Source organism: Acomys minous (assembly GCF_964271855.1).
Source record: "Acomys minous genome assembly, chromosome: 1".
Taxonomy (NCBI): domain Eukaryota; kingdom Metazoa; phylum Chordata; class Mammalia; order Rodentia; family Muridae; genus Acomys; species Acomys minous.
The window spans coordinates 51,605,153-51,677,241 of NC_140483.1; the positions used below are offsets into that span (position 1 = coordinate 51,605,153).

The following is a 72,089-nucleotide window of genomic DNA, read 5'->3' on the forward strand; positions in this document are numbered from 1 at the left end:
TCTCAGGAGAAAAAGACGACCGGCAGTTATTTTTCTGCCAGTATGGAAATCACAGGTGTGACACATAGGACTTAGAGCCATGCAGGATGCGAAGTGCCATGAAAGAACTGCAAAGCCACCAGGACACACCTAGATTTCCTAGGCCCCAGAGGAAATGAAAAAAAAAAAATTAAAGTGCCAATGGAATTTGCCAGGCAGAGGGGGGCATGAAGAAAAATTCAAGGAGAGGGCAGTAGCCAATCTTACACTAACCTGCCTGGATGCTAGTGCCTCAGTTACTCCTGCTGCAGATAGTACTGTTGTTTTGGGGTTCTCACCTCTAGCAAAGACTTAAGTTAGTGAGAGATATGCAGGTTAATGCATACGTGGATTACTCATTCCACGGCAGGGGTGGGAGCATTTTTCACGTTGATTTGCATTCACCCCAGATCGCTTCTCTTTCCTTTCTGTGTGATCACACACAAATCTTGAAAAATCTCTCTAAAAGCAGCCGTCTACGAAAGTCTCAATTAGCACAATCAGAGCTCTCCGAAGCCTTGCTGATTCCAGGGCTCTTCCCACACGAAGCTCCTTGTGCCGACTTAAATTCACATAGCACTCAGCTCAGCACTGATGGGTCTGTTTGGGGTGTTTGGACATATTTACATTTGTGCTTAGGAAAGCATCTTTCTGAACTGTGACAGCAAACTGTGAATTCCACCAGGAAACAGGCCTTCAGAATATTGGCAAGGCTTCTCCTGTTCACTGGAATCTCTATTTAAATATCTGCGGGGGCCTGGCTTGTGGGACACATATGTTCGTATTAATTGATTGCACGTTAATAAAAGTAACAAGTTAACAGTTCTAACGCGTTCTCAATGGAAGTGCTAGCATGATAAAAACAGGCGCCCTTAAACTTCTGTTCCTTTGGATTCTACATAACTGAAGACGAAGAAACAGCAGAATTTTCTTTTAAAATGAGACATTGCCATCCCAGCACATGGGAGAAAGAGGAAGAAGGAGCAGTTCAAGGCCAGCCTGGGCTACATAGCAACACACTCCATCTCAAATGAGCAAAGAAACAAATATAGGTGGGAGTCCGTGCACACACACAGCCCCACAAACATGCACACACAGGCACATGTACACACACACACACACACACACACACACACACACACACACACACACTTATAGTTCTTCAGATATACTAACTGTAGAACATTTCCAGTAAGGTTTCACCCTTCCTTGCCTGACAGTCTCCATACACAGACATATTTAGACCAACCTGCTTTTTTTTCTTTAATAATTTCCATTTTCATTATAGAATCTCTATGACCACACACACACACACACACACACACACACACACACACACACACACATATAATTCCAAAGCAGGACTTTAGTTGATCTGAGGATACTAGGAACCAAGTACACTCAAAGTCTACCTGATTTTAGACCATTGAGAACTCAAGTCCCTGGAGTGGTGGGATGAAGAATACAGGCTACATGACAGAGCAGATATGGAGCAGGGCAGAATTCAGCAAGCTTAGTTAAATAACAAAGGACGGAGGAGCAATTCATATGCTTGTGTTGCGAGATCTCTGTGCTATTAAAGCCTTTGGTAAATACTTCTCATTACTTCTTGAAGAAAGGAAATGCATTACACTAGTTCCTCCTTGAATTGGCAATGCTAGGTGGCCTCAAAGGGGAGCGGGGTCTGAGAACAGGAAGGTGGAGAGCTGTGCAGAGTGGATAAGGCAGAGTCATTACCTTCCAATGGCCTTTGCACTCATTTCTATTTCTATTTTAGCACATGACTTCTAATAATACAATATTTCTTTTTTATTTAGAAAAATGAATTTGTTGTCCAGTTGAGGAAATTTCTAGCTTGATTTTAGCATGGAGGATGCTGACCTGAGGTCTTTGTTGATGAGTCCAGAGGTGGAAGCACCACACCAGCTGCCTATTTCCCGCCTTCCCCCAAGACTCCCACCGTCACTTCTAAAGTATGACCTTGAATCAACTTCAGACGCACAGTCAAATCCTGATGTCAATGAGTAGAGGATTAAGAACTGTCTGTTGGGCACTCAACATTGCTGGCAAGCCTTTTACAAGTCTATGATAATCAACTTCTTACTTTCTAAATCTGACCCCTTTCTTTGCCTGTCTTTGGGCAGCTCCACTCACTCTTGGATGGTATTTTACTCACACTGTGCTGGAAAACTCCAGATCCAACGAGAATGTTCTCATTCCCTCATGCCAACCTTCTGAGCCACTGTCCATCAGCCTGTACCCAATACGGACTTCCTGTTAGAGGGAGAAACCCTATCTCTGTGTGGCTACTACACCTTTGATTGGAATCCTCTGTGCCTTCCCCTCCAAAAGACCCTATTTTTGCAAAAATTTCCTCTCTCTATTCTTCATCTCAAATAGGATCTTGAATTTCAACTCATTTATGAATGTGATTTAAAATTTCCTATGCCTGATACATGTCTCCTTCACACTACAGCACTGTTTTCCTGACAATTTTTCTACTCTTCATAGCTATGCATGATGGCTGCTCCCTACGTCCACATTCTCTTATGATTCCAAGTCACTCATCTGCCGTGTTTTACTGGAAGATTTAGCAGCAGTCAAGACAGCCGTTACCCAGTCCAGTTGGGTAAAACTCAGTAGATTAAAATAGCAATTGAGCCAATCAGGGCCTTAGGGGATCTTCTGAGAACTTAATTCAGCTAATATTTTGATGAGCTAGGCTCGGCTAGTTTTAGAATGACCTAGGATAAGCTAAAGCATTGGCTTTGCACATTTGACTAATAGCACTCTTTTACGTCTTCCTAGCCAGAAAGCAACAGTGGTGACTAACCAATGACAGCCTGGGCTCTTAGGTTTCTCAGAGACACAGTCTCACTAGGAAGTCCAATCCAGTGTCCCAGCCCTCCCCTACGCTGACATTACAGACAGGGATCACCATCACCGTCTCGGGCTAATTCTTGGCTTTGTGCATGCTTGTGGATATGGAGAAGAATATTTTGATCTGTATATTTATTTGTATCTCTAATTTGGCAAATGCCACAGTATTGTTTTCAGGCCTAGTGAGGATTAGTAAGAACTCAGTAGGGTCTTTTTTCACTTAGCATTGTCTGCACAAAGGATCACAACAAGAATAGGCAAGATGTGAAATACACCTCAGATTATTCATCTTCTCATGCGGAGAAGTCCTTTTAGGGTAAGCACATGCTCAAAAAAAAAAAAAAATGAGGTTTTTTGCTGTGGCTGGAAAGGCTTTCAGCAAAGTGGGTTATCTCTCAAACACATGAACTCTTTTCATATGTAAATAAAGTAAAACTTGGCAGCTGTACCATCTGTGAGAATGTGAGAGTTCTGGGAAAATGAGTCATTCAGTGACAAAGATATGAAACTGTTTCTGAATGTAAAAATATGTGAGCTACTTAAGAGTCCAGGATGCTGGCTTTAGCACTTACCTCTGGCACTAAGTATCTCAGGTTGATGGGGTGGCAGATACAGGGCGGGCATCAGAAACTAGCAAATACTACAAGTAGCGAAGGGGAAAGCTGTAAGTCATTAGTACCATTAATATTGCTTTTAAAAACTAGTTCAATGTGGACTCTAATATTAAAGTGCTTCGTAGAGATCCCTTAACTCAGCATCATTCTCTAGGTTGAAAAAAGCCTGAGGTACAGGGACAGTGAGCAGTTTGCCAGTGGGATGTGAGGGCCAACAGGCACATGCGGGACAGACACAGCTTGTCAATACCCAATTCTCTTTTTCTTTTCTTTTCTTCTCACTTGTGAGAAAATCATGTGCTAACTTTGGTGTGTTTTTAAAGAGCTTGGGTTACCCCCAAATAATCTTCTGTGGGCTCAGAAATTTGTTAACCTGTGTTTAAGATCATAAGTGTAAACCTCTACATGCAGAAAATTGACCTTTTTGTGTAAATGAGATGAGAAAGAAAACTAAATCTCACCACGCAAGGCAAACTGCAAGTTGTGCTCAGAGCTGTCCACATCAGGACTTCCCAAACGGGTAGCTTTCATCACTTTGTATCTCAAGCATCCTCCCCCTCCCCTGTCTCCGTAATTGGGTCTTCCAAATACAAGTTAAAGTGGAAATATCTGACAGGGGGACAAGGAGGTGGCGTCACTAGATGTCTGCTCTCCTCAGTAGTAAAATATACACATTAGAGACAGGCTTCTTTGGAATGTTTTGCACTTTCCTGTTTGTTAAGGAATAAGGTATTTATCTTGTAATGGGGAAATTTATCACGTAAGGCCCGGGAACTAATTTTGTTAGATTTCCCTATTCATAAAGTTGGTAAAGTAAGGGATCAAATGGAATTTCAATTTTCTCCTGCTCATCAAACTTGAATGTAAAATTGTTTATTTCTAAGATTCTAAACTGTATAAAAATAATAACAATATTTATTAACTTCTAACTGTATGGGAATTAAAATTTGGCCACACATAGTGTTTGAAAATACTAGTAAAAGGTGCAGTGGTGCATGCATTTAGTCCCAGCACTCAGGAGTCAGACAGAGGCAGGCAGTTTGAGGCCAGGTCTACAGTGTGAGTTCCAGGGCATAGTGAAAACTGGCCTCAAAAAATTATTCCAATAATACTGCTAGTGTCCAATATCCTCAATTGTACATGCTTAGAAACCTTCCTGGGAGGCGACTTTGCAATGAATGACAGGACTAGACCCTGGAGTCACACTTCCAGGATAAAGCCCAGGCTGCCACTGTTTCCCAGGGAACTGAAGCTCTGACCACCATTTCTGAGCAGGGAATGAATTCTTCCTCCACTCCAGGACTAAGATACTTTATACAGTGAACTAACAAAGTCCCCAGCTCTCAGGAACTTAACTCACTTAATACAGAGACCAGGATAAGGACACACTAATTCTTTATGTGGGAGGGTCACTTCCTCACAAACTACCAAATGTATTCAAGTATCTGTACTTTCAGATTATCACTTTTTCTTTCAAAAAACACAATTAAAAGAGAGTAACATTATATAACTGGAAGTTAGGTAGGTAGAACAGCAATGATATCCACTTCTTCTAGGGTGATTTGTAACACTACTTTTTTCTGTTTCAGTTCTCACAACGATTTTAGAAATGCTTTTTGAAACCCTATGGTTTCCCTGTTGACTAATTAATTAAATAAAGTCTTGGCATATTCATTATATATATATGGGTCATATTTATATATAAGGATGTACATAAGAAGCATCATTTTGCTCTCCTTTTAAAAATTATTATATAGGGAAATATATCCAATAAAGCAGTTTCTAAGCCAATAAAAAGAAGCATGAAAATATACCCTAAGAAGGCAGCAGTGGTCACTTCTTGTTTAAGTGTCAAAAATCAAGTCTCTCCCTTTTAACTTGCTTCATATTAAATGCCACTCATACCTATTACCAGGAGACATGACACTGTGCTGTTTATATTTTAATTCTGTGCCATAAATGAAATATGTGACATGAAAGTTGGTAGATACCCAGTAACGTTCAGATGCACAACTCTAGCCCTTTAATATTAGCAGAACTTCTCCCTCCCTCCATCCCTGTCTACATGGAAATATGAGGACCATTCAGCTGGTGGCTCTGTAGTTAGTGTGGACTTCTGGTCTGATGTCACACACCATGCTCAGCAGCTGCCTAATCACGCTGTCCATACACCTGTTGTAGCTTCCGTTCATTTCCTTTATCTTCTGCAGTGTCTGCTCTTCTATTTCATCTGAGAGGTGGCTCTGAGAGCCCATTATCTATGAAAGGGAAAAAAAGAGATTTATTTTAACATATGCCAGATTAAAATAGTTAAATTGAGTTACTTCAACATATTTTTTTCATAGTTAGTCTATGCTGTGAACTTCTTTGGGGGCGCAGAATTCTGTCTTCTGGGAACATACTAGATCATGAAGACCCGGAACATCTCTGTTAGCATCCTTGTCAAGTCATTATTTGACTAAAATATAATGTAACAAAGAAAGTAATCAATTTAAAGAAATGTTGTAGTGAAACATCAGGAGAGCTGTTCTTTTGTTTTGTTTTTTCAAGACAGTGTTTCTCTGTGTACCTGTGGCTGTCCTGGACTCACTTTGTAGACCAGGCTGGCCTCAAATTCACAGAGACCCACCAGCCTCTGCCTTCCTGAGTGCTGGGATTATGGGTGTTTTCTACCATGCCCAGCTGAGTTATTCTTTTCTAAAAGCCAACGGTTTGCTGATAATTTATCTCTCTCTAAACCCGTGGTTCTTACCCTGGGGATTGTGACTCTCTTGGGGATCAAATGACCCTTTCATGTGAGTTGCATATCAGATATGTACATTATAGTTCATAGCAGCAGCAAAATTATAGTTATGAAATAACAACAAAATACCTTTATGGTTGTCGGCCACCACAATGTGAGGAATTGTACTAAGGGTCGCAGCATCGGGAAGATTGAGCACCACCTCTAGAGTCTGGAAACTTTCTGGTTTCTAAGCTTGAAATAAAACCCAACCCCGGCCTTTGGATCAAAGTTCTTTTCTGTTTATATTCCAGGTATGAGGAGAACAACTCAAATCAAAGATAATTCTGAGAAGCTACAGTCCTTGAGAGCCCAGATAACCTTAACTCAAAGGATTGTGATAGCTGAGTGTGCAAGAAGTAGATTGTGCATAGAACCAATTTTATGTTTAAAAAATAGTTAAGAAGTACTTATCAAAACAATTCCACAACCTCTGGACTTTTCCTTTCTAAATTCTATGTCTTAAGTGGGATTCTACAAAAATGAAACAAAAAATTCATCAAAAGTCTTACATGGTTAAAAACTGAAAGGCAGCCTGGCGTGGAGGCACACCCCTTTAATCCCAGCACTCATGGAGGCAGAGGCAGGCAGACTGCTGTGAGTCTGAGGCCAGCCTGATCTAGAGAGTGAGTCTAGGACAGTCAAGGCTACACAGTAAACCCTGTCTCAACAAACAAACAAACAAACAAACAAAGCCCAAAACAACAACAACAACAACAACAAAAACCCCAAACTCCCAAAACAAAACAACAAAAACAAAAAATCTGAGAGGCAAATACTTGTCAAACTATTGCATATGCTCAGTACATATTACAGAATGGGTGGCTCTCTGGTTGGTTGGTTTCACTCAACTTCTATATGGCAGTTTTTAAATCTTGACTTGTATTGATTCTGTCGGTAAGACATTTCAGTACTTGATGTTTTCCTTTACAATTGAAATAGTCAAGATGAAGGATGGAACAAGAGGCTGACCCGGGGAAAGCATGGCCCACAAGAGCTACAATAATGGCTTTCTACGACGCCTGAGGTAGCATAGGCCATAGGCTCCTTTCATGTGTGCACCTTTGATTACTTAGCTGTAAAATTGGCTTTGAAGTCCATTCTCAGAGTGTTGAGGAGTTTTAATTATTGTCCAAAGCAGAGAGCAAATCTGCAGTCAGATTTACGTCTGATTAGATCCTTCCCATGAAATAACGTTTCATGAGGTTTAAAACCAACCAGTTTCTAACATTGCAGTCACCTTTGTTCTTACTTAGAAATTAGACGCAGTGGTCACATCAGAAGATAATCAAAGTGGGCTGTTGTTGTTCTAATATGCCACTTTCATGACAGCCTTTGCTAGCAAGGATAAGGACACAGAGAAATGCTTACTGCTTTGTTAATTCCAACAAGGGTCCAGGGAAACAGCCAAGAGCACAACAAAGAATCCATGAATGATGGACCACCGCAGTAAATGCAAATGTGTGATATACACACTATATCATACAGTAGTACATGCTATGGAGAAAAGTCATATTCTTCTTTGTTTTTAAAAGAGAGGTCATTTCAGATAATGCGGTCAGGAAGAGACACTAACAGTTAAACATGGATGAAGAAAGATGAGTGCGTCTAAATAGAAGAGGGCGGTGAAGCCCAGGAACAGTATGGGTGAAGGCCCCACAGAAGCAGGGCTGTCTGTCTCCTTAGGAAGAAAGAGGAAACGCAGTTAGAATAGAAAAATATAAAGATATGCAGAAAATAAAAGCACCAATTAAGAGGGCTATACCCATATACACAGATAAGAGTTTAAAAAGAATGTATTTTTCTGACTTTTTCAATGGATCCTAAGGTGTGTGTGTGCACTGAAAGTTTAACTCAGTGGCTCAATGCCTGGTAGTCAAACTCTCTACCATTGACTACGTTCCTAGCCTAACAAGGACAATTATTTGAACAAAGAATTTATTGAGTTTTTTTTTTTTTACAGCTGGATCCAATTTCTCAATCTTCATATGTTCTTTATGTATTTCCCCTAAAATAAAAGTTCTAAATGAAGATGTCTATCGTACTGAGAATTTTGGTGTCTTTAAAAACCCAGTTACGTCATGTAAACATGTTTCTGTTTTAACACCAGGGGTGGGGTATGGGGCTGCTTCAGATTGTCCGCAGCAGCAGACGATTTGCCTTGTGCACGCTCTGGCAGGCCCACAATCCTGCCAGCTGAATACTGTCTAGCTCTGGCAACTCTGGAGAGAGAATATAAAAAGACCAGCACTCCAAGAGAGGAGGCGTGGCTCTTCCTCCTGCTGGTTCCTGCTCCTGCTGGCTTGTCAGGTGGTTGAGAGAAAGGAGGCAGGAAGAAGTTGCAGATATCCTCATGAGACAGAGACTGGACTGGCCCCAAGGAACTCAAAACCCCTAACCAATAGAAAGTCGTAAGAAGAACTCAGCATCTCCTCTCCCCTCTAACCTTCTTCCTCTCCTATCTGTTGCTGGGGTGTTGGAAGGAACTGGGGTGGAGAAGGCTGGTATAGATATAAGAACTCAATAAAATCGATACAACAAATACGCCAACAGTCTAAACTCTTGTGCTGTGTTTTGCAATGACAGACTTCTGAATCGTTTTATAGTCACATGAATTTAACTTTGATATATGGAGCTTAGTGCTTTCTTCTAGCCCTATTTGCAACATGGCATTGTGTCCTTTCTGAAAATATCACGCTCTTGTTATTTATTTATTTATTTATTTATTTATTCTTATTTTTTACTTTTTAATTTACTTTGTTATTTATTTATAGGTGTATGTGTGCATATTCATGCAGAGGTCAGAAAAAGATATTGGAGATTGTGTGAGCATCAGATACAGGTGCTGAGAATTGAACCGAGGTCCTCTGGAAGAACAGGCAGTCTCAACTATTAAGCTGTCTCTGCAGCACCATATGCACTTACCTTTTACTATAAACTGCATACACTTAGTGATTGTGTATAAAAAAAGCCAGATTTTAAAAAAAGGACTCAAACGAAACATTTACTTGAATGAAGGTTTCCGGCTGCCAAGGAATCATAAGGAAATGCCAGAGGCTTTCTTTGTTTCTTAGTTTTGGGAACAGCGTCAGGATGCCTTGCGCTCAGATGCCCTTGCTTCCACCTCCTGAGTCTGGGATTACAAGGGTGTATGGTACCACGGAGCTAGGACAACATCTACACATATCCACTAACAGAGAGTTGGTCTCACAAACTCATTCTGCACCTTAGCCGGAATACCAGTCACTGATTCTGTTATTACACATTAATCCACAAAACAACGCATTTCTGGGGTTAGAATACTTTAATCCTTTCAGTTGTGTATTTACTGATATGAACACAAGTACTCACAGTACGTCAGATAGCAGCCGACTGGCCTGGAGGTGTGAAAGTGAGACTGGGAACTCGTTTGTTGAAGATTTAGTTGCATATTCAGCCTTGGCTGGATGCTGTCTGCTGACTCCTAGCAGATTGCTCCTGTCTCCTGCCTCACTCTTATACACAGGAACACCTCATTCGACCCTTCACACACAGAAACACCTTGTCTGAGCCTTTACACACAGGAACACCTCACTTGCCCCTTTACACCCAGGAACATATCATCTGAGCCCTGGAAGGCAGTGCTGGTGTCTTCTTCACCTTCGACTGCTTCAGGCGGAGCTCCTTCTCCATCTGCATTCTGTACTGGTCAGTCTCGGCCACTGCTTCTTCCTTGGCTTGCTTCAATCGTTTTCCTTTTCCTGAAAAACAACAGCAGCAGAAGTAACATTCCCCCCCACTTATGGCAGTGCAAATGATTAAAAACATTTTTCCCCCCTGATACAGGAGACTCTCACTATGGAGTCCTAGCTGGCCTGGGACTTGCTTTGCAAATCAGGCCAGCCTCAGTTTATCTCTGCCACCCACATGCTGGGACTCAAGGTGTGTGTGTTACCACATCTGCAGCATCCAGTTAAGGGCTAATACTGCTCTTGTTCCATTCCCAGCTCCCATTTCTAGTGGCTCCATCTGCCTGTCGCGTGAGTGTGCGCACTCATGTGTACACTCACACAGATAAACGCACTTTAAAAAATAGCAATAAAAATAATCATTGGCACCAGAGAGATAGCTCAGCCATTAAAGGTAGCTCATTTATCTTCTAAAGAATACAAATTAGGCTCCTAGCAAATGACTTTTCTTCCAACGTACATTGATGATTCCCCCCACCTTTTAAAAATAGGGTTTTTTTCTCACTATACCAAACTTCATTAAATAATATCTTTCTTTCCTTCAATTGGGTTCTTTGAAGCACGGAGTGACACCTTTTTTTCACACTTAAACATTAAAATACATTATCTCCCCATATACTCACAAAGTATCAGCCAGAGAACATCTTTTAACTGTCACTTACTCAAAAAAGACATTATTTGGTCAGATTTTTTTTTTTGTCCTGACTGGTTGCCAGGCGTCCTTCAGTCCACACCAACTGGATCCTATTTAGTGCTGGCAGACCTCCAAAATTGCCTCAGACTGCAACACAGACTCTATCAAATGACTTTCAATTTTTAAAACATTTTATTGGGATTTTTTTTTCTTCCTATTTGCTACCCTATACATCAAAGTAGTTTTTTTTTTTTCTGGTAGCTTTCTCTGAGGGAGACTTAAAAGCGGCTGTAAAACCAATTGTTTTTAATGGTTGGGAGATTTAGCTAAGTAGCCCCCCTCTCCTTGTATTAAAGAGCAAAGGTGTAAGCCTTAAGTCACAAGACAAGGTAGATGAAAGTGATGAAAGTCTTAGACAAGCCCGACTGTGGGGATGATTAGTCATGCACGAGAGGTGCGCTCTTCTGACAACAGACTGATATTAAGGGCTGCCGTGTCCCCATCAGCCTCTGCTATCTGGGAGTAGGCATGAATGCTCTGTAACTGTAAAGAAACTCTGAACTGTATTATTTAAGATGCCGTATTCTTTGCTTATCTGACACGGTTTTTTCTCTGATCTGTCCCAAGTTTAGGTTATACATTTGGTTAGCTGTTGTACTGTACACAGTTTGAAGTAGATAAGTACTCTTCATTAAGAAGCAAGAAAGGTTTAAAAAATGTAGTTGTATTTGTTATTGTTAATTATTAGTATAATGATGATGATGATGATGATGATGATGATGTGTGTGTGTGTGTGTGTGTGTGTGTGTGTGTGTGTGTGCGCGCGCACGAGTGCGCATGTCTGCCAAGACACGTGTACGGACTCAGAAGACAATTCACTCTGTAGAGTTTGTTCTCTCTTTACACTTTTGTGTGGGACCAAACTCAAATTCACCCCTCCAGGCAAGGGCTTTTATACCAAGAGTCTAAACACAAACATTTATCTGCCGCCTGTATCTCTGTAGCATTTCTTCTAAATTTCTCTCTGCCTAGGCACAAGTTGTTTTGATAGTCACTGAAAACATATTTAGAATAAAGACAGACTCATGGAGTCACAAACTACCTTCTACCCTTGGGGAGAACTAGAGGACACTTGTTCGGGATAGATAATTGCCTTCGTTTTCACTCTCTTTAAATACAAAGTCTGATGGACTTTACTAATGCTGCAGTAGTGCTTGAGGATTCGTGCAACACTAAAGCAAGGCTCACCTTCTGCTTAGTTAATGCTTATCCTGTAATGGATGCACAACCTTATGGCTCTAAGTATTTCCTGGCAATAAACACATCCTATTCACAGAGATTCTCTTGTTACATCTTGTCATTAACATCAATATAAAAATACAAAATATATTAGTATTTTCTTAGTGTTAATTATCTTACTTATATATAATAATTATCCATAATTATCTTACAAAGAGAAGGGTGCAAAGCATCCTTGCTCCCCATCTTAATCCCACGATATGCAAAATTACTGGTTTCAGAGTTGCGACTCTAGTACATTTTAGAAACAGTAATAAAAAGAAAAGCTCTGTGTGCCCTACCCTTGAGCAGGGTCCAGTGAGGCCCTAAGAGGCTCCATCACACAGTGACAGGCTTGGAGCTTGTCTGTGAGTGCCCTGTCATGGCACCAGTCACCTGCTGGTTCTCATTCAATTACAGAGGAGAGCCACAGGAAACCACTGCTGGCACAGCAATTTTCTGGATAGACTCAGCAGCTGCCGCTGTGCGAGAGCCTGCATATGCTACACCCGATTTAACCCAGTGGAAGAAATGGAATCCTAAATCCGCTGGTTTAGAGGTGAAGCAAAATGCATGCCTCAGATCACTCATCTTAACCTCCAGCTCACTTCTCTCTGTGTGTGGGAAGAGTCCCAAAATGAAAAAGTATACCTATTTCTTAACATTGAATCATAGTTCCTATGAACTAAAAGAAGTTCATACTTTTATTCCCAATATACTACTTATTAACATAGGGATGGGCACATAGGATCATCTGAATATTTTTGTTCACGCATAACAGTTGAATTTTAGGCCCACAGTAGTTATAAGGATACACAGACTTATCAGGCGAAGAGTTCTGATTTGGGGCTCAGAAAATGTATTCACTGTATGTATCTTGTTTTAAAATAAGGCTTAAAAGGGTGGCAGAGTCCAGAAGGATGGTTGCTTTTCATCTCCAGCTATTTGTTTGGTGCTTCTTGGCTACCTCCTAAATAAGCACAGAGCCTGACACGGAGAATGCAGATGTGCCCAGCGCACACAGTCCCTGCCATGGAAAAGTAAGGCATTCAACACATTATGGAAATATGTACATCCTGCCTCCACTTCCAAGAAGAGCAATATCAAACATACAAAATTTCAAAGAATACACAAGATCCTACCGGGAAAATAAGGATACATAAATATCATTTCTGTTTTCTCTGCAACTATTGAAAAATCACATTTATAGAGAGAAATGTCTACTCTTAAGCTTGTGGAGCATAGGGCCTCCTCCTTAACCCCACTCCATCATCCTGCCTCTTTATGCTAACACTGTAAGCCAGGCCTCTAATCGACAGCCCCATCATGGGCTCCAAGGAGGCTGGTGGGGGAGCTTCCAAAACAGCATGGAAGGGGCCTGGGCAGTTTCAGAGATGGACAGGGCCATCTTGGAATTGAAAAAGGACAAAAAGTCTGTTCTAAGTCAATTTGGGAGACACTAAATAATTCCACCGGACTCAAGTCAGTCATTTTTTACATGTCTGGCCTTCTGTTCTTACCGTCCTGTTCTACATTGAACCAGCCACTACTCAGAGGCTCCCTATAATGCATTTTCTGGGGGAGGTGCAGGTGTTTGGAGTGATGCTCCAATGGGTGAGGCAAGAATTAAAGACAATAAACTGAGGCAAGCTAAGAGTGGTTCTGTGTAGGGGATGGAGACCAGTGCCCACAGGCAGACTCCTCAGCTGCATGGCTAGGACAGACCAAGACACTGTGTGTCCTAAGATACAAATAAGTACCGGAGACACGAGGACACCATTTTGTTTCTTGGATTGCTATTTTTTGAAATATGTTTCCTTCAGGGAAAAATGGGATTTCTTCTTGTCGTCTTGGGGTCGGGGGGGGGGGAGGGGGACTAGAATTGCACAGTAGCTATCACATAGAAGACACCGAAAACTTTGAAACTGTGAGCAAGTCACTTCGTAGTTGTGAGTCTTTGCTTTCATCGACATGGAAATAATCCTCTACTATATAAAGTCATCTTTAACTTGATTAGCAAAAGATATTCAGGAAACGCTGGGCAGAGAGAGGTTGTTTGATGGTTCTGAATCCTTTTAGGTAAGAGCATGGATAAGGCAACAGCTCCAGGGATGTCACGAGAGAGCCTCCTGAAGGCTCCTCCGAGTATATCCAAGGGTTGAAAATCAGAATACAGTTGGACAACTATGTCTGCAATTCAGATTGATGGAGGAAGTTTAGCATGTGAGTCATCCAGGCCTTTGTATGTGCTAAATGTGACAGTTGTGTTTGGGCAGAAAGCAAAGAAGAGCACACAGAAGGAAAAAAGGCTACAGTTTTAAGGTAGGGAAATAGCAACACTTAATGGTTAAGGAAAGGCATATATGGTAGTTGTATTCCTAAATACCTAGCACATGTCATGCACTAGTGTGGCTCTTTGGATACAGCAGTGTAAAGTCACAAGCCTTATTGTCAGTCTGTATTCTGAATGTAATCCAAGAGACAGATCCCAGCCAATATCTGTATGCATAGCATGGCAAGGCTACTGAACGCTATGAAGAACAAAGGATGCTAAAGGTGAGAGAAGTTATAAGAGGTTGTGGCTAATATGGATGAGATCTCTTGGGTGAAATGGCAAGTGAGCGTAGGAATAAGAAAAATGGTCCTGCAGCTACCTTCAGGGGGAAGCTCCTCTAGACGGAAGGGGCCCCAGGCTCAGCTGGTCCTGATGCAAGAGTATGGACTGCTCAAGGAAACTATTCTACCTAGAAAAACACTCTGCTTGGGGGCCTTGTCATTATGATGACAAATCATTTTTTTTTCTGGAAAGAATGTTAGTATTTTCCTCAACTGTTAAAAGTCTTTGGAAAAATAAAGGAATCATTAGGAAGAAAAACAACAAAACAAACATCAAGGCCTTCTTTGGTGGCCATGATTGTCACCAAGCCTTCATCTGATTCTCTCCCTTCACGTATATTTTCCTTGATGTCTTAATGTACTTTTCTTCTGCTTATATTTTCCTTTAAAAATAGAACCAAACTGTGTGGGTCATGGATTAAATTTAACTAGATGCTGTTACTAGACAAAAAGTGTTCCATAGTTTTGTATGACCTGACCTCCTCAGAGATGTGAGAGCACAATATAGTCCAGAAATCCTCTGCTAGTAGGTGGATCATAAAGAAAGAGGAGGTATTTACAGGCCTGCAAAATATATAAGACAAGACCATGAAATTTTATATAAGGTTTGTAGTTTACTAGTTTATAAAAAGTTGTGTATTTAGGAACCAAAATATCTAGTTGCGGAGTGAAGATTTTATTAAATCAAGGAACTTGCTCAAGTAACCTGGTTATCTTCAGATTTGAAAAAAAGATGGAGAATTGCTGCCTTACAAAAACTGACAGGTGTTGCATGGACAAAGGCAAGACCGAAGGTCCATGTGAGCCGATGTACCTAGGCAGAAAACAGAGAGGCTTCCTGAGTATATTTTACTTCAAAATGACTCAATGACAGACTAAAATGACAGAAGATCATGAGGATCAGCACTCTGATGTTCTCTGAAGGGCAATTATGCTTATTCTTTGGAGGAATAGTAATAGATGAGATTTCTTGGGCTCCTGTTCCATAGAGAGAAGTTTCGAATCCTTTGTAAGTGTTAGCTCAGTTATTGAAGACAAGGTCATGAGGTGTGGTATTGCTCACACAGCTGTTCTGAGATGGAGAGAGTGAGCACAGTCAGATGAAGATGTGACCTGCTGGAGCCAGGCAGACATTAAGAAGCAGAGGTTGAATTTGTACCAGGCAGGGCAGCTCCGGGCACAGAGGACTGAGCATGCTAGAAAGCTGGAAGGTGTGTCCTTTCCTCATTCTAATTGTCTGTAGCTCTGGGGAAGTTTAAAGATGTTCTTGCTTATTCAACTTTTCTTATATCCAGATGTGACTATGGATGTATTTACCATAGCTTTTGGTGTACACCCTATGATGCACTTTATACCTTTTAACTGAACACATAGGCCACTCTCTATAGCTTGAAAAGCAGGTATCTAGTGAGGGCCTGTGGGGCTGGGGTCATGTGGAGCCAGAAGGAGCCTGTCTGGAGCAGGAATAAGGTTAAGTTGTTTCCTACCCTAGAAATCTCTCCAGAGAGCAGCAGGGGCTGGAACACTCTCTCCCCTGCTGTGATCCTGCATGTCGAGCACACTTAGTCCTGTGCCCTTCACTTTTGGACACACCAGAGGAGGTCACAAAGTTGCAACCAGGTTAAACTTCCTCTCTCCTTATAAGGTCATCTCCAGCCAATACCTGGAATTCCTTCTCATGCAAATAAGGCACCTTAGCCTCAGCCAGAGATGTACACTCCCCTCCCTTTCCCAAAGCCTCTGTTCATTCCCCAAAGGTTTAAATAGCCTTTGTTCCCTCCCCCAAATGAAAGGAAGCCTGCCTCTGGAGAGTCTGTTCTCTCACCCACCCACAGCCTAAGGTCTCCTGAGGTCTCCATCTCACAGGCCATTCCTGCCTCCTGCTTCCTCTTGTCAGGATCCATTGGTCCCAGTTAAGAGCAGACTGCACCAGGAAGTGTGGGGAAGCGGAGTGTGAATATCAGGAGCCTTGGGAGTTAGCTGGGACAGGCCTTATGGACTTTAGGAGAATTCCTGGTGCCTCATGTCTACAGTCCTTTATCTGTACCCCTGCAGGCACTTATAAACTCTATTATATACTGGCTTTCCTTGGTTCTGAGTCAGCCCTTCTTAGTGTTTCCAGAATAACATACACATGCTATCGCTTCTTTGCTCTTAGATTTTCCTAAGACAGTGAATAATGCTAATTCTTTTTTTGTCTCTCTCCTCTTGCCTTCCTCCCTTCTCTGTTTCTCTCTCTTGTAAATGTATGACCACCCACCCTGCTGAAGCAACTTTCTGAGTTTCTGACTTTCAAATAAATTAGTATTCTACCTATACACCACATTTTCGAATAAACATTTTACAGGAAAAAATGAAATATATGTGTTTATTAAAAAGATGAATATATATCCTGTAAAGGCAAAATTAATGCCATATTTTACATGTAATGTATATTCTACAATTAATGCCGTGGTCTGTGAGATGTCCTCCAGGTGACTTCACTGCTTCCTGTGTTCCGGAAAAGACCACACACTGCCATAAACTAGACCTATCAGCAGTTTCCAGAAACTCCACAGGAGCAATTAGATACAATTAACTCCCAATGTTCCTCTGAGATTAAAAAAAAAACAAAAACAAAAAAAAAAACTTCCCCTCCAGATCCAGCCTCCACCCAATCTGCCTAAGGACCTACATTCCTGTGACCCCCAACCCCTAATTACAGTTTTTCCTTACAAACTCATTACCCTTGAAGCTCTGGTATCACTCTCCTATCCTGCTGCATCAGGAAGGATTGTGATCCGAAGCTCTGAGCCCATAATACAAGACCCTGTGTATATCACATCAGTATCGAGTCCTGGTGGTCTTTTTGGGGGAGTCTCGTGATCTGGGTAATCTCGGCATAACAATCCCTCTGTCATTCCTTTGTCCCTTTTGAATGGACATTCATTTAACATTTAACTTACTAAACAGTTCAGTAAGGAAGAACAGAGGTCTACTCAAGTCTTCTACATCAACAAGGCTTAGAAGTAGTGAGCGCCACATGCGTGCTCACGCAACTGAATGCAAGAACAATTGCTGAAACACGAGAGAAGGGTCAGCATACCAAGTGTATAAAGTGCTGAGTCTCTTCGCCATAGATCACAAAAGAACTGAGATGGCTGCTACTGTAATGAAACTGCCGCGTGCTGACAGCAAGGGTAAAACAGCTGTGTGCAACCTGTGCCAAAGCCCCTTCATGACACAAAGAGGACATCTTAACATGCTCTGGAAGTCTTAGCTCAGCAGCGCTGAGGGGCACAATATTTTTTTTAACATGTTTTAAAGCCCAAGCCATTTATTGTTGTAGGCTGATTAATTGGTTGTTATTAATTATTAGCTGATTGCCAGCTTGGATAGTCATGATCTAAGATAGAGAGCATGTAAGATAAGTTTGTGTACATACACATACCACACACAAAGTTCTCAATTAATAAAATAGCTTTGTGGAGCATAGACAATAAAATATGTGTTTTTAATATGATTCCTGAGGTGTGATTACCAAGGTCATCATAGTTACTGAAGAAAGAGAAAGACATTTGGCTTTTATCATCATTATGAACTCAAAGGCGCAATGTCCTCAGCGCTCTCAATCATAACTTGCATAATTAGTGATATTTTTCTTTATACACTTTGAATAGAGGGAGTTGACAAGATCTATTGGCATCACAGAATAATATTGACAAGACATGTGCCCAGTACCATCCTTGAAGCAAAGCCAACATAACTATTGTATCTTTTAATAGTTTGCTCTCCCAGATGTTTCAAATGTGATTAGAAAAATTCGAACACAAGGATGAGAATTTTTGAGACTATTTAAATTGGTAGGCTCTGTACTGTTTGGCTTTCTATAAAAAAAAAATGGCATTCATGCTATTTTGTGATTGGATGCACGGTTTTGTGCTAGGAAAAGGATGTGGAGCGTTGGTAATGGTTCCACATATCTTGCTCCTTCCCTGCCTTTGCCATCACCCCCACTAGAATCTGCTCTTCTCTTGTTGGCTGCTCACAGGGCTGACTGTGCAGAAACCAATTCACCCTAAGAAAGTGAACAGGTTTTACTGTGCTGTAAACATCAGAGAACCGAACACTGCTTACCTGCCTCTTCCGTCTTCCTGGAAGCTACGTAAGCAACACTTTAGAGACACAGCAGCTCCCTTCCTATCAGATTTTGGCTCTATCTCCAGACAAAGCAGGAAAAATGATGGAGGTGAATGACACTTCAAATTGATATACATTGAATAGTAAATGATAGGAGATAGAATCCTAGGAAAGTATGCATCTTGGATTAGGGAACCAGAATCCAAGATATCAGTCTGGTATAAAAAATTTTAGAACTTTCTGTACTGCATTATTTAGAAGCTGGCTGCAGACTGAGGCCTGACTTACCTCCTCTCTGTTCTCAGTCTTCTCTGTGTGGTCCTGAGCTTGTTGTAAAAAGCCTCTCAGCATTACATCCTCCCTTTTCACAAAGATCATTGTGAAAAGTAAACAAAATAAATACTGAGCATGGTGGCTGACAACATATTTCCAATTTTCAAAATATTATCTTGGGCAAATCATAAAACCTGTACTTTTTGCATTCATAAAATAGGAATGATATTGATGCCTTATCCATATTGTGAATATTAATGAGAGTAGGGAGAAAGTTCAAGTTTATTGAAGACATGCAAATACACAGATACATGACTAAATAAGAAGGCAGCAAACGAAACTAAAATAAAAACATTTGAAAACTTGGCATGTAAGACCTATCCAGAGAGGGAAAATGAGATGTTAAACATTATCCCAATTTAATGAATCTGGAAATGGTTGCTCACAAAGCATCGATAATCTGGTCCAGTTACTGTCTAGTGATGGACTTGATCTGAAAGTCAACTGTCTCTTAACTATTTCACAGCATTATACAAACTGAGGTGTTGAAATGTAAAGGAAGATGCAGAAGCAGGCTTAAGCCCACATCCATAGCCTTATTGCCTTGGACCTGTTCCTTTAGCACGTGGCCTCTCTAAAGCATCCATCCCAATTAACAAAACCCCATCCCTGCTGGAGCATCATGGAACAAAGGAGCTGCGTAGTTCCTGTGAATGGCATAGGCTTTCAGAGGAAAAGTGGTAACACAGCACAGTGTAAATACAGGTCTGGCTGACTAGGAAGCCCGTGGTCCTCTCCCTCTGCATTTTCTGACCCACCTCTCCCAGGGGAGACTCACTCTTCTTTGCTTCTTCGAGCTTGTCCTTGGCTCTTTTCTCTGCCTGCAGGAGCTGTTGGATCCCCTGAGACTGGCTGGCCATGGTGCCTTGTTCCCAGCAAGAGGACTTTTGTGAAAGCTGCGACCCACAGTGCCCTTTTATCCTTTAATGGATCACCACAGAAATCAGCTTGTTTTGTCAACAGGGAACACATAGCTGTTCGTTCCAAACTTGCCTGATTGGACCAGAGAGTTGGGTGCCAAGGTGAGCTCAAGGAGGAATCCAGAAAAGCAAACTGGTCACTCCAAGAAGTTGAGAATTCACAGTCTGTGATTTCAACTCTCTAAATACCCAAGGCGACTCTGATGGACTATTGGGTTTACTTACAAAGAAATGGGTAAGACATCTCTAGGTTACTAGTTTCCAGCAACCCCGACCCCCAACTGACTTGTTGCTGAATTGCCTCTCTGGTTGAGATGTTTCCCCATAGTCTTTGTCCCTGAGATACTTGTCTCAGGCCTTACTCTGTCTCCATGATTGAATTATCTGCTTGAGGAAAATTGATTTTCCTTCTTCGAGGAAGGAGAGTCTTCTGGCTTTGTGGGAGGAGATCTATTCTCCTTCTCTCCTAGGCCTCAGGTGATAGAAAAGGAAGACCACTGGGGTATAGTGTGTTGTTCTCTTGAAATGCTTTGTTGCAGTTAAAGATATCTTACTCCAGTGTCTAAGTCAACAATAAGCGACGTCACCTCCGTGCACTTGAGGCTAGTTTAAGCATGTCTGTTCTATTAGAGTCTGCGTACCTCTATATATAGTGAGTGGTGCCCACATATTTCACCTGATTCTGCCCAGTAATAGACAAATAAGAAAGCCACTCACAATGTAACAGTTATATGCATCAAACACCTTTATTGGCAAAGAGAGGCTTAGTTTCTTTTTCACTGAGATGGTATGATCTTCAGAATGGCTTTTCATGGACTTCAGCTCTCATAAGCAGAACTTCTGTCACCTAGTTTGTCAGGTTCAATTTGTTTCAACAGGCTCCTGGATTTAAGAACAAATTTAAAACAAATTGAAAGCTAAACCTTTTAAGGTTTCAAAGATGATTTTTTCCTAATCATTTTAAGTATCTCATCTCTACCGGCATCATTGCAGTGTGTGTGTGTACACGCATGCATGTGTACAGACACACACACACACACATACACACAAATCTTTGAATGTGGTAAACTGTTTTCTCCACCTGATCGTTTTCCTTTCTTAGGATATACCTTTGAATCCCCTGATTTTTCTCCTCCCCCTCTCCCCCTCCCCTTTCCTCTTTGTGAGGATATTGATTTTATTATTATTATTATTATTATTATTATTATTATTAATTTTAAACAAAGTCTCATGTAGCCAAGACTAGTCTGAAAATCAGTATGTAGGGTTAACTCTGAAGTTGTGGTCTTGCTGCCTCCTGAGCACTGGGGTTATATGCACATACAACTACACTTGCCTAATGACTGTTGGGGACTGAGGCCAGTGTTGCAAACCATTCGTTATTTTGTGAATTGTTAAGTGGAGACGGTCATGAGAAAGCTGGGTAGCTTTATTGACTCTCTCAGCCTGACAGAAAGAAGGTAGTTTACAGGGATTGATGTTAAGTCAGATGACTTCATGAAAATGATTCTTCATGTTGTGTAGAAAATGCTATGTGTCCCCAAGGCGTCTTAGTTGCCAATAAACTCCTTGCTGGTCCAATCCTAACCCTGTCCTGTGTGCTTTGTTTCAGTAAATTTGCATAAAGGTATAATATAAGCGGTGATGCTTTTGCAGGATCTCCAGGGATCTTATACTTTCATAGATAAGAAAGTTTATGATGGACATACAAAAGATACATATGTGTTAGGGAGCAGTCCTCAAACCCCCAAAATATCAGTGCCACTGACACTGTCCTAAAAGACAGAATGACAGTCTGTGAGGAGTCTGAACTCTGACAGAGTGTACCGCCGGATTGCTGGAGGGCAGACAAAAGCTTACATTAAGTGTTCCTCAGAAACCCATATGAAGGGTTTCTGTCTGCCAGGAAGGGTCGCCACTTTCTTCTGTCCCCATAGCTCCAGCAAGTTGTGCATCTAGCTCCTTATTAGCATGTACATGGGAAACACATACCAAAGCCCCTAGTCTCTTCTGACCTGCAACCCCCCACAAGCTTCCCCCGCAAAACCTCCCAGGCTGTTCCAGGTTGCAAGCCTCCCTCCCTTCCCAGCCTGTTTGTTTTATAACTGGCAAGGCTTTCTCCATCTTCTTGCTATACTCTCTGCCTCCTGAGAGGTAGCAATGGCAGCTTTGGACTCCTGGAAATGCCTTTGGCTGTTGTATCTGCCTGGAGCGGCAGCTTTAGGCTTTCTCAAGTAAACCTTCTTTCCACCGATGGAATGGCCTAGTTTGGTGGTTTCAATGCACTCTCACTTACATAAGATCCCTTCCCACCACTACCACAGGGTGGTGATACATGTAAGTTACTCACTTTGGGACTAATTATACCATAAACCAGTTTGAACAGGGAGAACTCAGCATTTACCCTAATTAAATACTGGTCTGACAAAACTGCCAAACTTCAATCAGTATTCTATTCTTATGCCCTGGTAGTAGTGATAGCAACTTTTGAAACTTACCTGTTCACTTAGAGAGAAGGAATTTTAGAAGTAAATGCTGGGCCCTTTCAAAATACCTAGGATTTGAAGAGAACACTCCAAATGACAGCCATTACTGCTCATGCCTCTTTTAAGGTCTCATGTGCAATTTTATGATAGAAGAAGTTTGTTCCTCCCTTGTTTATTTAGTAGAATAGTCTTCTGGTCCAGACTTATAGACAGCACTGAATGTTCCCGTGTACAGAAAGATGCGAAAGGAGAGATCTGTGGGGATCCACAATGGAGAAGAAGGAGCCATTCAAAGTAGGAAGCTAGGGTGGGTTTCCTCCTCTCAGCCCCTCTCAATCAGGAAACAAGGGGGAGAGGGTTAAAGAGTCTCACTAGGAGCAGAGACAGAGGGCAAGCAGCACTAGCATCTTAAACAGAGTCCTGGATGGAAAACAATAAGAAACCATAAGACCATCATCACGTGGGGTCAAAGGGAAACTTTCGGTATATTCTGTGTAGATGAAACCATACTGACCCAAAGTAACAAAACCAATGAGAAAGGAAAGTTGAGCACAGGTGGGCCATAGAGTGGTAGTAGAAACAGATGCCTGGATGGGGAATTTGATCAGTATTATCTACGCCACTATACATTGTTACTGAGTCATTGCTTCTTCTTCTTCTTTTTTTTTTTTTAATAGAACACCGTGAAAACCGTCCCCTCCCCCAACCTTTTTTCAAAGACTGGATTTCACGTAGCTCAGGCTTCTCAAATTCACTATATAGTCGGACTTTAACTCCTGATTTTCCTGCTAAAGCTTCCTAATTTTGCAGAGCACAGTGTGTACCACCACACTTCATTTATTCTTGATGTGAATTTTCATTTCCAAAATAAAATATTTGTTGTAATAATAATAACAACAACAACAACAACAACAATAATACAATTAAAATGTTAACTACCAGGACTTGAAGTTTGAGTATGTTATTTGAATATCTTAAATTTATAAAGAATCAATGGGTAAGGTTTTATTTTACTACTCATTAATAAAATACCAACCATATACCAAATGCCGAGTCTACCACTTTGCTGTTCAAAGTGTGTCCGTACTTAACTTTATGTGACTCTCCCAATTCCCTTCGCACATCTTACTTGGTGCTATGGTTACAGATTGTTGGCATATGTCCATTGATTTTAACATAAAGTAAAAAGACTCCGGAAGAATTACCTGTCAACCCAAGGAAGAAGAGGGCATCTTGTCTCATCAGTTCATTGTCAATCATAACAGCAACGCAAGATTGCTGTGGTGATAGGCGTTAAGTGATCTTCATATTGTGGTGGCAGAAGGGAAGTAGAGAGCTATGGAGGGTAAGGGCTGGGATATCACCCAAAAGCTGAATCCCCAGCGACATTCTCCTTTATCTGTATCCCACTTCTTACAGGTTCAAAACAGTTCCACCCGCTAGGGACCTCAGTGAAACACAGTGGCCTATGGGAGACATTTTCATGTTTAAAGCATCATAGTTGTAAAACACACAAGCATAACTAACAGTGTGGGAACTGTTACAGAAAATCTGCTAGAGAGGCCCAAACCTAGGGGGCAGCTGGATGATAGAACCATTTTGTGGAGAATGATTTTTAGTACTACAAATGGCCAGCTTGCTTCTTGGAATGACCTTCTTCTGTGATTTTCTTTTCCCAGTGAGAAATATGAAAGTAAAACAAATATTACCAATTGGCACTTTGCTTTGGATGAAACAACTGAAAGTCTAGATTAATTAAATTTTCTGTGCTGTGTTATCAGCTTCAGTCACTATGAACAAGGTAATGACATTTTAGAGGTTTCTGTCAGTGATTAACTGGCCTGTTGCTTTGGACCTTCGATGGAATGGCATGAGGGAAACCACAGTGCAGCTACACTGCTTTCCATGTGGCTGGGAAGTGGGAGGAAAGAGAGAGCAGAGCCCTATGCCACCTTCAAGGACTTACAGGAGGACCTATGGTCTCTTAATAGACTCCACCTCTTAAAATTCCAGTGCCTCTCAGTAATGTCAAGACAGGGACCAAACTTAACTCCTGGATGTCTGAAGAACCTTCCAGATGGAAACATTACTAGTTTTGAGTGATGGTATATAAGAATGTTACAAATGATATTTGGCTTCAGGTAAGTGCCAATTTCTTAGCTGTTCTTCCTCGAGCATCTCACTCTAAGCACCTGTAAGTCTTCCTGTCTGGTTATTTGACCTCACCAGCTCTTGTCTTGATGCTAATGATGTTTTATCTTCTTCTATTATACAAAGAAATTAAGCTAAACAGTAATAGTGTCTTTAACTGACGTGGTATTGAGTACTTCTTAGATTTTGTATTAATGTTAATTTTGGTTTTTATGTGGGGTTTTTTTTGTTTTTGTTTTTGTTTTTTTTTTTTTTTTTGGTTTTTCGAGACAGGGCTCTCTGTGTTGCCTTAGCTGTCCTGGACTCACTTGGTAGACCAGGCTGGCCTCGAACTCACATTGATCCACCTGCCTCCACCTCCCAAGTGCTGGGATTAAAGGTGTATGCTACCATGCCCAGCTTTTATGTGTTTTTAAAGAACATACTATCATTGATTGTTTGGTACTGTTACTATTGGTTTTTGGTAGTGTTTTGATGTTCATTCTCATAAATGATGAACTGGGTGTTAGCAGTATCTTTTGTAACCAATCAGAACAGTAGGAAAGGCTGTTTTTAGCAGATACAGCGTGGGCATGTCACTCACAGCCACTTTGTAGAAGTGTATCAGTACAATGTACATTTAGGCCCTCGCTCTTCGATCCACTTTTCTAGTCCCGTTCATATTTTATCTTGTTAATACAAAATGCATGAAGTGGTACTAAAAATGATCAAAGTCTTTAAAACAAAGTCCATGGAAGATGCTAGCATTGAATTTTGAAGAATTTCCAGTGAAATACCTCTGATTTGTGTTCACATTCACCATGGAAATAGCCTTGAATGTTCTGAATAGCTGTAATTATAAATTTAGCAAGTGCTCACCATAGATCTAGTTTCTCTCCATTAAAGTTTCGTTTCTACTCAGACTTCCTCTTATTATCTCTTCCGTATATGTTTCAGTATGTCATATGATCCTTCTTCCTGCTGTATCAGTTTGACCCTTGAGTTGGATTAATTGTGAAAATTGGGGTTATTTCTGGTTTCTCAAAAGCTTGACACATCTAGGTATGTCAACAGTGTGAACTCAACTCTTTAAGCACAGCTCTATGACTTGGTGTGGTGTTCCTGCAGAGCCCAGAACCCTTCTCTCACTTCTGTGCTAACAGTAGTTGGGTAGTAGTAGATGAAAAATATGCAAATAAGATGCTGATAAGTTTCTATTTTTATATCTCTTTAACCAGAGGAGGAAATAATGGTTCACATTCACGTCTTCTGCTCTGGTTTTCTTCTCCACTCTCTCCTTCATACTTTTCTACCAAACCTTGGACAGTCTTACGTCTCTTCACTCAGAACCGTCTTTCCGCCTGCCCTGAGTCCTTCCCTCACTCTTATTTGCCCCAGAGTAAATCACTGACAGCCCATTTTTGATGACCAGCTTAAAGACTGATATTTCTAGTGTCTCTTCATCCATATTGGTCCCTTATTCATCCTATGCAGAGTATGACACTTTTGGATGTGCATGATCCAGGGTATTTTGAACCTCCACTCACAAGCTGTGAGCTCTGTGAGGAAGAGAAGGGTTAGCTAACAACCATTTAAGAGAATCCCAGTGATACTGACATTCAGGTGAAAACGACCAAGAACTCGATTTCTTATCAGACACTTAAATGGCACTCTGCCAAACTGTCCTTTGGGGAAAGAGGGCACGCTGTACAGACTCAAATGATTTTAGCAGTTAATACAGAAAAATATATTAAAGGCTTAGTCCACTAGATTCTTAGAGCCTAAGGGAAGGACTCCAGCTACTTGAAGTTACATAAACTCCTAACTAGATGTAATGTGATCTGTTCTCAGAATTTGATTGTATTGTATAGATTTTTTTTTCTTTTTGGGTTTCTAGAATTCCTTGCCTTTTTGATTTTCCCATTATGCCTATAAAAAATAGCATTTGTTGATACCTTCTATATGTTCATGTTTTAAATATCTGTCCTTTGCTGAATCACCTGATGGTTCAAAGCTCGGTTCATTCTTTTGGCATCAAATCAAATGACTGCAATAGAAGAGAGAGCACCGGGATTCCAGGAGAAATTTCAAATGTAGTTGAGTTGAAGAACTTTTCAATCTGACTAATTGATTCCCTTGAACTGATGCTGTTCTCTTGTTGTTCCCATACAATGACAGAATGCCATCATTTCAGGCCCCAGGCTGGTACCTCTTTATGCTTAATGGCTCCTCTATGTGCAGTGAAGCTCCATTTTGACACTGTGTGTGAAATCTTGGCAATTTAGTCTCCCAGAATTATTTATGAATTTTTACATAATTTCCTAGTCTTTCCTAATCCCGGTTCTGCTATACTGCAACCTAAGTTCTATTGAGGTATTGTCTTAGGAAAAAAGGAGGGGCCTGTGATCTTAGTCTACATATTTACAAGGTAGGTAAGCAACACCCTGCTGGCTAAGTTTTTAATGTGTCCGCTCCAAACTGAATGTTGCAGGCTCCACTGTTACACCTTTCAGAATTCTGAAGACATGACATTTTATTGGACTATTTGTTTTCCTTCTTGACAGGCCACTTTTCTGATTTTTTTCCTTTTTTATTTTTTCTACAAAGTTTGGAGTTGTTTGCACAGGACTCTTGGAGAAACCCCATTTTTTGTTATTATTTACTTTTGCTATTTCATTTTGCTTCTTATTTACTCTATGGATGAACTAACCTGGCCTTGTGGGTTTAGATATCATCTCTGTGCTGTGAACTCAAAATTTAAATCTCCTCACAGTGGCAAGTTCACATCCACTTGGACATTAAACAGTGTCACAAACTTATATGACATATTATGCCATCTGAACATCAGTATGACTGTTCACTGTCCATTTTTTAAAAAAGAAAATGATGAGTTTTCTTTTCTTTCTTTCTTTTTTTCCTTTTTTTTTTTTTTAAAGAAAATGGTGGATTTTCATGTCTTACTTTTCCTTGGGTCAAACTTCTTAAGAGTCATGTTTTTCTTATGCTCTATATCCAATTTTAAAAAAAACTATTGAGTCTCTTTTCAAAAGAAAGTCCAATTTGACTCCTCATCCTTTCTCACTGCTTCCCTGTCAGAGCCCTCATGGCCTCTTCAGTAGGTAAGCCACAGTCTCCTAAGCAGCCTCCACTGACATTCTCATCCTGCCTTCAATGTGATGATGAGAATAAACCTACTAAAAATATTCACATGAACTCACAGGTCTGTTTGGAGCCACTTAATCACTCTCTGGCCTGTGTCATGATCAACCATTTCCTTACTAAAGCATCAAAGATCCCTCTTGATTATTCCGTTCAACCGTCCAACATAGTGGGCACACAAATTAGTTTCCATGGTGTCCACATGGATTGCTTTCTCTCCATACATATACAAAATAAATAGATAGATGGATGGGTAGATAAATAGATAGTAGATGGATAGATAGATGGATAATAGATAGATGGATGTGTAGATAAATAGATGTAAAAACATTATCATTGAATGCATATCTAAAATCTTGCATTTAGCCCCACTACTATGCTCTCGTCATCATTCAAATGTTCATGATTTTCCCACCTCCTTCAAATACATCATTTTCTAGAGTTTACATTTTTATAAGAAAATACATTATCTCCAATAACAGTTTCCTTTTTGAGACAAAGGAGTTGCCTGCAGAGTGGAGCTTTGAAAAAGTACTTTGGTTTGTAATTTACCTCAACATAACACAAAAGTCTTCTCTTTGGCCTAGTTTTGATATCAACTCCTTTAAAATTTTTCAGCTATGAAAAAAATGTTTGCAGAAGCTAAAATATATATAACTCAGTTCTGCTATCAAAAGAGGAATCTCACTAGCAGAGAACTCAGACTAATGAACAGTCTTCCAACAGTAATTAGAAGAGTTCCGAGAGAGTGATCCTCCACGTTCAAAGAGCATGTCAACTGAAAGGAGAGATTTCAGTGTTGTGCTCTTATGTAAAGATATGCTTTACACATTTTACTTACCACAAACATACGTCCCCAGCAGCCACTCTCCTGCTCAAGGAAAGCAGAAGAGTTGTTGTTATCCACCACAGTTCCCAAAAGGCTGATACCATGACAGCCCAGCCCTTAGGAGTGTGGCCCAAAGACCAGGAGACTGAGCTCCATTCTTCCTGTCACTGATGAGACCTGTGATCTTGTGTAAGTTACATGGTCTCAACTGTGACATGCTGTAGATAGAACAGTGTCCCACTCATAAGACTGTGTTGAAGGTTAAACTGGATCATTTGAAAAATGCTTGTTACATAGCAAGCTCCATAGATCTTCGCTGTTGTTATTAGGCATTGGAAGAGGCAGAGAGGGTGCCAGAAGGTTATGTACCTTTGACAAGGCGTACGTTATGGCAGTGATCTCAACTCTCTCACATATCTCACATATCTGAATTGTGCAGTTTTTCTCCTGAGTCACGATCACACAGTCTGATGTAATTTGTTTGATGTTATGTCTTCTAAAGCAGAAGAAAATTCTCACTGAGTCAGGAGAGAGTGTGTACATTAAACAGCTTTTGTTTTTACTAAACATGGAACTTCCTGACCTGTCCTTGATAGGAGTCTGTCAGGAAGCATCACTAAAGGCTTTAAACTTTTCTAAAAAAGCAGAGTCAATACATTTATAGCACAGCTCTTTACACTCTGGCTCTCATGCAGTGCATTGAGCAATCTCTTCAACCAGCAAAAAACCAAACAAACCACACGGCCACCAGCTCCATCTAGGTCTGTCTAACATAGAAGAGATTTTTTTTTTGATTAACTGCTCATTGATTATTCTGTTATGTTATGGTTAAACATACATGTGTGCATGTACACACATACACATACACACACACACACACACACACACACACACACACACACACACACACTGGGTTTAGTCTTTGGTGATGCTTACGTTGACTAAGATTCCCCTTCATCTGCATAGCTGCATGTTTTTATCTTTTGTTATTATCAACGGTAACAGTTAACTCCTGCCTGTTATAATAGCTGGCATATTGAGAATTCTGGACAAGTAGTAATTATTAATGTCAATTGTTGGAATTGTGGATGTGAAGGGATAGCAGTGGTAGCACTCAGAGATGAGTGAGGTAGATTTGCAGCTGATTAATTTTTCTTCATTATGCTTATAAGAGGTGTAAGAATAACATGCATGAGGATTGTTACCAACCATGCAAGCTAGGGAATAGATCTATACCAAATCCAGATATCCTCTTATTGTCCATATAGCCAAAGACCTCTATGTCTTACTACAGAGACAGTTTCTCATGCATACTAATTGTTCTTCTACTTATAATAGACAGAACTAGGAGAAGCCTGGATGTTCACCAACAGATGAATGGTTAATGAAAAGGTGGTACATCTACACAATGAAATATTATTCATCTGTTTAAGAAGGGAACTTTTGAAATTCACAGCTAAGTGGAAGAGCTAGAAAAAAATCAACCTGAGTGAGGTAACTCATATGCCAAAAGACAAACACTGTATGTAGTCTCTTATATATGAATGCTTGCTTTTAAGCCTCTGACAGGCTTGCTACAATCCATACAGCCTTAGACATAGACTACAGGACTGGAAGGCAGGGGAGGATCTTGCAAGGAGGTGGAAATAGACTATTTAGTTCGGGAGAGATGTGGAGGAAATTGGAATGGTAGAATTGAATATGGAACACAGAAGGAGGAGGAGGTAAGGGAGAAAAAGGGAGGTAAATCTAAAACTAAGTGCCAGTTGCAGGGTCATACGGAAACCTGCTACTGTAGAAGCTTCTTAAAACATATACATATATGAAAGAAATCTAAATGGACCCACCAAGAACATCAGAGAAGATGCCCTGCTACATATCTCCCACCATCAAGTGAAACCTCTAATGCTAACAATGGTTATTGGTCCATAATTGAGCTATTGGTCACAGGTGCTCAATGCTGTAAAACAGGCTATTTTTTGTTTCCCACAAACTAATGGTAAGGGCCTGTTGCTGAAGACAGAGCTTACATATCTCATTAAACATGGTGAGTTAAGGTGGTGCCTAATTAGAGCTTTCCCCCATACTGACTAGTGTCCATGTAGCTGAAGCTATTCTGCATGTTACCAAATAACCAGCAACCTATCTTCAAACCTTCAGTCTATAACAGTCATCTACCTACATGATACTCTGGTGCAGTAGTGGCACAAACATTCTGGGACTAACCAACCAATCCCTAACTGGATTTAAGTCCCATTCCACTAGATGGAACCCATGCCTAGCACTGCTTGGGTGACAAAAAACCTAAGACTAAATAGACAGTGAGCCCAGGAGAAAATCAACTAATGTTCTTCTAAAAGAACATTGAAATAAAGTTATTATAATGACATTCTGTTACAACCGTAGATTAATGTTTTCTCAGTCCTAATCAGAGAAGCTTCTTCTTGCCATAGATGGGAATTAACACAGAGACCCACAAATGGACAATATGCAAAGTGCGAAAGACTTTGGAACAGTCAGGCCTAAGTAGAATGCCTTTATCAATATCCCCACCCCTCATCCACCCCAAGCTCAGGGAGCTATATGGAAAAAAAGTCAGAAAGATTGTAAGATCCATAGGGAATGGAAATAATGTCTTCCAGACACAATAGGACCAGTGTACATATAAATTCACAGAGACCATGGCAGCACTCATAGGACCTGTACAGGTTCAAATCATAGCTAATAATCTTTATTATTAAAATCTATAATTATTTTGAGGGTATTAGCTAGCCCATTTTCATAATAAATAAAAGACACAGACATCTGTTGTGTTCTAGAATTAGTCTCATTTTACATGGGACTGGGCAGATATTAACCCTCTAAACTATCCTTATCACTTCCCAGCTTCCCTCCCAGGCCATCTTCTTTAATTATTCCTGTCTGGGCTACATCTCTCCATCCACTCCAATCCAGCCACATGCTTGTCTCCAGGCTAACCCATGGCAACATCCTTCTTCTTCCTCTTCCAGCACCTGTCTCCTCAATCCATTTGCCTTGTATAGTGGTCCCCCACCCCCACTCCAGACCTGCTCTCTGTCTCTCTCTCCTCTCTTTCTCTCTCTCTCTCTCTCTGTCTCTCTCCTCTCTCTCTCTCTCTCTCTCTCTCTCTCTCTCTCTCTCTCTCTCTCTCTCTCTCTCTCTCGCTCTCCCCTGTCAAATCCCTAGCTTCATCATTTTTTTTTAACCAGTCAACTTTAAATAGGGAAAGCAAGGTTTACACAACAAGGATAGGTGTACATGAGAATATGGCCATCTGGGCAGCAATTATATCTTGGGAGCCAGTAATTAGCATCAGAATACATAGCATCAGACCAATCCCCAATAAGGTCTCAGTTTTGAGACAGGAAAGTGAACACAAGCTCCCATCCCTAACTGTTACCAATTGATACCTATTTGTAAAGGAAAACTTAGTATTCTCTAATGGCGTCTCTCTGGGCATATTAACCCAGGGTTAGATACTTCTGGCCCTATGCCCAGCACTAGATGGTCAACACATAATGAACTGAATCATATTATTATAGTTTTTTTCTTTTTGGTCTCATATAGCTTTGTTTGGGCATGTTTTGTCTTAGTGGTCTTTTGTATATTATGTTTTCCAACACTGTGTTTTTATAAAGGTGTGTGTAGTGTTGGAGGTGGGGGTGGTGGAGGGCTGGAGTTGGGTGGCTGGATAGTAAGGAGGGGAGGATCTGAGAAGTGTTGGAAGACGACAAACCCCAATCAGAATATATGATACAAATAAATTTTTTTCAATAAAAAATAAAGATGAAGTTACTTAACAGTAGTCGCAGTTGGAGGCATCTGTACTTTCCTGTGGGCATCTGGCATCATGAGCAACTGAAGTCATCCTTTTCCTGCCATTTGCCTTCCATTTCAGTGAAAAAAGCTGCAGTAAACTTGACCTGAGATCTGAAAATGCACAGCCCTAGAAGGGTTCTCTCTTCCTAACTGAGATAGAGACTTCTCACTGTCTAAAGTGTTGGAAAGGAATCTTATTGGCAGTTTCTTAAAGCAACATGCTCTCAGCTAGGAGTACCAGTTGTTCTTGTGTGAGTTAGAGCATCACAAGTCTGGGGAGGAATGGGTGTTTCCCAGTTTGTCTTTTAAGAGAACCGAGACTGCTTTACATGCCATTGGCCCATAACCTCCCATGACTTCCCTCACTAGAAACTCTTGGGGAGAAAAAGAGAGGGTGGTGTTCCTCTTTCCTTCCACACCCCCACCTCCAGAATACTATTTTATGAACCCGTTTATCTTATGAAGTAATCCTAAGTGCTCTATTTATTGAGTTCCTTTTATGGATATGTGGGAGTCAAAAAGAAGAGCACCAAGTTTGTCTAACTCCTGGTGACTCTGGAGGATGCTCAGGAAACCTTGACAACAGGACCACGGTGCAACCTTTGCTTGTCTTTATGTGCTCTATCTGTTTTTGGAGTCCTTGTTTCCTTTTGGCTAAAAAGCAACTACCCTAATTGTTGGACAAGAATGTGCCAGAGAGTGCTTTAAAATACCAGAGAATTGGCTGGTGATGTAGGCCAGTTGATAGAGTATTTCTTTAGCATGCATGAAGTCCTGAGTTTGATCCTTGGCACTGTATAAATCTGGCATGGTGGCACATATCTGTAAAAAAGAGCATAATACAAGAGGATCAGAAATTGAGGTCATGTGTGACACCCCACACCCCTGGCCATGGATAAAGAGACACCTTGTTGGTATTGTTCTTATATCAGTCAGGGGCAGAGCAGATGGCAGTTCTTTTCTTCACCCTAGCTTTATGCCTAGCTTGGTGGTCAAACCTGTCTTATGCCTAGGACTCATAAAAGTCAAATCAAATTAAATCAAAACCAGACAGCACAGCACGAGAGGAGGAGGACAGACAGAGACCTGTGGATAGCTATGCCCCCCACAGACCTGCCCTCCAGTGTGCAACACAGGCGGGCCATAGACACCCACTTACCACCATGCCACACAGCACAGATGGATGGAGGATGTCGCCAAGGGGCTCGCCAGCTGCATGGCCAGCCTGCAGTGGGGGCCACCACAACGTGCTAGTATGTGGTGGTCAGATGGGAGAGAAAGAGAAGTGGAGCAGCTTAAGCGTTATGAGGAGAGATGGGACCAGAGATTCAAGGGTAGAAAGGAGTAGCCTGTTGTGAATGGCCAGCCCTGCCACCTGGGGCCATAATGAGGTTTTAGCCTATGCTGCCACTGAGAACCATGTCTGGGTTCATGGCTATGCAGCTACAGAGGTTGGTGTGGAAGTCCATGGCTCATATTATCATCGGGACAGCCACCGAGACCATGTGGATGTCCAGGAGCTGGGCATACCTGGCCCTTTCCTTCACTGGATGCATTGCTCTGTAAAGCAGGCCCCATCTCTCACCATTGGCAGTGCTCGGGAGAGTGGGGACTGTGCTTTTCCAGGGCACCACAGTGAAGCTGGCCCTGGTGGCAGGAGTGTAGGTAAGCTGGCCTTGAGGGTGTGTGTGTAGGAGAGATGACTCCCTCATGAAGTGGCACAGGCACAGGAATAATGCCACCCTCTCCCCTCCCCAGCCCCCACCCCCGCCAACTGCTTACCTCTTGCCAATTCCGGTCATGAGCTCAGGAGAGCTATCCTTGCCCCTTACCAGCTGCAGTACTCAAGAGTGGGCGAGGGCTTGCACCTTGTCTGGGCAACACAGTTGGGCTAGTCCTAGCAGGTAGCCAATCCCAAGAGTGAGTTGTAGTGCCAGTTGTAGTGTGGGTACAGGGGTGATGCCCTTGGACCCTTGCCCCTTACCACCTGTAGCAGTTGGGAGAACAGGCCCTGAGGTCATGAGGCACTTGTTGGCTGAAGCAACCCTGGAAAGCAGACTCTGAACCTCATCTGGCTGGTACAGTAGAGCTGACACCAGGGGAGGGGCCACAGGTGAACCAGTCCTGAGGGTCTGAACATGGGAGAGCTGGCCCCACCAATTGTCTGTCATGAGGTAGTGTGGATACAGAGATGTTGACTGCTCCTCCTCGCCTTACCACCTTCAGTAGCTGGGAAAGTTGGCCCTGGGGTCATGAGAGCATGAGCTAACCTTGTTACCTTTGAGCCTGCAAGGTGAGCAAGGTTGCTCATCTCACGGAGACCAGGAAGAAAAAAGAGCAAGAAAGAAGCCAGAGTGCCCTCACCCTTTTAAAGGCATGTCCCTGGTGAACTTTGTCCAAATAGACCCCACTCTTGAAGGTTGCACCATCTCCCCATAATGCTCTGGGCTAGTGATCAAGGGTTCATATATGGGCCTTTGTGGAGCAGTTATGATCCAAACCACAGTACCTTAGAGAGACAGAAAGACACAGAGACACAGAACCAAAAAGACAGTCAGACAGACACAGAGACAGATACATGGAGAAGTTTATTGTTTGTTTGTTTTTCTTTGTTTTGTTCTTGAAGAATTCCAGGTCTCACAGAGTAACAACCGGATTACCAGAAGTCCCAGTAGATCCAATATTGATGGTGTCACAGAAGTCAGAGATCTCGACCCAGACTAAGGATTCATTGCAAAGAACATTTGCAAGTGAAGATGTGTGGACAGAGGGATATTCTATGGGACACTCTTCTGGGCCAGCTTCCACAATGAGACGTTTTCAATGCTTTTCTTGTTGTTGTTTATTTCTGTGTGTTTTATTGGCGGGAATCTGCAAAGTCGAAGGGCAGATATGAGGAGATGTTTAAAACGAGATATGTGTGGTGTGAAATTCACAAAGAATAAAATGTTAAAAAAAAACATTGTAAGTTGTAAGAAACAAATTTAACTGTGGAAAAGTACTATGATCAAATATTGAAGTCATAGTTGTCAATTGAAGTTATTCCTCAAGGATTGTTTCTAAGTCTCATGCTAATATCTGTGGATTCTAGGACATAATAAAAAAGATGTAATTTTAATTCTTCATTCTATAAATGGGAAAAGGGAAATAAATTTGCAATAAATAGTATATAAACAGAAAAAAAAAGAAATTGAAGATTATTCTCCATCACAAATAGAATTTTAGGCTAGCCCTAACTCTGTGCTGAGAACTAAACTCCACTCATGTGCAACAGCAACCAGTGCTCCAAACTGCTGAGCCTCTTACTGTTTAAAACGAGCCTCTTCCACACCCTCTTACTGTTTAAAACGAGACTGCTATTTGTACAAAACTCTAAAATCATGCCCGGACCTCTGTATTGTAATTGTCAATTAATATGTAGCTCTGACCTCTTTCAGGAGGTAGGATGACAATAGAATGTGACAGTGTTGTTGGCTTATAGAAGTGGGTATTTAATAATATTTGGTGCCCAACAGGTTAAAAAACATGTATGTTGGCTCCGATTCCTTAACAATTCTACTTTATTAGGGATTCATTAAAGGCATGTACCTCCCTTACAACCCAACTACCCTAAATAGGAGGAAAAGGAGATTAAGGGGACTAAGAATGAAATCTCCTGGGTATCAATTCCGTGATGCAATTCCCCTGGCATAATTCTTTTTAAAATTATTTTTATTTTTATTTCTTTTTCTTTTTTTTTCTTATTTATTTATTTATTATTCTCTTTTTCATTTTTTGGTTTTTTTTGAGACAGGGTTTCTCTGTGTGCCTTGGCTGTCCTGGACTCGCTTTGTAGACCAGGCTGGCCTCAAACTCCCAGTGATCCACCAGCCTCTGCCTCCCAAGTGAGTGCTGGGATTAAATGGATGTGCCATCGCCGCCCAGCCTATATACATTTATATTATTCCACACATATACAATAAACTACCTATAGCAAGAAATACCATGACACAATCAGGAATTATACAAATGTTACATTCTTAGTGTTTTGGCTATTTGTATTTGACAGCCTTGAAGAAAACATCTTTTCTATCTTGGTGCATCTAAAATCTGAATGTAAATCAATCTCCATCACGTCTTGTCATCAACTTGCAACACCTATCTAGACCTAAAAACATCTTGTAAGGACCAAACTAATGCTATGTTCTATATGTTCTGTAACTCATGCGTGGTCTGTGAGAACTTGTCCTCTAGCTGACCTCCCTTCTCCTTGTGTTCTGGGAATGACCACATACTGCTGTAACTACACCCGCCAGCACTCTCCAGAAACTCCACAGGAATGATTAGATACAATTAGCTCCCAATGTGCTTCTGAGATTAAAAGAAAAAACTTCCCTGGAGATTCGGCCTGCCCTCCAACCTGCTTAAAGGTCAACATTCCTGTGAGCCACAACTTCCCTGGAGATTCAGCATCCACCCATCTGTCTATCATCTGTCTGTCTATCTATCTATCTATCTATCTATCTATCTATCTATCATCTATTTATCTATTGTTCCATGTAATTGATCACAACTATGCAAGATATAGCTGTGACAAGTGCAAATATGTTACAGAGCACTAAAGTGTCACAGAAAAGCATTGATTATCACAGTTTTTTATTTTCTTTCTGTTTTAGCAAAAATACTTTGATGTCCTATAATGCAGGGGATAGTAAATGCGGAATGAACTAGGGCTCTTCCAGTATTTCCAGCCAACTGTCACAGCCATCAAAAGCCTGTGAAGGAATTTGCTGATTATTTGCAATAATAATCCAATTATTTTCAAGCTATCATCATAGACATTTAGAACTCTGAGTTCCTTTAAAGCATCTTTACTTCGTAACACTTGTGACAGGAAAGGCACAACTCAGGACCCTGTGGGTAGGCAGGTACCATCTAACAGGCAGACAACTCTTGTTTCCTGTAAATAAGAAGATAAACTGATGTGAGCAGCTTAATTAATTAGATTCTGCAGCTTGTTTGTGTGTGTGTGTTCTTTTATTAATTTATTCTGCTAAATGTTCTTCAATTATCCTAGAAGTGAACCTAAAGTTTATAAACACGTAGACTCTCACAAAGACAGGAAAAATGAAAAACCTGCAGTGGAACTGACGACAGTCATTAAAAAAGAGAAAAGGGATATAAAAATTACACCCAGTATGCTTATATTATTGACTTAAGGCATCGAGAATTTTACTTCAGCTGGAGAGATAGCCCGGTCAGCAAATGCTTGTCTAATAAGCATGAGGGCCTGAGTCAAAAGCACACACACACACACACACACACACACACACACAGAGAGAGAGAGAGAGAGAGAGAGAGAGAGAGAGAGAGAGAGAGAGAGAGAGAGAGAGAAAGAGACAGAGAGAGACAGAGAGACAGAGAGACAGAGAGACAGAGAGACAGAGAGACAGAGAGACAGAGAGACAGAGAGACAGACACAGACACAGAGACAAAGACAGAGAGACAGAGAGAGACAGAGACAGAGACAAAGTCAGAGATAGGGGAGAGAGCTATAAACACCATGCATATACACAAATATAAATAAGTGAATACACACAACATTAAAAGAATTTTGTGTGTGATTCAAGAACTGCTTGTAGAAATGAAAACCCATCCACACGTTGTTGGAGACACAAACAGGAAGAGGCTCCTGGGGAGGTTTTCCTCAATGGGGCAGCTGTCATTACCCCAGTGCTGGCTAGAATGGCCTTTAATGACCAGCTTCATGATTTGAGGCAGATGAGACGGATATGAGGACGATCACGGGATTGGAGGGCTTGATACTTTAGAACAGGGGCATTTAGAGTGAGACTTTTAGCCTGAAACAGAACCACGCAGTTTTTAACGCGAAGAAGGTTGAATGACAGTTCACGAAACCCGTACATAATAGGAGGGGCTGATGCATATCACACAAATGCATTATCTCATGATGATCTCGCTCTAACCTTGGCTTGAGAAACCACCAGGCCACTGTCATCCTCACAGCATCAGCATCAGCATCATTTGCAGCCTTGGTGGATCTTGCTCTGCGTAGGTCTCTAAATCAATGCTCTAACCTGTGTGCTGTATCATCACCTATCTAGGGATCTTAACTCTTTAAAGAATGTTTTCCTGCCTTCTTTGCCTGTATTACCCCAGAACTTGATAATGTCCGTGACCTATACAAATAAATGCTTAATAATGTTTGGTGCACGAATATACATATCACCGTTGGATTTTGCTATCTCCAGGGTCGTTATCAAATACTTTCTTCAAAACTAGTCCCTGTATTTCTCATTTTTTTCTGTTTTGCTATTTTTTCTTCTGTTTTGTCCTATTTTGGCTTCTGTTTCTGTTTGTTTGTTTTATCTTATTTTATTATTATTCCTTAGATGCCCATTTGTTTTTTAAATAAGAGACGGCTATTACGTGGATCCAGATGGGAAGGAACTGGGAGGAGTTGGAGGAGAGGAAACAGTAGTCAGAATATATTGTATTTTTACAAGGAAATAACAAAGGAAAATTATAACAATGGCACTGGTGAGATGGTTCTTGGGTGAAAGCACTTGTCACCAAGTCCGAGACCTGAATTCTACCTCGGAGACTCACACAACTGAAGGAGATCAAACTCTCTCAGGTTGTCATGTGACCTCCACATACATGCATGCCACGGCATGTGTGCACAGAAATAAAACAAAATAGAATAAATAAGTAAGCATTTTAAAAGAGAGTAATATTGGGCAAGTCATTATTATTGTAATGTTCTACATCTTTAGGCCCAACAGCCTGCCTGTGATGCTGTTGCTCATTTTCTGGACAGCCGTTTCCTGGGACTCTCTTCCAGGGAAATGCAGGGGAGGCAGGTGACTGTCTGGCTATTGCTTCTCAAGAATCTGTGAGAACACAGTCTGTCTCCTGACTGCAGATAGCTTCTGTTCCCATCCTGATGTTCCTCATGGGCTCCTGGGGTAGGACTCAGAAAAGCAGCCATTTCTACAGTCTATTTATTTTGAATGTAACTTCATTAAAGAGAGATAAATATTTAATACTGAGAAAACCAAACTTCACCATGGCACATACACCAGAGCTTTTTGACTCATTTCCCCCACTTCCTTTATGGCTTTTGCCAGATGGATTTTTATTCATTTTCAGGTTCTTTTACCTCAGTCCTGACAAGGACTAGGAGACAAATTAAAGTGCAGGCTACTCTTCATCACCCAGTCTGGAAAGTTCAATGTGTCCAAGTTCAAAACCCAAGACCTCCAAGAAACTCAGGGCTCTTCTAACCAGAAATTAAAATAGCACCAAGACCAAACACAAAATGACTGCAGCTTTAACTTTTTAAATATTCCTACCTCATGTCTTATCCACAAGTCCATATCCACAGGACTATTTCTGAAATTATTTTCTTCTGGGAAACATTCTGCTTTCTTAACCAAGGGGAAACGAGAGCTGTGAATATGAAAAGGTCACCGAGAGTAGAGCAGTGAAAAGTAAAACATTTTCCTAGAGGCATCTTTTGCTTGTTTAGCTCAATGAAAAAACGGCATAGGTAATTTTGATAGATGAATGGACTTTAAATTAAATAGAGAAAATATTCTTTTGTTATAGGATTTGTGTCTCTGTGGCTATATATGCTCATTGGATGCATAAGACAGGAGGAAAGGAGGAAAGGAGGAAAGGACACATTTTAATTCGGGTAACTGACTTCTTCTTCTCCTCCTCCTCCTCCTCCTCCTTCTTTTCTCTTTCTCTCTCCCTCCCTCCCTCTCCCCCCCCCCTCTCTCTCTCTCTCTCTCTCTCTCTCTCTCTCTCTCTGTCTTCATCAATTCCGGGTCCCTGTCTATCTCTTGACCCCAATCTCTAATCATTACCTCTATCTCTGCCTTCTCTACCTTAGTTTCTGCTCTCCCCACCTCCAGCTCAGTTCTAGGACTTTGGCTGGGAATGAAATGTGCTTCAGGAAGTTTTCTACTGAATAGCATCGGGAGGACTTTAGAACCAATTGGTGTTTTGAATCAGCCATCAAGTGAGTCTTAGGTTATTCTAAAAAAAATGTGATTATTCCAAGATCACCCTTATCTGAACTCTTAGGAGGCAGAACCATATTTTCTCCTCAGTAATGTTTACTTTGGTACTTGTTTGAACATAGTTGCTGATATGCATTGGCTAACCTCAAACAAGTAAAAGCTGTGTAAAAGGAAGGCCAGGGAAGGGAAGAAAGCTGTCCCCTGGCTCTTACCAGCAACTGTGCTGGGAACTGTGTCCACTCTGAGTCCTTAACTTCAGAACAACTCAGCTTTAGTGGAAGGCAGTGTTTAACTTTCCAAGCACTATGCTTTCTTTAAAAGTGCTACTGGAGGGCTTGAAGAGATGGCTTAGTGGCTAAAGTGCTAAGCTGTGCTGAGCTCAGCTCCTCCAGCACCCATGCAGCAGCCTGGTGTGGGTGTGTGCACACCTATAACCACAGTGCTGTGGAGACAGTAAGATTGCTGTGTGTTGCTGACCCACCAGGCTAACCAAAATACTGAGCTCTATTTTGGATCTCAAGGGAATAAATAAGGTAGAAAATGACAGAATAGGACATCAGACATCTTCTTCTGCATTCTACATGTGTGCACATGGTGTACATGCTTGCACATATATGTGAGAATGCAGCATACACACACCCACACACAAACACACACACACATACACACACTATCACTGCAAGGATTTGACTTCAGGTGTTTTGTTCTAAAGAGGTTTTTATTGCTCATGCTGACACTTGCTTAACTGGTAACCTCTCCATGATCCTCTCTTCATTTCCGATGCATTACACTTTTTTTTTTATTCTTGCGAACTGCATTTTCTAGATACAAGGTTGTAAGGAGCCATGTAATTCAGAGTTTAGCACAGCATGGCCAAAACTGGGGTTAGAGATCCCGTCTCCTCCAGCTAAGGCACACTGCACTTAAGCTATACCTAAAATTGAGGACCTATAACTCAAGCAAATCATTTTTTTCTTCCCAGGAACCAACATGCAACTAAAGAAAAAAGTGTCCTGAGACTTGGTAGAATAAACCTTCCCTAATGGAACAAAACACGATCTAGGAACCATAGTTTAATGAAGCTCAAAAGTAGGTCATAAAATATTGAATGAGCTATAGATTGTAATGTTTTTAATTTAGTAACCATTTCTAAATTTGCTGATTCTGTGTGCTACACTGTGTGCATACAGAGTGCAGTTGTGGAGGAATATAAACTGAGAGCTTATAACTTCAGGAAGGTAATCTTTAGAAGGGAAACCTCCAGTTGCCTGGTGTTGAATTAACAGTACCCTCCTAGATTGAAAAGAATTTGCCATCCTGCATGGAAACTCCTTAAGGATGAAAAGCAAACCACTCAAAATACCTTCAGGAAGTTCCTGAAACTGAGCAGATTTTCTGGGCCCCTTTTCCCCACGGTAAACAAGGCAAGCTGCTGAGAGTCATTCTCAGACAATCCAGGCTGCAAAGACAATTCTGAGACTAGGCAGACCCACTGCCTGGAAGAAGCAAACTCCCCAAAGCTGCCCAGAAGAAGTTTGGACAAATGAGTCCCTCAGAAAGGACACCCCCTAACCAGTTGAGCTGTATACAGACTGTACAGTGCACTCCATGGGCCCAGCTTTGTGAACTGTTGCGCATGCTGGATGGGCTTTGGTGATGTGGCTAACTGTGAGTCATTTCTGCTTCTATAAATAATCCCAATAAATTCTATTAGTTCTCCAAGTTGGATTTTGGTGGTATCCATACTTTGGTCTGTTGTGGACTCCCTATCTGGGATGAGTAGACGTGTGTGTGTGTGTGTGTGTGTGTGTGTGTGTGTGTGTGTGTGTGTGTGTGTAGAACATCTCAGAAAAATTTTGCAACACAACAACTGAATAGTGGCATTGATCAGTTCTTGGAAAAACATACTAACATGTTGTTAAGGGTTCACCTGTTATCTTTTGAGCAAACCACATTTCAAGCATAGAACCAGAAATAAATGTTCCTCTCCTCCTCAGTGTTTTATTATAAGCAAAAGTTGGAATTGAATATAGAAACAGAAGGACACTGAAATTACTCAACAAGGACTCTTCTTGTCTTCTATGTATCTCAACACATGCCAGTGCCCACCACAAGACAACAACAGGCACAGGCAAAACTACTCAGGGCCAAGCAGAAGCTCAGAGACACGTGGGTGTGGCTGCCAATGTCAGTGGTGTCAAGTGCTTCCTGTCATGAACAAGGAAGTGCAAAAGTGTGTGTGTGTGTGTGTGTGTGTGTGTGTGTGTGTGTGTGTGTGAGAGAGAGAGAGAGAGAGAGAGAGAGAGAGAGAGAGAGAGAGAGAGAGAGAGACAGAGACAGAGACAGAGACAGAGACAGAGACAGAGACAGAGAGAGGCAGAGAGACAGAGAGAGACAGAGAGAGAGAGAGACAGAGAGAGAGAGACAGAGAGAGAGAGACAGAGAGAGAGAGACAGAGAGAGACAGAGACAGAGAGAGACAGAGACAGAGAGAGAAAAAGAGAGAGAGAGAGAGAGAGAGAGAGAGAGAGAGAGAGAGAGAGAGAGAGAGAGAATATTCCTGTGCATTTCTACGAAAGGAGGGAGTCAGGGGAGGGAGGAGGTATGGTAAGTCAGTCCTCCTTGGAGGCAGTTGTTGGTGTTTCCAGGGTGCCGGATATCACTCTCCATTCTCGAGCTCTGGGGATGATTGCCTTTAATTACCTGTTTGGTTTTACTCCCATATTTCTGGACTAGCACATCTGTTTTTAATTTTCTGTCAATTACTAAAGCAATACATATTCCATGAAGAAAATTTAGGAAACACAGAAGACAGGAAAAGAAAAGAAAATGGGCTCATAACTCTGTCATCCTGCAGTAACCACATTAACATTTTGCTGTGTTCTTCCAAGTGTTTGGTTTTACAAAGCCAGGATGATGCTGTCCTTGACGCTTTGTGCTCTCCTCTGTTCCCCTGTATCTGTCTCCCTGCATCCAACCCTCCTCCTTCCTTAGCATCTACTCAGCAGTGCTCCTTACTGCGCAGTCCTCCCTCCACCACCTTACTCATTCTCTCTCAGGTTTCTCCTAGAGTCGTCCTGTAGAGTTGATGATCCTTCCATAAAATCACTTGTTTGCACCAACTTTCAAATCCTCCTTTATGATCCTCTTTATGATGTTTAGCCACTGTTTGATTAGATGGCTAGCACTCCTATAGAAAAACAAAATATTACTGCGCTGACTCCTCAGGATGCTGCTCCTCAATCCTGGTATTTCTCAGACAAAGTGCGTGCATTCCCACCTCTGTATTTCCAGTGTTCCTTCGGCCCCGGATTCTTTCTTGAGCTGTTTTCTGCTGATCTTTCAGTTCTGTTTCTTCAGAGGTCTTCACTAGACTTAGCACAAGCATCTCATTGGCTTCATTGCACTGTTTAGAACTAACTGAAACATTTACACCACTTTTACCTGTGAAAAGAGGAATCCTATACAAGACAACCTTGTACATAGTAAGTCTACATTAACTGTCAGTGAAATAAAAGGATAAATTAAAAATGTATGCTTCTCTTTCTTTGCCACTTGACAAAAGGGCTTATTTATAGTACGTGTGTGTGTGTGTGTGTGTGTGTGCGTGTGTGTGTGTGTGTGTGTGTGTGTGTGTGTGTGTGTAGTGTATAATGTATGTGTGTGAGGTCATAAACCATCACCCTGCTCAGTATGCGATGCTGCCATTGGCCACACTCTACAGAAGCATGACCTGCTGGGGCACCCAGCCATTTTCAGAAGTAAGGATACGACCATGATGCTGCTCGCATACCAATGAGTGAAGCGAGAATCTCAAGCTTCACTGCGTATTGTCTATTTCCACCGCACACATACTGATGAGCACTGCAGCTCCACGGATACTCAGAGAGGCACGATGTCTTGATTTGCCTTAAAGACATTTCACAGCTTAGAGGGGAAGAACCTTCTCCTGATGCAACTGGATATGTAACTATGACCCACTCTCTCCTTGGCAACCAATGGACCTCCCTCTGTAAGGCTATGAAATTTATGGAAAATACTTGGAAAACATAATATTCCCCAGAGGGTAGAAAATAATCACTGCTTGGCATGACTGGAATAAGAAAAGGTAAGGGAGGAAGATGAAGTTTCACATTACTTGACTCCAAATACACCTGCCCAACCTTGCAACAACCCGAGTCCTAACAAAGGGATAAAAATGCGATGGGAACTATCAATGCATGTTAGATTGCACTACTGAGGGATTTCCATTTCATACAGCAAGAGCCAGACAGGAAATGTATGATTTATGGCAGAGTATTTTTAGGAGATGGAGTTCTCAGGACGTGGCTTTCTGCTTTATAAACTTATCTCCAAATGCAATTATCATATTAAATGTTCTACTTCCTACAGCTACTCAGAATAGCCTTCTGGATAAAACTATTTTCCAATCACGGAAAATATCTGTGCAACACTGTTGAACTTATTTATTGGAAACATCATTGTAAAATAATGAGAGCATTCTTGTGAGAATGCAAAGAGCAGGTATAAGATGAGGAAATGAACTCAGAAGGCTCCTTTAGAGGCTACTAACTGGATCTTTTTCATTATCATTTCAGTTGCATTATCTTTGTCTTTATTTATTTATTTTTTTAATTTTAAGTGGATTCTGATACCTAACACCGGGTCCTTCTTAGCTATCCTTCTCGTAAATACTGGCAAGTCTCCAAAGTGCAGTGAATTCAAAATAATAGAATACAATAAAAAATTAAAGTTCATGAACCAAATGCTCAAAATCTAAAGAGCTATAGCTCTTTCAAGCTTATGACACACACAGGCAGTGTGAGGATTGCAAGAAGGGATTTCTTGGGATTGCATTGCAGAATAAAATGGCACTCTGGGAATCCCAACCTTAAGGGCTGCACATTTATAGCTTTATTATTATTATTTTTTTAAAATACTGATTGCAAAGGAAAATCTACAAATGTGCAGACGACAGAAAGGAAAAATCATCTGCTGGCTAGCTCCGTATTAGCTTCCCCATACCACCCTGCTGCATGGCTGCCAGCCAATTCCATGGTAAGACATTTAAAAACAACTGTGTGGCTCTGTATTGATTGGCAACATGCAATCAGGCTCCATAAAGTCTGCCGAATGACTCAGGAGCTAATGTGGTTACCTGCCTGGCTCATAATGTATCTTTGTTTGCTTACCAGAGGAAAAACAATTCAATAGCAGGCGCTTTACAATCCTGATTATAAATGGCTGGTGCAGTTCAGGCCTCCATGCCCTGGCAAAACTCAGCCAACAGATTTGGTGGTTTTATTTATTATTTATTCAGTTTTATAATGCAAGCTTTTAATAGCCCAATTGTGATCGAGCGCAGTTTCAGAGTCTTATACTACTGATGTCTTTTTACCTCAGGGCACTGAGGTAGTCAACCTTATCTGGTTGTGTCTATATGATAACAGCATAGCCCAGTGAACATATAATACACCTAACTATTTTATCTGTATGAAAAATTCTGGCGTTGGCTCATTCTAATAGGAAATCTATTCGCTTAGCCCAGAGATTGAGCAGAGATAACAGCTGTCCAGTGTGTGGGCTCTAGTGTGTGGATGCAATTAGCTTGTACGAAATGCTACAGGGAATAATATTCATCTCCCTGATTTGAAACCAGAGTATTGAGTTTATATGGAATAAGGGCTTCATTAATGCTTCATTATGATATGGGTTATTATGGTTGGAAATGGGGCTTTATAAATTGTCATCGGACACTTCGCTTTTTCTGCTGGTGTACTTTGTAATTGCTGCCGTGTTCTTCTCTTAAACTTGAGGTATGGCAGATTCTCTTTTGGAGCCATAATAGAAGGCAAAGTTAGGTTTTATTTCATGAGAGCTTTGACAGCAGTTGAGATCTTCTGACACCATTTTATTTCCTTATTTTGATAACGTTCCCCCTCACTAGTCAAAAGAGATACTTTCTGAGTCAGTGAAAAGCAAAGAATCTAATTTGTACTAGGATTCAGGAACGTTTACTGACCACAATAAACAACGAAGCGGAAGTCAGACGTAAAACACAGGGGCATTCCACAACCCGCTTCTTCAGCCTGCAAGTGTTTCATTTCCCAGGCTCCAGCCTGCTTTTCTTCTTTTCAGTTGCCTAAGTGACCTGGCGTTCTGCCATGTTCTCTTTCTTGCTTTCACACCAGCAGCATGTATGTTTTAATACTGCTGATACCTAAATTTTCTGTCTTTTAAATACCTTTTCACGATGAACGAAAGGAGAATAAGGAAGGTTAGGAGAGATGTGATTCCAATACTTTTTTTTTCTCTCTTTCCTTTCTTCTACCACTTGTCTTTCCTCTCTGGAAAAGACAACTTCAGACATTTAAGATAAACATGCCGTACGGAACTCACACAGGTGAGAGTCTAGCCTTTCAGCTGGTGTTAGCTTGCTGCGGTAAACGCCATGGCCAAAAGCAACTCGAAAACGCTTATTTCATCTCACAGTTACGGTCCACCCTGAAGGGAAGTCAGAGCAGGACCTCAAGGCAGGAACTGAAGCCGAGGCCGTCGGGGAACACTGTCCACTGGCTTCTCCCTCCTGTCTTACTTAGCTATGTTTCTTATGACATCCAGGACCGGCTGCTCAGAGGTGGCATGCTGCTTCCCAGTGGGCTGGGCCCTCCCATAGAAATCATTAATCGAGAAAATCCCCTAAGGCTACCCACCTGTAGGCCAACCTGAGGGAGAAATTTTCTTAGTTGCGCTTCCTTCTTCTCAGAGAACTTAAGCTTCTATCAAGATGACAAAAACTATGTAACACACTGTTTTAATTAGAAAAGAACCACATAACATCCAGTAAAACATACATGCATGCATAATATTTGAACATATGCTATCTTATATAAAATAATAATTATATACAACATACATGCATAATGTGTAGCGAAGGATGTCTTTGGACTTCTAACTTCTGATTGTTCTGTCTCTACCTCCTGAGGACTGTTGTATACGGTTCTGGGGCCTGAAGGCAGGGCCCCAGGGCATCATGCATACTAAATGAACATTCTAGAAGCTCTTAATTTTAATCTATTTAGATTTAAAATTAAATTAGGATTTCCTCATAGCTCTGGCTTAGTAAGAGCAGATGTCGAATTTTATCCAATGTGTATTTCTGTCTACTGAAACAGTCACATAATGTTTTTCTCTATTATATCAAATGTGGTGAATTGTTTTGCTCTTTGCCTATGAAGCTTTTTCTGTGACTAGCATCTCTAACTGATTTTTTAAAATCTTAAAATCATTGATTTTTCTGTAAATTAGTTGTCGTGAGTTCATCTGGTTTGAAAAGTCTCTTCTTAAAGAAACATTTAGCCTTGTTCATTCACCAAATATTTATTTTCATTATTTTTTCTCCTTTTCTTCTTCTTCTTTTTCTTCTTCTTCTTCTTCTTCTTCTTCTTCTTCTTCTTCTTCTTCTTCTTTTTTTTTTTTTGGATTTTTGAAACAAGGTTTCTCTCTGTAGCCTTGGCTGTCTTTGACTTGCTTTGTAGACTGCTGGCCTCGAAACTCCCAGAAATCCACCTGTCTCAGCCTCCCCAGTTGCTGGGATTACAGTAGTGCACCACCATGCCGGCTCAGCTTTTACTCTTATTATTAACTTTATTCAACTTCCTTTGTGTTAACTTGTTCTTTTTCTTTTCTTTTTTTAAGATTTTATTTATTTATTTATTTAGAGTACTCTATCTGCATGTACACCTGCACACCAGAAGAGGGCGCCAGATCTCATTATAGATGGTTGTGAGCCACCATGCTGGGAATTGAACTCAGGACCTCTGGAAGAGCAGACAGTGCTCTTAACCTCTGAGCCATCTCTCCAGCCCAACTTGTTCTTTTTCAATGGATTCTTAGGTTGATAAAAATCTTTCACTAATTTTCATGATTTATTATTTTTTATGTATTTGCTAATATCATAAAATTTCCCTAAACCATGGGTTTTGATGCTGCCATTCTCATTGCCATTGCCATTTTGATTCAATACTTGATCCATGCACGTAGAAATGCAGTTATTATTCTGTTGCTGACACTTACTGGCATCGGAATCAGGGGACACACTCGACCTTAAGTCCTTTTCAATTTGTACAGCTTTTCCAATGTTTCCTTTAGTAGTATTTTCTTCCTCTTTTTCCTCCTCCTCTTTTTAATCATCTTCCTATCTGCTTTATTTATTATATTTCTTCATCACCAGTTTGATGGTTTGTATTTATGGGATACTTAATTTTAAATTTTGATACAATTTTATTTAGCATTTTAAATTAATTTGTGTTTCATGTTATGTTTCAGAATATGATTCCTGATCTTGAAATGAGAGATATTTTTCAACATGTTACTTTTTGACATCTTTATAATAGTGAAATAGCATGCTAAATGAATAAGGTGCTGGGACAGCATGCCTTGACAGGCTGAGGTGAGGCGGTATGCACTAATGGCTTACCTACAGTCCATCCCTTGAAACTCTGGCCTTTCTTTACTTGCCAAAGTTGTTTTAAGACGTAAGGACTACAGCTAGTTGGAGCCTAATAGGAACCTTACTCAGTATGTTACAGCCACATTAATCTGATTCTCAAAATAATGCTACGAGGAAGGTGTGATTCCTTTCTTTGTCAACAAATGCAGAAAGTACCATGGCCAAAGTAGGCAATCTGGTCAGCACCAAGACTCAAACTCAGATTCTCAGTGAGGGTCACAGAGCCCTGAACTCACGACTCTCCCTAATACTCTGGTGCTCCCTTGTTTGCATGACTTCCTTGTTTCATGCTTTTGTTCTGACTCAGACTTGACTTTTCATGGGCTCCTTCAAGGGGCATCTCTGTTATAATGACCTCCTTAGTTCCAAGTTAGCAACCCCCCTTCTTTTTTTTTCTGTGCTTTCTGTACTTCCTTCTGTACTTCTGTAGCTGCTCTTGGAGCTTTCATTCCATCTAAGACTTGGGCCTCAGTCTGCTATTTGCCTATGAAAGGATGGTAATTGAGACATGTTCAAAGTTTCTCCCTAACACTGTGTGGCGTATCTATTGACCCCTAAATGCCACCCACACTCCTTCATCTGTAATTTTTTTCATTTTGGTCTATCCTTCCTTCCTTTTTTCCTCTCTTTCTTTCTCTTCTTTTTGTCAGATATGCAAAAATATTGAAATGGTATGGTCCAAGCACCCATGGATATGGAGATGAAGAAAGTACACCTCTTGCCTTATATAGTTCAGATACCAGCAGGGAGGAAAGGATCACACTAGTATTATCGTGTGGTTGGGTTACAGAAAGCATTACAGCCCTACCACAGACACTTTGGTTGGGCAGACAACATCAGAGCTGGGTTTCTGAATGTGCTTCAGACAGGTGTACAGGAGATGCTCAAAGATGTAACTTAGAACACTGCTGTCTGCTGTTTACTTCAAAATTGACTGGATTGGGAGACCTGGTGGCACTCAGGAAGAAGGATAGCTGGCTACCAAGAAGAGACTTGATACCCTATGAGCATGTAGAGGGGGAGGAGGTCCCCCTCATTCACAGTTATAGGGGAGGGGAGTAAGGGAAAAATGGGAGGAAGGGAGGAATGGGAGGATACAAGGGATGGGGTAACAACTAAGATGTAATATGAATAAATTAATAAAATATAAAAACAATTTGAATGGTATCAGCCTGAGGCAATGTGAACTTTGATGACTCCAGAACAGGAGGAATGATGTAAAAAAGACCACAGGAAACAGCATGCTTATGCTTTTGAGGCCTTTCATGTGGACCTCTACTTTCTTTCCTCCCTCTCTCTCTCTCTTTTTTTCACACTTCTCAGACTGGTTTGGTAACCCCAGAGCTCATGACTGCTTATCAGTTACCCATCAAGTGCAGGGAGGTGTAGAAGTACAGAGTCAAGGCGGAAGCTCCACGAAGCTCCTGCAAGGTGCAGACATTTCCTGACTCCTCTCAGGTACATAAGTATATAGATATAAAAGAAGACATTCCTTCTTAGCTGTGCTTTATCAAGGACAGCACCACTCCCTGCCAATAGCTAGCATGTGTTTCTGTTAACATTTATTTATTACATTCCAGACATCCAAGATACCTTACAGGAGAAGAGCTAAACCGTGGCTTATAGTTCCATGACAATACTGTCTATCATGAGTGGGCGGCACAGTGACAAGAGCCCAGCTGGTCACATTGCATTAGTAGCCAGGAGCTGGGAGACAAAAGGATGTGGGGTTAAACAATAAAACTACAAGGTCTGCAACCAGTAACTAACTGAAAAGGGATTACAGAGGGTGTCTTTGATGAATCTGGAAACTCAATGACCCCCAAAGCTGCCATGAACCAACCAGTGACTTTCTCTTTCTTGTGCTGTGAACACAAAGAATGAAATTTACCAGCCATAGTGGGTAGATTTTGGAATTTAGAATCTATAATGTTTGTTATAGATTCAGGAAGATAGGGCCTAAGGGGGGGGGGGGAGGAGAGAGATAGATAGAAAGATGGAAATGGAGAAAATTAGATAGATAGATGATAGACAGATAGACGCATAGAGATACTTAAGGTACAAGGAGACATGAAGCTGCTAATCTGAGACCTTTTAAAGGTGCTTATGTCAGAAATTGGGATGAGTTGTGGGGAGCGGTCAGCTCTTGAGTCCACTTGCACACTAGGTGTTCTGATTCCTCCTCTCTATGCCCTGGTTATGTACGTATGCACATCCCATTCGGGGGACATCAAAGACATGGGAAGCAGAGCTGTTTTCTTCTGGCATTTGTGGCCTCCAGCAAGTACATTCTCACAACTGCTGCTCTGGGGTGCTTGTCCTACATGGCCAGTTTCTATCTCCTGCTCACACTGGCATTTCTCCAGCAAGTCTCCATCTCCTAAAGCTTCCACAATTTTCCTAAACAATCCCACCAAATGAAGACCAAGTGATCAAGCAGATGAACGCTCCTCTGGGGTCTTGTTGCATTCTAACACCGACTCATCCGTCTTTTTCAACTTCATGTTTTAACTTGTTACATTTAGTTTTAGTCTGATATAGTTCTGTACACATTAGTGGAACATACATATTAAAGATGAATACTCAGTGCCGGGCGTGGTGGCACACGCCTTTAATCCCAGCACTCGGGAGGCAGAGGCAGGCGGATTGCTGTGAGTTCGAGGCCAGCCTGTTCTACAAAGTGAGTCCAGGACAGCCAAGGCTACACAGAGAAACCTTGTCTCAAAAAACCAAAAAACAAACAAACAACAAAAAAAAAAAAACAAAAAAAAACCAACCAAACCAAACCAAACCAAAACAAAACCAAAAAAGATGAATACTCAATTAAAAAAGATTGGTTTATTATTTTAAATCCTATGTATATATTATATATGTGTGGATGTATGTGTCTTGGTGGAGGGTATGTGTACATGGGAGCAGGTGGCTACAGAGGCCAGAAGTGTCAGACCCCCTGGAGCTGGAGTTCTAGGTGGTTCTGAGCAGCTAGATGTGGGTGCTGGGAACTAAATGATGGTATGCTACAAGAGCAGCGCATGCTCTTAACCCATGAGCTGTCAGCTCCAGCCCTCAGGTACATCTCCTCAGTACATGCATTAGTCATGCACTGATTAAATCGGGCTAAATAAAGACATCTTCTCAAACCATTTCTTTTTTGTGTGAAAGCATTCTCCCTGCTTTCTGAAATGCACAGTGCATCTTGATAGGTGTAGCCATTATTGCTAGCAATACTGTGCAATAGCACACCAGAACTTCCGGTTCCCACTTAACTGTGACCTACTGCCCAGTGACCATGCTTCCTCTTTCCTCTCCCCTTCACCACTCCCTCCGGTGTCTGCTAATGACTACTCTCCTCTCAGATTGCATAAGATCAGTTTGTTTAGACCCCATGGGAGAAGTCAAGAGGTGTTCATCTTTTTTGTGCATAGAATATTTCACTTATTAATAATCACCACAAACACAAAGATAATCTCTTACAAAATAGCAGAATTTTCCTTTTTAATCTTCAATATTATTTTATTATATATGCAGCACATTTTATTTATGCATTCATTAGCTGATGGATATTAACTTATCTGGACTTCTTTTCTGTTGTCAATGGTGTTCCATGTATCACTGATTGAGATTCCTGGATTGTTTGAAGTTCTACTTTTAATTTTTACATAATTTTGGGGGGACTTCAATAACTTTTTACGAATATAAACAGGTTCTAATATACAATTTCAAGGCTCTCTGACCATTGATTTCTTTGGACAGCCGTAACAAAGTCATACCTGACAGAATCATACAATGAACTAGGTGCCTGAAAGCCACAGAAGCCTGTCCCATCAAGTTGTTCAGAATAGAAAAACAAAATCAAGGTGTTAGATCCCCTGTTCTGTCTACTGGGAATAGGGCTTCCTCAAGACCCAGCAATTCCACTCCTTGGATTATACCCAGAAGTGATCCAGCACACAACAAGAACATTTGCTCAACCATGTTCACAGCAGTTTTATGTAATTTTTTTTTGAGGAACATTTTTTTTTACTATTTTTTATAATAGCTAGCTTTTTTACTCATATCCCATCTAATTTTTCACCAAAACTTGTATCTTTTGTCTTTTGGATAGCAGTTCCTTCTTGGGTGAGGTGACACCATTACAGCTATGAACTGCTTTTTTTCCAGATCGTTAATCATGCTGAACTCCATGTTCATTTGTCTGACGATCATTAATAAGTCTTCTTTTGGGAAAGTACATCAATTAACCAATGTTCAGTTTAAATTGGATTATGATCTTCTGTTAATATTTTGTCAGTTCCTCACATATTCTGGATATTAACTCCTTTTCAGACACAAAGTTAACAGTATTTTCTCCAGTCTAGTAAATGGCCTTTTCACTTTTTCTTCCTTTGCAAAGAAGAATCTTTTCAGCTTGTTTCAATCCCCAGAAATACATAAAGAAATGTGCTACCACTATTCATCCAGATGTTATACAGTTGTGTCTGCTGGTCTCTTGGTGGAGAGCATATGAATAGGTGATGACAGAATATGCAACTCTCGCTTCTGTCTGTTTAAATTGTGCATTCAGTGCCATCAGAGGCCAGAAAAAGGTTACCCAGAACTGGAGTTACGGATGTTTGTAAGCCACCGTATAGATGCTGGAAGAGCAATCAGTGCTCTTAATTTCTAAGGCATCTCCCCAGCACCCTCTGCCTACCAATTTCATTTACAAAAAAAAAAATCATACCCAGATTATTCCATGGCTAATGAGGAGTCTATAAATTATATCACTCAGATTCCTAGTTAACACAGGCATAAGGCTGCCACCGTAAGCAAGTTAAGCAAACAAGTCAGTCAGTTAAATTCAAATTCAAATAAGCAACACATATTTAGTTTCTATATGTCCCAGACATTTGAAAACACATGGCTAACTCCATTTTATCTGGTGACTCTGGGTAACCTTTCTGAAGAATTTCCAGCATATAGGTAACCAACTTTTGCTTTTCTGAATAGAAAAAAAATTGTTTCTTTAGACTAAGTCCAAAGCTTTTTGAAAATGTAGTGTACATATACACCGAAACAGGCTTAGGTAAAATTTTAATTTTCACTTGCTTTGTTTTGAATGTTTATTTTCTTTTTAGCTCCTGTTACTTTACTTTAAAGAATTATCATTATTACGCTTTGTTCATTTTTTAAAATTTATGTGTATACATGAGTGCCGGTGTGAGCTCATGTGTACCACTGTGTGCACCTGCCTGCGGAGTGGAGAAGATGAGGTCAGATCTCCAAGAGAGAGAAGGTAGACTTTGAATGATGAAGAGTCAAGCCTATAGTATTGCCAGTGTCTGGTAAGTTGAGGAAGGGAACAATCTACTGGTAGCCAAGCTAAACATCATGTGTTGCTGGAGTCCTGGTCATAGGAGCTCTTTACTGACCATAAACTATCATCTAATAGCCCTAGTAGGGTTAGCCTTCTAGGTCATACATAGACCTCCAAGGATTCACTAGCAATGGTATCCTCCCATGATGTAGCTCAGGCTAGCTTTGAATTTGTTGTGTAGCTGAGGCTTTATTTGAACCCTGGATTCTCTTGTCTCCTCCTCCAAAGCGCCGAGATTGTAAGCCTGCATCACTACAACTACAAAGGGCCCCACATGCACTTGTCAACTAATGTGCATAGAAGGTGAAAAGCATTTCCAACCACCATGAGTGTGTTTGGTCCTTCTTGCTGTAGTTTTAGATGTGAGCTGGGAGAGGGGAATGTAAGTGTTCTGTACATTGAAATCACTGAATTGCTGCTGTTGATTCTCAATGGCAGATTCGGATCCTAACAAATGTTAAGATCAGGTGACTACAATTTTAAGAGCTTCTTAGAATAAGGGCGTAGTGAGTTACTAAATGTGAAAATATGTTCTGGAATTCCAAATGTGTAAAGAAAGATGGTTAAAGGATAAAGATTATAAATCAACCATGTTTCTAGAATAAGAGTAGTTAACCAGTGGGGCGTGGTCTCGAATTCAGAGATCCACCTGCTTCTGCCTCCTGAGTGCTGGGATTAAAAGTGTGTGCACTCACCCCCTGGCTTGAACTTTATTATTATTTTTTTTTAAAGGAAAGCTCTGCTTGACATTTGCAATGACAGAGAAAGCCAAAACAGCACTTGCTCCTGCAACTCAGAAAGTAGATACAGTTGGCTGAGTGGCCTTTATAAGCTTACATGTTGGGGATTTACAGTCAGTTTGAATTCCTAAGGCAAAACTATATGAAAGACTGGGGAGATGGCTCAGTGGATAAAGTGCTCACTGTGCCAGTCTGAGGACTAGCGTTCAGATGCCCAGCAACCATTTAAATACTGTTTCACATGGCAGACCAACTGTAATCTCAGTGGAAACAGGGGATCCCCAAGACGAACTGGCTGGCTACCCTAGCCTAACTTCCAGGTTCTGGGGTCAGTGAGATTCACTTACAGTAAGAATTTATTTTCCTCAGAAAATAAAGCGAGGACTGAATGATAGAGAAAGAAGCCTGCTGTTAACTGTCAGCCTCCACACCCATGTGCATTTGCACACACATACACACAGGACGCACATACACCTGCACCCCTATACACGTACATGTGCAACTCTGTACATGCTCACCACAAATACATACAAATGCAAAAAAAAGGGAACATGACATTTGAAGTCTGAACTTTCTTAGTCATTTTTTTCTCATCTACTGATGAAGGTAGAACGTTTTTTCAAAGATTAAAAAAATAAAACAATAGCTTTTCAGCCCTCATTAAGCTAAGGATGAAAAGAATATTAGCCAGTCAATACGCAGAGAAATCAGGTACATGACAGGAATATTTAATTATTTATTTTGTTGGGCCTGGGTTGAAGTTTACAACAGACACTAAGGCTCCACAAGGCAAAACATTTTCTCCAAGGTCATACAGTTACTGGGCCCTTGGGTCCGTAGAACCTGCTAGTGTATGTAGTCTTCCTGTATTTTAAGAGAAATTAGGGCATCAAAATTGATGAAGAACATGGAGTTGAGCAGTCCATATGCTATTCTGTGCTCAGTATCACCTGATAGTCACTGTCCCCTGCCTCATCGCACATGCCCCAGTGTTTCCCAATACGGAAAAAACCCTCTGTGCTCTGGCTAGAGTTGTGAATAGTATGATTCTTTCTTTCTATGCATCGTTAAAGGTCTTGAAAGGTTAACTAAGATGACTACCAGCACTTCTCAACCACTCGCCCCCAGGCCCACGTGTCTAGCTTCCTCACCTAATGGGGGAAGGGAGGGGAACCTCTTGAAAGCAAAGCCACATTTGCTGTAGTGGAATCCTATCCTGGGCCTTCATTCCCATAACTACACCATTTGAGAGTGTTTTCTTGAAAATGCTTCTTCTTTTACATTCTATGACCCTGTCATTTCCTGGTGTCCTCCCACCTCTGTATTACTTCTCGATTTTCATATCTGGTTCCTCTTCCATCTCATTCTTACTGAGCACATATAAGTGTTCTGTCTTTATTTTTCTCCACTTGTAAAATCTACATTCGAGTCAATGCGTCATTTTCTATACCTTCAATTATCAAAAAAAAAAAAAAGCTTTTGGTCGTCTGACTCATATAGCTCTTTGATTGGATGATCAAATCCAATTTGACACTAGTATATACTTATCTAACAACATATCAGCTACCCTTTATTGATATGTGATCTACTACATGTTTTCAACAGTTCCATGATGTTGGTTAGGAAAAGCTGCCAGTGTTTCGTACTTTCTATTTTGCTTTACACAAGTACCCCTGCTCCCAAAACTCCATATGCAGTCTTGGTCCCCAGGCTGTGACTTTAAGAAGTACAGTGAACCTTTCAGAAATGAGGCCTCATGAATTTTGGGACTCTGACTTCCTGATTCCCTCCCGCTTAGCTTTATGGTTCACGATGTAGTAAACACTCACTTTAAAAATCAATTCTGCTGGGTGTGGTGGCTCATGCCTTTAATCCCAGCACTCGGGAGGCAGAGGCAGGCGGATCGCTGTGAGTTTGAGGCCAGCCTGGTCTACAAAGTGAGTCCAGGATGGCCAAGGCTACACACAGAGAAACCCTGTCTCGAAAAACCAAAAAGAAAAAAAAAGAAAGAAAGAAAAAAATCAATTCTGCATTTCTGTCCACCACTGTCCCCAGAGAACACACCGGGGAGCTGCCTGATTTTGGATTTGAACTTTCAAGTTGTAAACAGCACAACCTTCCCCCCCCCACCCCAAGTTAATTGCCTCATATATTTTTGTATAGTAACATGAAGCTGATTAATATACCCCCCAAAGCTTAAAATGCCAGCAGATGACTATAAATATACCATGGTCCTCAATTTCTACATTGTTTTGGGGAATCATTGTTAGTTGATTCCTTTTTTAGAAACCCCTGAGCATTTACCATTAAAGTGGTGGCTGTAAATAACATTTCTGTCTCTAACCACAATCTGGCTGACAGCAGAAGTTTATGGAAGTAAACATGCCATGTAAGGTAGTGTACTTCTTAAAATCAATAACTTAATGGATTTTGGCATTATTACCTGCAATATAACACACTTTTCCCCATCCTTAAAGTTTCCCCAATCTATTATCCCCTTTGAGTGATGCAAACCCATTTCATCCAGTGGCAGCTACTGAGCTAAGTATGTTTCCATTTCTTATTTCTCATTCATTCATTCATTCATATTTTATATGTTTTGCCTGCATATATTTATGCTTACAATGTGTGTATAATGCCCACAGAGGCTAAAAGAGAATGTCAGATGCCTTGAGACTGAAGTTAAAGATGGCTGAGAGCTCCCATGTGAATGCTAGGACTCAAACTCAGGTCTTCTGCAAAAGCACCAAGTGCATTTTCCTGCAAAGACATCTCTCCAGCCTCTATTTGTCAGTTCCCATTAGTCAGACTAGTTACTTTGAGATCCACTCATGTTGTCTTTAAGAGTCAAGTCACTTATTGCTATTTTTCCCACGTAGTATTTTGTGATGTAGTGGACCAACATGTGTCCATATCTCTGGATGGATGATGGATGTCTGGGTTGTTTTCATTTGGTGTTACTATAAATAACCTTGCTATCGAGGCTTGTTTTGAGTTACTAAGAGTAACCAAGAGCTGATTTATTAGCAATTTATATTTTGAAAAGGTTCCAGGCAGTCTTGCAATGTAGATGCATTTTTCTTACACTTCTGTTCTTAGTATATGGGAATTCCAGTGACTCTACATCCTCACCAAGATAGGGATGTCCAGTATTTTTAATTTTGAGTGTTATAACAGGAATATACTATTATCCTGTCTTCCTAATGTGCATTTCAAAGTGACAAAATAAGTTGAACCTGTGATATGTGTTTCTCTGCAACTCAAAAAAGTTTAACAGTCCCTTCACATATATTTTGCATTTTAAAACTGAAATTCTTATTCTTGTACATTAAGCATTTTTGTGTTACCGAGCACAACCACAGCTATATGTCATCTGAAAATGTTTTACTCTCCTGTAACTTCATGATCTGAACAGTGGCTTTTGAGTGCATAAACATAAATAGCAATAACATAAAATGGGTCTTTAATTTGCACAGATCTTTGAAAACTCTGGATATATTACTGTGTTTATAAAAAGCTATACTCTCTTGCTCAGGCCTGCTTTTATTTCTGTCTCAAGGGGATTTTATTGTTCTTTTGGTTTGGCTTATGCTTGTTTGTTGTTCTTGTCACAGTTTGCATCAGGGGTTAATGATGTAGCCCTGTCTGGCTTTGATCTTGTAGTCTACACTTACCTTGAATTCACAGAGATCTACCTGCCTCTGCCTCTGCCTCTGCCTCCTGAGTGCTGGAATTAAAGCTATGTATCACCATCATATCAAACTGATATGCTAATTTTTTCACTTTTCTTTAATTGTTTTCGAATCTCTCATTCTTTCTATTTTAACACATTGCTTAAAAGTATGTCCCTGTGGCCCCTATGGGCCCAGATTAATTGAATCTGTAGGTTTCCTTGTAGTGCCCTTGACCTCTCTGGCTCCTTCAGAGCTTCCTCTTCTTCCACAGGATTCTGCCTAATGTTTGGCTGTGGCTCTCTGCATCTGTTTCCACCAGTTGCTGGGTGAAGCCTCTCAGATGATAGTCATGCTAGGCTTCTGTCTGCAAGTTTAGAAGAATATTATTAGTAGTGTCATGGATGGGCTCCCTCTCTCGTGGCATGGGTCTCAAACTAGACCAGTCATTGGTTGTCCATTCCCTCAATTTCTGCTCCATCTTTACCCCTGCACATCTTGTAGACAGGACAAGTTGTGGGTCTAAAGTTTTGTGGCTGGGTTAGTGTCTCAATCCCTCCATTGGAAGTCTTTTCTGGCTACAGGAGATGGCGAGTTCAGGCTCTATATTTCCCATCGTTAGGAGTCTTAGCTGGGGTCACCTTCATAGGTTCCTGGGGGTTCCACAGATGCTCCCAACCAATTCCAGTTGTCTCTCCCAGTACTTTCTCTCTCTGCCCTCCCCTACATGGTCCCTCCTGCTCCCATATCTCCTGGGTGTTTTGTGTCGGGAGCTTTTTTGATTTAACATTTTCTTTGACCAATGTATCGGTTTCTTCTAGCTTATCTTCTACGTCTGAGGTTCTCTCTCTCATCTCTTGATGCTGGCGTCTGCAGTTCCTGTTCTCTTGCCTAGGTTTTCAATCTCCAGGATTTCCTTAGCTTGTGTTTCCTTTATTGCTTTGTTTTCCATTCTCAGGCCTTGAATAGTTTTATTCACTTCCTTTATCTGTTTGGTTGTATTTACCTGTATTTATTTAAGGAATTTATTAACTTTCTATTTAATTGCCTTTATCATCTTCATAAAATTGAATTTAAGGTCCTTTTTCTTGTTCTTCAGTTGTGTTAGGATACCCAGGGCTGGTTGTAGTAGGATAGCTGGTCTCTGTCCTGGCTATTGTATTTTTATGCTTGTCTTCAGCCATCTCCATCTGGGTTTTGTGGTGTTCTTTTTTTTTTTAGGGTTTAGATGCTGATTTCTGAGTTTATTTTAGTTGGATTGTGTTTTTTTAGGTTTTTTCCTCCCTTGGTTTCTGTTTCCTCTCTCTTTCTTCTGGCCTGAGTGGCTTGGGATTCTCACCACTAGGAAGTCTTCATGTCCAGTAGGGTGGGTCCCATGGGAGTATTTGTGGCCTGTGTGGCCTCTGGGGTTTTGGTAGTAACCTTGTCTCTGGTGTCCTTAGTACCAGCGTGGCGTCCCTGGTGCCTATGGGCCTCCAGGAAAGCAGGTGGAATTGGGAGCTAGGAAATGGAGTCCAAGGTGTGGGATGCAGTGTAAGGCTATTAGGTGTGTTTTAAGAGGGTATTGTGGGCAAGTGTTTAGGGCAGGGTCTCTTAGCTGGTTCTCTCATGTCAACAAGCCTTTAAGAAAGCAGGCAGAGTTGTGGGGTGGAAAATGAAACACAAGGTGTGGGGTGCACTTTGCTGCTGCTAGGTGTGATTTTGTTGTTCTCAGAGGAGTAGGAGGGTGAGGACTTGTGGGGGAGGTGAGGGAAGAGGATTTACCTGGTGTTTCTGGTGTTCACAGGCCACTGGGAAGCCCAGCAGAGTATCGGGGAGGGAAACAGAGCACAGGGTTTGGGGTGCAGTTTACCATGGTTCAGTATGTTTTTGTTGTTTTTGAAGACAGGCTTTCTCTCTGTGTAGCCCTAACTGTCCTGGAACTTTCACTGTAGACCAAGCTGGCCTCAAACTTACAGAAAGCCACTTGCCTTTGCCTCCTGAGTTCTGGGATTAAACATGTGTGCTACCATTGTCTAGAGTTTTAAAAATTATTAACATATAGTGGTACAGATGAGTGGGAGTCATTGTACTTTCTCCATGCACATGTGTGATGTGTCTATTCACTCTCTCCATGCACTCTTTCCTTTCTCCCCTTCTCAATCTCCAATTCTTCATCCCAATGTCCTTCTTAGAATCTGGGACTTTTGCTACTTCAGGTCATCTTTGAAATGCATCCCATGTGGCTGTCCTAAAAAAAAAATATTCATTGTTAGAGTGTGCGTGCTTCCTCTTGTAGGTTTCTGGAATTGCTTCTGCCCTATCTATATTTCCTTTCTTAAATTCTACTTGTATGTTCTGAGCATTAATGAGAAAGGAACAGTGAAACCTCCAACTATCATTATACAACTATATTTCTTCCTTTAACTGTCAATTTTTTGCATAATATATTCTGATATTCCGTTTTTAAGGACATTTATGGTGTTTGACATTGTTATACTTGTACTGGTTTATAATAATAAGTAATATCCCTCATGTTGCTTATAAGATTTTTAAATTTATAATCTGTCTAATATTAGTAAAGTTACCCCAAGTTCTATTTTGGTGATTAATTACCTGAAATATCTTTGTTCCATACTTTTGCTTTCAATCTATTTTTAGTTCAGAATGTAAAGGGAGCCTCTTTTATACAGTGTAGAGTAGATCATATTTTTTTTACTTCATTCTGTCAATTTATGTCTTTTAATTACATAGTTTGATTAATCTATAGTTAAGCTAATTAATGGCAAAGGGGTCTTCTGTTAGTTTGTTTTTTGCTTTCTCTATGTTTTGAAACTATTCTGTCCCCTATTTATTATATTTCTCAGTTCCCTTTTTAAAAGTGAAATAGTGGCCTTATTCATAATAGCCAGAACATGGAAACAGCCTAAGTGCCCCTCAGTAGAAGAATGGATAAAGAGACTGTGGTACATTTGCACTATGAAATAGTACTCAGCTATTAGAAACAAGGAATTCCTGAAATTTGTGGACAAATGGATTGAACTAGAGATGATCATAATGAGTGAGTTCACCCAGAAGCAGAAAGTGTCAAATGGTATATATTCATTTATATCTGGACACTAGCCTAAGGGGTATGTCCCATGAAAATCTTCACTTACCAGGAAACTGGGACAAAGGGGAGCACATCACTCTAGGTGAGAGAAGCATGGGAGAATGGGGAAATAGAAGGATCCAGAGGGTCCTAGAAACCTACAAGAAGAACATTATGATGGGTGCATCTAGGCCTGAGGGTCCTGCTTAAACTATAGCACCAGCCAAGGACAATACATGCAGTTAACTTTGAACCCCTACTCAGATCTAACCAGTGGAGAGGACATTCTCCACAGTTGAGTGGAGAGTGGGGACTGATTTTCACATGAACTCTGGTGCCCCATATTTGACCACGTCCCCTTGATGGGGAGGCCTGGTGGCACTCAGAGGAAGGATAGCAGGCTACCAAGAAGAGACTTGATACCCTATGAGCATATACAGGGGGAGGAGGTCCCCCTCAGTCACAGTCATAGGGGAGGGGGAAGGGGGAAAGCGGGAGGGAGGGATCCTTGGGAGGATACAATGGATAGGAAAACAATTGAGATGTGATATGAATAAATTAATAAAATATACTTTAAAAATTTTAAAGTGAAATCTTTAACCTAATTTTCATTTCCTCTTTGTGTTTTCTTTGGCTACTACCTTTGTGACTGCTACCATTAGGACTGCAGTTAATATTCTAAAGTTTAGCTCTGTACTTTTATATCACTTTGAGTTTAATCAAACACTTCCAATCTTCTCCTTTAACAGTGCCACCTCTATTTTTTCAAGTTCTTGATGTGATAAAATTACAGTTATAAGTTATGTATCTCAAAGTTTTAATTCATTAGTCTCTTTAACTATGTATTTAAACTGTGAAATTATAAACCAAAGTTATAGTACTAAGTTTCAGGCTGAAAATCATTTTCCTTTAAATATTATTACTCTCTTAAATAAACTGGAAAATTAAAAGTGAATTTACACACAATTTTGTTTTGCAGTCCATCTTTCACTTACTTTTACGAGGATCTTAGCTTGCTTTATCCCTTTAGGTTACCATTTCATGCCCTTTCATTTCAAGCTGAAGAATTCACTTGTACATTTCCTGCAGGTTTAATTTGAGATCTTTTTTACCTAGGACTATCATACTTTCTTGTTCACTTTTGAAAGACAGTTCTGCTGGGTATAAAAAACTTAGCTGACAAGTATTTTTCTATTATCATTGAATCATGGTCTCTGAAGTTTCTATAAGCAATCTATTGATACATTTGAGAATGTGTGTGACAATCATTTATGTCTTGTTAGTTTCATATTGTCCTTGTATTGAATTTTAGAGATTTACCTTAGTGCATTTTATATGTGTCAACTCTAAGTTACTCTACTTGAGTTCATTAAGTTTACTTTAGTATACTCACTAAATTTGGTAATGTGGAGCACTTTTTCTACAAATAAACCTTTTTACCTGTTATTTCTTGCTGTGCTGGCACTGGCATAGTAATTACATATAACTACCTGATGGTGTTTCATGGATCCTTAAGAATCCACTTGCTTTTTTCCCCTTTTTTTGTTCCTTAGATTTGATTGGTTTTTTTTTCTTTCATGTTTTCAAGCTTTTTAGTATTTTTAAAACTCTCATCAGAGGCAGATTTTCATTAAATTCCTTTAATGGCTTTTACTTTCAGTTATTGTGGTATTGTTTTATTTATAAGCTTTCCTTTTGTTTGCTTCTTTAGATTGTTGTTGTTGATACTATCATTTTGTTCCTGAATACTTTCTTCACTTTTTAATTTTTATTGCTCTGCTTCTAGTTTCATTGATTTTCTGTGTTTTTCTCCTTTCTCCTGGAGCAGTGATCTCTGTTTTGATATTAATTTACTTGTTTATGTTAATCTTGATTTGCTTCTATTTTTAAAGTTTTTAAAGTTGATGTTATTAGCTTCAGACTATTTTCTTCAATGTTGGTATTTAGTGCTGTAGTCTCCCATAGTCACTAGACAAAGAATCCATAAGACTTTGAGAGTTTTTTCCCCCTCATTCAATGGCTTCATACTTTATAGGATTTTTTCTCAATTATTTTTCTTTGACCAATGAGATTATTGTGCTAAGTATTTTGTTCTCAAACAAATAGGAATTTTCTAAATACATTTCTGTAATTGGCTCATAGTTTATTTTATTTTCATTGTAATTCTAAAACATTTTGTAGGTGTCAATAAGGCTTGCTTTATGTGTGCTTGATGCTACATGTTTTATTATACCATTTTGGACCAATGTGCTTTAATAGTTAATTAGATCATATTTAATACTTATGTTGTATATTATTCTGTGTACTAAGTGGTTCTGAGCTGTCTTCCTGTCCATTACTGAATAAGTAATGCTAAAGTGATCTCAAGGGCAAGTTCACGTTTCTCTTTCTCATTGCTGTACTATCAGGCTTTGCACATATATTTTGAAGCCCTACTTATATGTATATGTTATGTTACCTTAAACAATTAGCCCCTTTGCCATTGCAGAATCTCCATTTTCTTTGAAGCACAATCTCCTGTTCTGAAATAAAATTCTGATGATCTTAATGCAGACATTGCAGCCTTCTTTTAATTGGTATTATTATGGTATTACTTATTTCAGTCTATTACTTTTAAGCCATTTTCATCTTTTAAAAGCTGGTGTATAAAATGTGTATGTGTGCATGTATGTGCATGCACACGTGTTTGATGGTGAACATATGGAAATCAAAGGTCAACCACTGGGGTTCTATTCTTTTTTTCCCAATGTGGGATCCAGGGATCAAATCGGTTATCTGTCTTGTGTCTCCACAGCTTTTATTCTCTGAGCCATCCTAACGGTCCATTTATATCCTTGTAAAGTTTAATTATTATATGTTATGAGTACTTGGGATTTGTTTTATATTCAATGTGACAGCATTTCTTTTAGGTTGTGTGCTTCTGTTATTTACAGGTAATGTGACTATTAATGTTGTTAGATTTAAATGTCATTTTCCCACTAATTATTTTTCTTCATCCCTATAAATAATCTTAAATAATAGAAATATGTAAGAATTTACCTGTTCAGTTCCCACTGTTAACAACCATCATTTCTTTGTTCTGGTTCATATTTTTACCCCCTCTCATTATGTTTCCGGTGAATCACTCTTTGACATGGGGCTGGCATGCCTGTCTGCTAGCTGATAAGTTCTATCATCTTCAGCTTTTGTATTTCTAAAACACCTTATTCTTATTTTATGCCATATATTGACTGGGTATATGGTTCTGGACTGACACTATTTTCTTCTTTGTCTTTCAAAGATGTCATTTTCTCAACTGCATTGTTTATGAAGAGAAATTTGCTGTAATTCTTACTTTTTGTTCATTTATATACCGATATTTTTTATTTAGATGTTTTCAATACTTTATTCTATATTTTGAGCAGTTTGATTACTACATGGCTTCTGATAGTTTTCTTCATGTGTTTCTTTGCTGGAGTTTCATTTCACTTCTCATATACCTCTGCTTTTTATCACAGCACATTTGAAGTTTTTTGTCCATTATTTCTTCATGTATTTTTCTGTCTGCCACATTTTGAGGATTAAACACATTTTTGATTACTTAAACTTTTTTTTTAACATACCATCAATAGCATACAAATTTTCAAATTCATCTTTTTCTTTGTGTTTTATTGTAAAAATTTTAATTTCTATAGATTTAAGTTTACTAATGAATGACCATTACCCTATGAATATTTTTTTAAAAATAGATCACTCTTAGTTTCTATTTGTGCTGGTTTGTATATTAAACATAACTCTATGTTTTTATTATTTTCAACAAAGAGACAGAATCTCACTATATAAGCCAGCATGTAAGCACCACCGTCTATACATGAACTTAATAAGTGACTGAGGGTAACTTCACACAATCCATAGATAAAGCTCTACTGGGAAGTAAAGACACTGAAATTTGTAAAAAGAATAATTTCCAATATTAAAACATAAAGGAACAAAATAAATAGTGAGGCTTAAAATACATGCTTTTTTTTTCACATGTATTCCTGTTAGTAAGGAAGAGAGTATAAAAATGAGATAATAAGACCCTTTTAAACAAAAAGAAAATAGGTTTTCCGTATGTGTCTGTTATATTAATGGGTGTAAGCTGTGACATGGGCTTTCTCATGTAGTGTGCAAGGTAGGATGCATAGCTCTTTGCTTGTTTTTGAAAGAGTCTGTGACATGAAGAGTATGTGATAACCTCTGTAAAAATATCTTCTGCTGTGGAGATTTTTAAAGCAAGGAGACTTGCGTGTCAACATTTTATAACTAACAAATGCAGCTGAGGGAGATGGTATTTCCTGGACTTCAGAATGCCAATCATAGACAGAAATAGCAAGCATCTCCCAGGAAGGGTCAAGGTTAATTAAGACACTGTACTTGAACAACTGACCTTGGAGTGTAGTGTAGTGACAAGGGATTATCTCCAATTAGTGAATTAATTCTGAAGACAATTACTTATGCATGGATTATTTCGATTTACTATGAGTAAAATGTACAGATCAGACAATGGCACAAACTCTGAACAGGGAAATGTCGAAAGAAAAGCCTCCTGCAGGGCCAGGAATGAGAAAATCCAATTAATTGCTGTAGACTACAACTTTTATCAATACCATAGTGAGAATAGATGGAAAATGATACAGAAAATGTGATTGCTAAAATTATCTATTATTTCTAGAAGACAGTAGGTGTATTTTTATATTTACATAAGTTTTCTTAAGCAAACCAGATCTATTATTTTATATAAAGGCACATTTTTTTTTCTGACAAGCAATATAACTAATTAGTTTTACGTAAGTTAATGGTAAAATAGTAACCTTCAAGTAGGCCCTTAAAATGCAAAATTGTGCATCCAATTGACACCTTTTGATCAAATTTTGATATCTGAGTAGAAATATAATGTTACATTATAGACTTTCCACAGATTCCATTTCAATGATAACATGTCTCCAGTTAGCCAGTTCTGTTTTTTCCCATTGCCATGATAATCACAATGTCAGGAGAGTAAGAAAGGCCTTGGGGATGATTACCATGAAAGGTCAGGTCTCATTCAAAGGATTCCTACTGAACACCTTTCAGGAATCCTCATAATAGTGACTCAACTTTCCATCATCCTCTTCTGCATCCAACTGCACATACAAATATAGAGATAAAGGGATCACTATTGTCTACATATATGATGCTAACTAAACAGGTCCCTTTCCCCGAGAAGGTTTTAGTCTCTTGGAGTATGGTCCACAGTAAGGAGTTTAAGAGTTGCACAAGAGAGTAGTCATGACATGTTTCAAGCAAGGAGAAAAAACAAAATCTGACTTGTGTTTCATTGTTCCATTATCATTATCCTCATTATTTTTACTATATTATTGTTGTTGCGTGTTGCTAAGGCTAGTACTATGTTTTTAATTTAATCCCTTAGCCCCTGACTTAAACTACGTTTAAAGACCTCCTTTAGCTAATTTTTGTTGCATTATGAAAGTATAATAGGAGTGAGGAAATCACCTACTGCAATGTTGAAAAAAAAATGGAGACAGTATGAGCTGAAAATGAGGTAAAGGAAAGTATGACTTTCTCTTGAGGTGAAATTAATTGGACATGGAGAAGAAAATGTAGCAAGGAGGATGAAATTCAAAGGTAAAAAGGCTCAAGGTTGGGAACCTCTTTGTACTAAAATAAAAATAATTAATCTCATAGAGCGTTAACACTGGAATCAAAAGAGGGTATAACTGTAGAGCACTTGCTTGTATGCATAATATTCAACATTAATTTAGCAATACCATGAAGAATGAGGAGGAAGAGGGAGAGAGTGAAAAGGAGAAAGAGGGAGAGACAAACATAAACACTAGGAGACCTTCTTGCTATAGCAGATAATATAATATTTATAAAGTTTCACCAAACATAATAATGACTCTGGAACTGAGAAACCTCACAGGACTTTAACACAGTAACAAGAAGAAGCTCCCCAAACTGGAAAGATTTCTTGGGAAGTTAGATGACCTGTCTTTTCCTTTAAAGGGTAGCTATCATTCTGAAACTGGGTGATGGGTCAATTCCAAGTAGCTAATAAACTGCCCTTGAATCATGTAGCATTGAGTGGGAAGTGAGTGTCAGGCTGGGGTAGTGTGAGGCTGTTTAATGATAGTTTCCTAACTCCTTGTCTTTGAGCACCCACAGAAAGTTATGAAAATGTCAGCAACTTCCTTTTTTGGTTACTCACTGTGTCTCTAGCCTCTCTGCAGTGGATTTGTTATTACCAGGAATGGGTCCATGAACTCAGGCTTCTGCTGCATGGCTTCTAGAAAGGCACTTCCTACCTGACAAGGGAGATGAGCTCCCTTTCCATTCTTGTTCCTCTTTTCTTTCTCAGCCTACTTCCCCCTCTCCCTAGTCTTTCTCTTGTTCTACTGTGAGAATGGCTTTGCTTCCTACCCAGGCCCTCTGACATGTGATCCTAATATGAATAATCCTGGCATTACACTTCACTGGGTCAAGACTTTAGTCAGTTTTCTGCTACTAGAACAGAATACTTGACACTAGAAAGTTTTATAGAAAACAGAAATTTACCTTGACACAGTTCATGAGACTGGAAAATCCAAGATCAACTACATATAATAAGAACTTTCTTGACATGTTCTAACATTCTGAAAAAATAGGTGGGAGAAGAAAGTGAATGGCTTGAACAATCCCTGAAGGCAGCCAAGGTCACAAAACACTTGCCAAAGCCTCTATCTGAAAGCCTTTCAGTGATAATTCAAATTTTAAACCATTCATTTAGAAGGCATTTTTTTTTTGTCATGGAAGCCAATAAAATGTGGGTAAAACTGATGCATTATTTCTAGGTGTCAACATCAAAAAGTACTATAGAGTCACAGAATACCAACCTAAGAATTTGATTAGTCAAAAATCACAAGTTACTTATTCCAATGTTCTTATTACAAATTATAGAAATATCTTATTTTTGGATAAACAGTTTTTACAGTTGTAGATATTAGCAGCTATGTTTCTGATCCTGGTCCAGTAACCCAAACAGGAACTCTGAGAATCCTAGTAGGGTTTATGGACACACACTTGCTCTACTAAAGCCTGAATAGTCCTCACATCACAGTTGCTGCAGCCAACAAAATGTGAGATCAAGGGGTGCAGGATTCTGAGAACAAGCTTGAGGAACCTGGGTTGGGAGCATGCTCTAAGTTGCACTTTTCTCTGCTGCTCAGTTTGGAAGGCAGATCAGCAGCAGACCACTGGGGAATTATAATAGGTCAAGATACGAAGAGTTCCTGCTAATGGATGTTGGATAATTGGGGCAAGCAAGAAAACCGACTTTTACTCCCTAAATCTATAAGGTGATGATATGTTTGCCCTACACTTCACAAGCTACCCAATCTTGACTCAACCCTTGTTACAGGGTGGCCTAAACCTCTTTTCCTCCTTTAAGGAAGTTACACAACCAGCACTGGCCCTGCAGGGGCTGGTCAGTAAAGAGCTCTACTTGAACTCTAGGTATCAGAAACAACATATGTTTTTTCCAAAGTCAGATATTTTTTAATCTCATTTTTGTGATTTGTCTTTATTGAAAATATTTTTGCATAAACATATTCTGATTATAGTTGTTACCTCCCTCCCTTCCCAGGGCTTCCCTACCTTACCTACCATTAGAGCATACCAACTTTCTGTCTCTTGCTAGAAAACAAAAAGAATTCTGAGGGATAATGATAAAGCATAATATAATAATAAAATAAAAACAAACACAAGAAAATAGAGGAAAAAATAAAGAGAAGGAAAAGAGCCCCCGCTCCCCTCCCTCCCGCAAGAGGCACAGGAAACGCATATAGATGTGGAGGTGCATTAATTTGCACACTCAGGAAGCCCATAAATACACTAAATTAGAGACAATATATAGACACAGAGCATCTGTAAGGTACAAACAAACAAACAAATAAATAAAATAGAAATAAAAATTTCAAAAAAAAAAAGGCCTGACACAACATTATGAGACAAGGAGCCTCCAAAGATGCTCATAACCTTGTTTTCTGTTGGTATCTATGGCTGGGCATGTGGCCTACCCTTAAGAGTAGTTTTGTGCCCAGCAAGACTCCCTTGTAGAAACTATTTTTTCATTTTCAAGTGGTCATCAATTGGGTATAGCTTCTTGGTTGGGGATGGCGGTATGTATGCACTTCTCCTTTCAGGCCAGAAGCCCATCTGGTTCAGATCCCTGAAGGCCCTGTGTGAAGGAGAGACAAACCTGTTTTTTAGGATCCCAAGTGCGGGATTGGAATGGTCTCGTGAGAGAACAGGTGAGGTGGAGAAGACCAACCACCTCATGAAGGAGCTTGATTGTTGCCAGCTGAGAAGATTCTGTGAACACACTCTGGGAGGAGATATATAAATGAGCCAAAAACTGGAGGCGGGGCTTTTTTGGAGACCTGGGATAGTTTTGGCTGTTCATTGCTGCACTTCGAGACACTCCTAGAGAGAACCACTCGAGGGAAGGCTTCGGGGCTCCGGCTCCTGGTGAGGTTCTGGGTTCTGGTTACTTTAGGTTCCAGCAGGAGAAATACTGCTGATTGTGCCAGGAGAATCATTCCTCAGAACTGATATCCTTATGGTTTTGTTATTGTGTCCATTAATCCTCATTTCCTACTGTTTTGGGTAGTCGGGTTATAAGTGACGTATGCTCGGTCACTAAGTTGTTAATAAAATATATTGGTTAAGAAAATTGAGCCTACACCTGTGCTGCTTCACTATCTGTGAGTTTATTTGTAAGTCCTCAGCCATGTTGTGCTTAGAAGGTCTTAGTTCTGAGTGTCCTGAATTCCTGCTGGCTCCTACATTCTGCCTCCTCTTTTGCGAGCTTCCCTGAGCTCTGAGGGGAAGAATTTGATGGATACATCCCACTCAGGGCTGAATGTTCAAAGGTCTCTGCATACACAGTGTCTGGCTGTGGCTCTCTGTGGCTGTTCTCATCTGCTGCAGGAGGAAGCTTCTCTGATGATGGCTGAGCAAGGCACTGATTTATCAGTGTCGCAGAATGTCATTAGGAGTTGTTTTATTGCTACCTTTTTTTTTCTTTTTAGAAGAATAGTACTTGTTTTCCAGCTAGATCACTGGTCTATCTAGTCTCCTGTTTTTGGTCCCTAAAGCAGCATCACATATAGATTCTACCTCATGGAGTGATTCATTTTTTTGGGGGGGGTGATTCTTAAGTAACAGCAGATCTTGGTTAGTTACTCCCACAATATTTGTGCCACCATTGCAGTAGCATAGCTTGCAGGCAGAACACCGCTGTAGATAGAAGGGTTAGTAGCTGAGTTGGTATTTACATTTCTCCTTTGGTAGCTTGCAGAATACTTTCCAGTATCAAGAACACTAGGAGTTGCCACTGGGGGTTCCTGGCACAATATGTTTCTAGGTAACTGGGAGTTGATAATTAGGGCTGAGAAGGGCTAGCTGTGGAATGTGGCTGAATGATCCACAGGAAAGAGAAAATGAGGATGTTACACCAGTATCTGCGAAATGGGGCCAGAGAAGGAGGAGAGGGAACAGGAGGTACTTTGCTAGAGAGCTGGGGATGAGACTGGGGGGCGGGGGGTTGAATTTAGAGGAGAGGAGGAAGAGTGAAAAAAATGAAGCTTCTCTACCTGCTTTGCTGGCAGTCTTTAAGGGAGCTCCCCCAGGAAATGCCTGCTAGATGTGGATGCTCAGACAGAGGAACGAGAAGGGAAAAAGGTTCAAGAAGAGCTGTGTGATCTTCTGGGGATGGGGGGAGAGAGAGAGAGAGAGAGAGAGAGAGAGAGAGAGAGAGAGAGAGAGAGAGAGAGAGAGAGAGAGAGAGAGGAAGCTCACAGCAGGAGTTCTGCTACAGAGATGGGGTGAGGTTGGGGGATTGGATCTGAGGGAGAGGAAGAAGTGAAGATGTACAGATAGCCTCCTTGCATCTCTGTCTTTTTTGTTTTTTTGTTTTTTGTTTTTAACAGATGGAAGATAGCATTTGAAAACACTAAGAATTACATGTACTAAACTAAAGGAGACATTCTCATGTGACTCACTCTTGTACAAGAAATGTTAGATATTAATTGCTATCTCTAAAGACACTGGCTCAAAGCACACTGACTTCCCAAATATGACTGAAAATGAGCATATTTCCTTCTGTGTCTTAGTTCTCGGTAAAGTCTCTAGAAGGGTTGTGTAAGTTTGAAAAGAAGGACAGCTATGAAAAATCTGCTCACTTCTCTGTCCTCTGTGGAAGGAGTTCTACGAGGCTCCACTGGCAAGGCCCCAGGCTGTGGGGACAGAGAACATCATAAAGTACTCAAGGGCACTTTGTCATAAT

The 72,089-nt window shown here is 40.4% G+C and overlaps 1 protein-coding gene across 1 annotated transcript; it reads right to left on the bottom strand.

The window, feature by feature from the left end:
• Positions 1 to 5,441: 5,441 nt before the first annotated feature.
• On the bottom strand, positions 5,442 to 19,906 carry ATP6V1G3 (ATPase H+ transporting V1 subunit G3). Its single transcript, XM_084785991.1, has 3 exons — positions 19,781 to 19,906; positions 9,934 to 10,034; positions 5,442 to 5,770 (listed from the first exon to the last, which is right to left on the bottom strand). Exons 1-3 carry the CDS (start codon positions 19,860 to 19,862, stop codon positions 5,597 to 5,599), a joined length of 357 nt encoding a protein of 118 aa, XP_084642117.1. The 5' UTR covers positions 19,863 to 19,906; the 3' UTR covers positions 5,442 to 5,596.
• Positions 19,907 to 72,089: the final 52,183 nt, after the last annotated feature.

Coding starts and splice junctions, on each gene's coding strand:
- ATP6V1G3 (XM_084785991.1), bottom strand. CDS start 19,862: ATGGCCAGCCAGTCTCAGGGGATCCAACAGCTCCTGCAGGCAGAGAAA. Junction 10,035..19,780: donor GCTCGAAGAAGCAAAGAAGA/GTGAGTCTCCCC, acceptor GTTGTTTTTCAG/GAAAAGGAAAACGATTGAAG. Junction 5,771..9,933: donor TCCGCCTGAAGCAGTCGAAG/GTGAAGAAGACA, acceptor TCCCTTTCATAG/ATAATGGGCTCTCAGAGCCA.